The sequence below is a fragment of the Lissotriton helveticus genome, chromosome 2_1, assembly GCF_964261635.1.
Source record: "Lissotriton helveticus chromosome 2_1, aLisHel1.1, whole genome shotgun sequence".
In the NCBI taxonomy this organism is placed as follows: Eukaryota; Metazoa; Chordata; class Amphibia; order Caudata; family Salamandridae; genus Lissotriton; species Lissotriton helveticus.
Genome location: NC_136059.1, coordinates 2,002,261,972 through 2,002,334,060, shown reverse-complemented (window position 1 = coordinate 2,002,334,060; position 72,089 = coordinate 2,002,261,972).

Genomic DNA, 72,089 nt, shown 5'->3' with positions numbered 1-72,089 from the left:
TGCTTGCAAGTTGCTAGTGTTGCTGTGAGACAACTTTCTGTTGAATTATTTTGTGTTATTGTTAAAGAGTATTGGTTACAGTATTTTTCTTTCTTTCTTCATATAGATGCCCCAGAAAAGCTCACCAGAAAGGAGATGGCTGTCCGAATCTGGAGGCCATGTGTAGAATATCGCCGGCTGTGGGCTCGGTAACAGGAGGAGGAGGCGGCAACAGCTGCATCCTCCTCCAGTGCCCCCGGGTTCACCAGCCAGCAGCCTCCAGTATGGCGCCGTGGTCCGACAGCCTCCCACCACCGCCGCTCAGCTGCAACAAAACCAGCAGCTGCCCCCCCAGAGCCTGGATGGCACGCCTGCGCCGGCTACGCCGCCGAGTGGACTACCTGGAGCGCACGGTGGAGAAGCAGAAGCACCAGCTCCAGGACCTCCGCAGAGAGCTGCAGGACCACCTGTCCACAAGACACCGCCAAAGTGACTGTGTCCCTTGCCCCTTTTTTAAAGACTGTTGGGGGGTGGGAATTGGGAGTTGGGGCTTCTGAGGGACTTTTGTGGGACATTGAAATGGACATTTTTTGGGGTTAGGGAGGGGGATGGTTTGGGTCTCTGGACTAGTTTATTTTTGTTAGGGTAAATATATAATTATTTATTTTACATACTTCAACATAGTGTACATGTTCATATTACTTTGTGGGGTGGTGGGCGGGGGTTACTGCACGTTTGGTTTCTTCAAACTTACCAGCATGAATTATCTAAAATGTTCAAAAATGTACAAAAGTGCCACTAACAGAGTTAGTGAATTCAATTGGCCTACTAGTACTTTACTAGTACTACTGTCGGTCTCTCCACTCCTCTGAATCCTATCCCATTATACTACCTCCCCAAAATGCTTATCTTACCTGTGATTCGTGTTTGAGAATAGAGCTAGTCACAGCGCTGGCTGCATGGCAAATGGCGATTACGGTTGCCCATGAAATCCATCCAGGACAGAAATTCCATTGTTGTGGTGGTAGTAAGAGTGGTACCACACTAGCAGTAGGCGCATATGAAAAACAAAGGAAAAAAAGAGACATTGAGTGGCCTGAGAGGAGTATTAGAAGGAACAGTATATTTGTAGCCTAAGCAATGCTGTAGATAAGTATGGGAAAACAAATTTGCATGGATGACTATGGCTACAACAAGAACAGTGACACAGCAGCGTAACAAGTCTTGACATGTAGGAGGATGATGTTGACGATGGATCCAATCGATGGTGGGCATGAAATTCAGAATTTATTTTAAAATACTCATTGGTGTTTTTTTAAGCAGAATTACAATATCCTAGGATTAATCTAGCTGCCTTAAAATTGATTTGAGGAGGTTGCTTGCACCTTATCCTCCCCAGCAAGTGTGTGGAAATATTGCTGTCATTTAGTCACACCTCAATGAAAACCACACAGCCCAGGTGAAGAGGGTTAGGGTTTGAAAATTGGATGGGAATGGAGTTTTTGGGGATATTTTTGTTGAGAGAGGAACAAAAAAACACAGCATGGACAAACAACAAAGGAAGAAAACCAAATCTTTGGATAGGAAGATATCCATAAATCTTTTAAGGGACATAAAGGAAGTGCATGCATGAAGTTGTTTGCTAAATGGATGGTTTGGTTACTGAAAAGTAGCACTAACTACAACTTACTAAGTAGTACTAAACTATTAGACAGTACAGGGCTGCTGTAATTACGCAATTTCACTCAGAGAGAGAATGCCTAAGTAGTACATTACATTAGTTTTAAATAGAGCAAAGAAATTTATGAATTAGCTGTAGGGATGAATTTGAAGCAGAGAGTCGCACTCATAGAAGTTCACAACAATAAGTTATTTAAAAGATAAGGAGAAGTGAAGAGGATACTGTCACTGTATATTGTTGTTGTCCTGTTCAATTTGGAAAGTTGCATGCATCCAGCCATTCCTCTTATTCGCGGTACTCCTCCATTCCATCTGACGCTCCGTCGATCAATCTTGGTGACCAGACACACTGTCCACTGCCTGCCTGGCGGATGCGGAATTGCGGATTGATGTTGTTCCCATGGCACAAGGTAAAAGCCGGCCTGCAATTGTTGATGGAAAAACAGGAAGTGATATTAAAACAGCACTGAGAAAAAATATAAGGTACGGTGTGTAGTGCAAAAATAACACTTTCAGAGGCGACAGTATTACATACAGGCATTATTTCTAAAGTGCGTACTCTGAGTCTCCTTTTCAAGGATAGTAATTGCACACAGCAGGCCAGGGCCATGCAGACGGTTAAGGCAGGCACCACTGAGTGAACCACCCTGATGATGTAGCATACCACTTTGACACTGAAAAAGCATATCTAATTTTATGCAGCAAGCCACATAGCCACAATTTTACATGAACTGCTGTCTGGGCTCTGGCATACACTTCACTGGCTCGACCACTCCCATACCACGACTAGACAGACATGTAGGTCTGCTGTGGTTGTTGTTGACTGGTTTACCTGTTGTTTGCCACTCACGAAACGGCCATATTTCTTCCGTAAACCGACAATGATGATGATCTATCCATCCCAGTGAGTGACTGTGTAAAGAATACAGATAATATGTAACTTTAATCATCAAGACTCATCATCCTCATTGACTCACACACACTGTCCAAGGACATTTTCCATATTGAAAAATACAACGTAGTGGCTGGCCCCTGCAGTAGAAGTACAATTTGTAATAAACAAGGTAACAGAGTACACTTGAGTTACATTTAGTGTGTAAAAGATTAAATAATAATAACAGAACACATAGATAGGATTCACTTCATGCACAACAAACAAACAATTGCTTTCATCAGAGCCAGACAGCCAGTGTTGTCCACCACTGCATGCCATCTCATAATTCATTACCTGTTCCACTTGTCATCATCTTATTCTTAAGTGAAGGGCCACAGGGCAGCCTCTCGTGTCAATTTCAGAAGGTGCAGTCAGCATAGTGAGTCATTCCAGTCCCACTTCTTTTGAGGGAACTCGTGTACGGACTGAAGTGACAGTTTCTAGATTCTGCGTAATCCGGCCATCTGCCTTGAGGGAAATGGATAGGGGGAGTCTGGAGGAGGAGGATAGAAGAGCATGACTGAGTTGTGAACTTCAGGAATGCAGACAGCGGCACCTTCAATATGGAAAATAAGACGAAGACAGTGCTGCTGATGGATTTGTTGTGATTAAAGTTTTGTTGTGCTAAAAGTTGCAAATCAAAGAAAGACACACAGAAATAAAAGTCAAAAAGGACGGAAGAAAACAAAAAGTACGTTTCTCAAGCCTAGTTGTCAGGAAAGTAGAGCTCGTCCTCAAACTCTGTGAATTGAACATGGAGTAGGTCAGCTAACAGAGAAGAGCTTCCGTCACCTAAGTCGGTGTCCTCTTCTTCCTGCGTGGATTCACGTATTTTGTAATCTGGTGGTATGAAGTGCTGCTTCATCTTGATCATTGTTAACCTCTCAACATTTTTGGGTGAGAGGCGGGACCTTTTTGAAGTGACAATGGCACCAGCAGCACTGAAAACTTGGTCCGAAGACACGCTTGCGAGTGGGCAAGACAAATAATTTATAGCCAGCCTGCTGAGCAGTGGCTAGTGAGGCCTTTTCCCATACCAATACACCAATGGGTCACGATCAATGTAGACCTCTGTTGGATCATCCGATCATCCAGATAGGCCTGCACCATTCACTCAAGGGCCTCCCTGGGTGGTGCTCCACTTTGCGTACCATGTGTTTCCTTTGCATCAACACTGGAGCGAGCAAACCCTTGGCGAGTTATCCAATCCGCTTCCGACAATATTATGGCTGGGTCTGGTGCAGGTGATGATGACGAGGATACTGTTGCTGCTGTCGGTAACGGCTGTGAGGGAAAGTGACTGCTTTCGGCCACAGAAGTGCACCTTGACGCCGGATGGCCTGCTGCTTCAGTATTACTTGTGGTGTTTCCTTCAATTTCCAGCCGCTCTTTTTCGAACAGAGTGGCTGACACAGCTAGCCAATGTTTGTACTTTGAAACATCTGCTTCATCAAAAGGAATGAATACTTTGCTGGTCAGTGCCTTTTTGTACCGTGGATCCAGAATAGTGGCACAAATGTAATGTTGTTCTGAATGTATTTTTTTAAGCCTTTCATTGACAAGTAGGCGGCTTAATAAGCTCTCCGCCAACAGATATGCGTCTTGTTTGTGAACATCAGCTCGGAACGTTGAAGACACTGCCTTCAGTTGTTGCTCTAGCATGATCAACAATGGGATAGCTTTGTCCAAACTACAGTCCTCCCTGCTGACTTCACAGGTGAAGACCTCAAAAGGACGAAGCATGTCTGTCAGGCTTTTAACTAGGTCCCATTCCTCCGGCTCTAGCCTCATGTCTTTCATAGCATCAGACTGTATGGTAATGCTAGTGACATACTCATTGATTACCAAGTACTGCTGAAATAGACGTTCAAGTATGTAGAAGGTTGAGTTCCAATGTGTTGCCACCTCCTGGATGAGTCCTTTGACTGGCACTCCACTGCTACGTTGAATGATCCTCATCTCCTTCCGGGCCTTAAAAGAATGGCTGAAATGTGTGCAGATTCTTCGGCAGGTGGTCAGTAACTTGCTGACTGTGTTTTCTCTTTTCAAGAAATCTTGAACAATAATGGTAATGCAGTGCGCCAAACACAGCACTCTGAAGTAGCCACCATCATGCATGGCCTTAACTATATTACTGCCATTAGCCGTAAAAACATAACCAATCATGCAACTTCTTGGCACCAGCCATTTAGAGACCTTACTCTTAAACTCATCCAAAATGTTTAATGCAGTATGAGATTTCTCCATGGCAAACATGGCTACTGTTGCATGTATCTGACTCGTTTGAAAAATTGTGACATGGTCAACACCTGTAGACATCTTTTCTCTAACCCCTGCAAAAGAGACCCAGTGTGCAGTGATGCACATGTAATCCACGGCTTGGCAACTGGTCCACATGTCTGTTGTCAGGTGGATAATGTGAACAGCACTCTTCTGCAAAGCTGACCCAATCACTTCCAGCACATCTTCATGTAGTGCTGGAACTGCAACTCTGGCAAAATAGGACCAGCTAGGACCTTCCATTTAGGGCAGACTGCTGCCACAATTTCTAGAAAACCCACACCTTCCACGAAAGAAAAAGGGAGAAGGTCCAGCGCTAGCATTTTAGCCAGCTTTGCGTTATACAGACGTGCCGTTGGGTGGTTGCGTTCAAATGGCGCCTCCGACGAAAACATGCGTTTAATGGTGGTCTGGACCGTTTTCATATGTGATGATGATGATCCAGACTTCTTCAACCCAGTTAGGCTCATTGATGTACTTTTTCGCATTGGTGTCTCTCCCAGGCTCTTAGTGTGCCTCATACATGTTACTGGGGTAGAGAGTGGGGCGCTACCACTGCAGTGCTGCTGCCAGGGGTACTGGGTGTACCAGAAAAAAATTCTGTCGCTTCTTCACTTTTCCCCTGCACGATCAGCCCCTCGTCATCATCAGATGCAATATGAATGGATACATTTGGATTTTTTGTACTTTTGGCTTCCCGGATCTTCCTTATGTGCGCCTCCCAAATGATAGTGTGGTGTTTTTGGAAATGACCTCTCTGGCCTCCGGTACTATAGTTAGTACCAAGCTTACCCCGACTAACTACAGATTTACAAATCAAACAAACAACCATGTTTTCCGCCTTTTTGCTAACACTAAAGAAGTCCCAAACTGGGGACTGGAGATGTCTGCTGGTGGTGGAGGTGCTACTTTCAATGCCAGATGAAGTGGAGGATGGGCGTGGCTGAATTAGACTCTGTTGTGCACTTACAGCACCACTACTTGAGGTAATGGAGGTCGAGCTGGATGGAGGGCCCTGCCGGCCCTTCTGACGAGAAAATATGGAAGCTGTAGGCCGTGCTGGTGTAGTAGTCAACTGCATTGGTGGTGGTACCATTGCCACGCCGCCCACATCATGCTCAGCAGCAATTCGGGATAGCGTCCAAATATCTGTCTGCTGCATGCCCGCTGGGCCTGGAGTGACGACTGTGATGACTGGGTCGTCGTCAGACTGTTCATCTGCAGCAGAATACACCACTTCTTGTTCGTCGTCATCACCCATAAGTGGAAGCCTTGCGGGAACCTTCCTTTTAGGCTTAGCTACCTTTGTCGGCTCATGGCGTGCCTCACTCTCAGACTGCATTGGTGGGTTCCAATCAACATCAAGATCATCAGAAGGAAGGGGGCTTAAAGAAGAACTTGTAGTAGCCCTCCTTGACCTTTTCTTGCAGGGGATCTGGAAGACAATGGATCATCATCAGGAGGAGTGGCTTCCTCGGATGATACCTCCGCTTGAATCTCGATTTCCTGATGTGCCCCTACTTCTGGAGGAACAAGCATTGTGGGCAGTTGTGCCGCTCCATGCGCCTCTAGTTGCGCCTCTCCATGCGCCTCTCCATGCGCCTCTCCACACGCCTCTCCCTGCGCCTCTCCATGCGCCTCTCCACGCGCCTCTCCTTGTGCCTCTAGTTGCGCCTCTCCTTGCGCCTCTTCTTGCGCCTCTCCTTGCGCCTCTCCTTGCGCCTCTCCTTGCGCATGTACTTGCGGTTGTACTAGTTGTACTGGTGGTTGTCGTTGCAGCTGTGGTTGTTGAACACTCGTCAGATGAGTTACACCCTGCATTGATTGGATGCTACTTTCTTGCGATGAGCCAACATCAATGGTCGATGGTGATTGAACAATTAAAGTGGCTGCCTCTGCAGCACTCATGGTCTTGGACCTAACTTGGCGTGGTGGCACTGAGCCCAATGAAGCGGAGGTGCTGCTCCCAGCGTGGTCCCCGGCGGACCCCGCTGCTGCAGGTGTCGTTTTTTTTTTCCCAAAAAAGTGTCTGTAGGCACACCAGTCTCCTTGGTAAGTAGCGCCACTTGCTTCTTCTGCTCCTTCTTACTGGCAGTGGCACTGGCAACTTTCTTGGTGGAGGAGCTACGGCCACCTTTCTTTGGGCCCATCTTCTTCAGATGTCAGAACAGCAGGCCGCAGTTGCACGAGTTGCAGAGTTGTCTGTGGGCACATGTGACGTCACGTGACGTTGTGTTGCACACCCCCCAGCAGGACTTCTTCCTGGTACTGATGATGAACGATGACTGATTTGTGGTTCTCTTGTGCACCTAAAAGCAAAGGAAGCCAGAGGAACATCAGTTAAATAAATGTTGCACATGTCGTGCTTCAATTAATATTTGCAACTAGGCATTTATCTTTACAACACACCCAAAAACGGAAAGACCCAAAATAAAAATTGCAATTCTAAACATTAATAGAAGAGACACCCCATAGAAAGACTTGGCCCATGCTCCACTGAGTACCCCTGGGCATAATGGATGAAAGCAAGGCAAACTGGGTGCAGGCCTGAGCACACTGCCTGGCTTCAAAATGGCCCATTGAACCTTGACCCCCACCACATGGCCAGGCCCCAACACCACCCTAAAAAGTCGAAAAACACACAATAATCACCCCAATCCAATGCCATCCATGCCCTCAATGATGTTTAAATTAAAGACACCCCACATAAAGACTTGATCCATGCACCACTGAGTACCCCTGGGCATAATGGATGAAAGCAAGGCAAACTGGGTGCAGGCCTGGGCACACTGCCTGGCTTCAAAATGGCCCCTTGAGCCTTGACCCCCACCACATGGCCAGGCCCTGCCTGGACCAGGCCTCAAAATGGCCCCCACCCACATGGCCAGGCCCCAGCACCACCCCAAAAAGTAAAAAAACACACAATAATCACCCCAATCCAATGCCATCCATGCCCTCAATGATGTTTAAATTCAAAAGACCCCACAGAAAGACTTGGTCCATGCACCACTGAGTACCCCTGGGCATAATGGATGAAAGCAAGGCCAACTGGGTGCAGGCCTGAGCACACTGCCTGGCTTCAAAATGGCCCCTTGAGCCTTGACCCCAACCACATGACCAGGCCCTGCCTGTACCAGGCCTCAAAATGCCCCCCACCCACATGGCCAGGCCCCAACAACCCACCAAAAAGTCGAAAAACACACAAAAATCACCACAATCCAATACCATCCATGCCCTCAATGATGTTTAAATTCAAGACACCCCACAGAAAGACTTGGTCTATGCACCACTCAGTACCCCTTGGCCTACTGGCTGGTGTGGCTTTACAGGCACCCCAACATTTTAAAAAAATTCCACATATAACAGTGAGCTTAAATTCCATGACATAAATGAGATTTAAGTTCAACCAAACTCACAGAAACATATGTATCATACACCCATGACTAACCCTGGGCCTACTGGATACTGTGGCTACCCACAATATATTTTTTTTAAAGTTGTGAAAAAAGTTTTTAAATTGTAGTTGCAGCAACTGCAATGCCCCAAACAAACAACACCAACTTACTTGTAAAATCTCAAATCCAAAAGTGATCCAAAGTCCAAAAAGTCCTCAAATACAAATATCCAGCAGCAGCCACAAAAAGTAATCCTTCCAGCTCCAGATCCAAATGAAAAGTGACCAGGACATGGACAAAGCACTAGGAGGAGCCTGCTGGACAGGAACAGGAAGTTGGAGACTCTGGGGCACTTCCTTCTTCCCACCCCCCAAAAAAATGGACTCTTTGCACAAGAAAGTGCAGCCAAATGTCAATCTGAGGAGTTATTCTGATCAAAATCATCATTTTCAGAAGGTTTATGCTGCCTGCGGTGGATTTCATGTGCAGAATTGCAATTTTTGCAAGTTCGGGAAAGCAAGCTGCTCAAATCTCCCACCGGAAGTCAGGTGCGCGCCGCATCTACATGTTCGCAATTGTTTACTCCCGCAATGCGTGATCGCGGGCCCTTATGACGTACTCGCATTGTCAAACTCTCGCTGTGCAAGATGGCGGGCCGCGATGACGTACTTGCGGTCAAAAAACTGTTGCGCGATCACGCTGCAAGATCCAAAATGGCGCAGCACACGTACACCGGGAGAAAAACAACTCAGCGAACTCAGAATCACGGTAAGTCAACGCCGCGCACGCGATATTGTATTTTTCAAGCGCGACCAAGCAAAAAAATCAGCCAGCTTGCGAATTGCGGATTTTTGGGCAAATTCGCGCGATTCGTAGAACGCAAATTTGCCAAAAATCCACAAATTCCGCAAACAGAACAGATTTTTAGCCCATACTTATGGGTAGGGCAGTGGACTAGGGGGACAGATTCAAAATGTCAAGAGATTCCTGCAGCCTAGTGGGTTCTAGTTTGGCTGATTTGTCCATATGAATATTGAACTCTCCTAGTACCAGGCAATGTTTGTATTTAGTGGCAATAGGAGAGATAGCATGACCAATAGATTCAAGAAAAACTCTGGCAGGGCCAGGAGACTGATAGATTAAGACGCCAGCCACCAATTGCTGTGCTGATACAGTAAAAAGGAAGCCCTGGGCTTCAGCACCGTCTAGCTCCTGAGTGGGTTGGCTGGAGCAAGAGAAAATATTTTTTAAAATTATGGCAACACCACCATTATGGCTACCCACTGGTTGATCTTTCCTTAAGATTAGGTAGCCTTGGGTTATGGCGCTCATAATGGTGGGGTTGGAGCCTTCATTAAACCACGTTTCTGTTAAAAACATGACGTCAGGTTTCATATCAAGCACCCAATCATACAGCAATAACTCATGTTTTTGTTACACAGAGAATATTCAGTAGCAGGGCTCTTAACTGATCATCTGCCTGATGGGGTGGATCTAAAAGGGTGCCCAGGCAGAGCTTCGCCTCGAGTCCCACGATACTAAGGGGCACTCGCATACAGGCAAGGATATTGGCATCGGGGTTAAGGGCAGAGTGGGAGCGGCAGCTCACACACTTACCGATATCTAGAAGACTTGCTCTGCTGTAGCACCGTACATTTCCATAAGTGTCAGGCCCACTGGCAGCCTGCCCTGCGCCGGCCGCCTCTGGGATGCTGACAGGCGCAGACCGACTTGCCTTAGGACGCCTTCGGGGCACCAGCGGCGCGTCCATGTAGCGACCCTCTTTATGGTGCCAAGGGTAATGACTAGACCGCTAACTAAACAAGATGGCGGTTCTTGTCTTCGCAACAGTGGCAGCCTAGTCAGGGTTCGATTCCCGCCCTCCCACCTCACATCATATTCAACAGTACAATGCGTGCAAAACGAGAATGAATTAAAAACTGCATCTTCATAGCTGTCTTCTATAGTTGTAGCTTAAAAGAAAAGAAAAGAGGAGGACGTGCACCAATTAAACTGCCAGGTGGTCATGGAAACCCAAACATTTCCTCGTGTCCATGTCATAGTGACCACACTGGGCAATGTGAAGATTTTTTTAGGACTTGATTTCACCACAGCATACCACCAAGGCGTACTACAAAAGGGAGCATGTGATATCACAACATTTATTGCACTGCATGGAACATTCTAATTTTGCTGCATGCCCTCCAGACCTCATTTTGCTTCTGCTGTATTTCAGAAGATAATAAGCAAACTATTTGAGGGAACTGAATTTGTCCCTGCCTATCAAGGTGATGTGCATAATATATTACATCATCCAGGAGGACCACCTCAAAACTTTACAGAAAAACCTAAAAACCATACAAAAATATAGTTTAAACCTCAACAAAGACAAATCTAAATTCTGGCAACCTAATGTGGATAGTTAGAAATGTATATCAGTAGTGCAGAAAGGGTTGTCTGCAAGCCAAGTTTGGTTTCAGCCAAAACAAAGCCACCTCAACCCAACAACAAAGAAGAACTTACATAGATTGTTGTGTATTTTATTCAAGATTCATTTCATACGACACAGAGAAAGTAGAACGAATGTCACAACTGATCAAGAAGGATGCTAAGTTTGTATGGGACGAGTATTGCAACAAGAACATGTAGGGAATTAAAAAATAATTACTGACTTCTCCCTCTTTAACGCAACTTAATGAGTCAGTGGATTCTGTTGGGGCAGTAAACACCAGGCAAGGAGGACTTGGTGCTGTCCTAAGCCAAATTTAACTGCATGGTGACTGATTTATAGCCTTTGCTTAGTACAAGTTAAGAGATTATTAAAGCAAATACACAGTAAAAGAGGGAGAACTGTTAACATGTGTTAGGGCTTTATCTAAATTTGAGAGTTTCTTGTGGGGCAGGCCAGTTTTTTATCAGAACTGAGCATAAAACCTCTGGTAGGCATTTTGCATAAGGGTGGTGCTGAGAGAAAGCATCTCCATGTTTTGCTAGGTCTACCTGTAAGTTGCATGAATATGTGTTACCATGCCATTGAGGAAGAGGTGTGGCGCCGCGGCTAGGGCGACTGACTCCGGAATCTGGGGATTACGGTTCAATCCCTTGCACCGGCTGCAGATTAGCCCAGCACCATGTGACTCTGGGAGATAGCTTGCTTAATCTGCCTAGAGACCCTTACGGGTGATTGTCCGCTTTACAAATGTGGATTATTATTATTATTATTATTATTATACCTTTCTGGTAGAACTAATATCACAGTTAAATTATTGTCATGACTGCCCTACAAACCAGATATTTGTGATGGTGAATGGTCTGATGAAGATGATTATGTGGCAAGTGCATGCTTATCTGATGAATCCAGGAAATCGAAAGTGATAAATTAAAGTGAATGGATAAGTGCCAAGATGATCCTGACTATGGCATGGTCATTACGTTTATCATTGAAGGTTGGTGAAATAAGAAAAACGTAGTACTTGGCCTCAAACTATACTGGAAATTTAGGGAGGAATTAACCATTGATGACAATGTCATCATCAGAAATTAAACTTTGGTTGTACCCACTTTATTGAGACAGTGTCTCATTGCTCTTGTGCATGAAGGGAGTGTGGGAATGACAAGTACCAAAAAATTCAAAGAATGAATTACTGGGGCCCTGCATGGACTGGGATGTTGATGTATATGTCCAGGTATGCCAGCTATGTAAGGAGCCTGACATTGCCTAAAAGGTGCATGCAAACCCCCTTACACTTGGGCATTTGCCTTAAGGCTCATGGCAGATATTTGGTGTGGATTTGAGAGGACCCATGAATACATTGTCACCTATCATGCTCTGTACCATTGACATAATAGTTCATTTTCAGCAAGCTAATAGATTCTGATTTTTTGGAATATGAAATATCCTACCTCTAACCTTGAATTAGTATAAGAAGTATTTTCAAGGGAGGGATTCCCTGATCAAGTTGTTAATCATAATGGTAGTCAGTCATTGCTGCCAAAATGACAGAATTTTCCTAAACTTGCAGCATCAGTAATTACAGAGCATTGCTTTACCACCCCAGGAGTAATGGGCCAGTGGAGCGTGTTAACCCTCTGATCAAAGAAGCCATACAGTTAGCCTTGCAAGAGAATTTACCTGTGAACAATGCCTTGAGAACCCGCCTATGGACACACTTGCAACCCAAAGTGTGTTGGAAAAAACCTCATCCTAGTTATTGAGAGGTAGGTTATCCTTTATAAAATGATGCCCCTATTGGTTTTAGGTGAGCACAATTATTACACCCTAAACCAACAAGGCTTTACTCAAGAAAGCAGAAGCGAAGGGTTGAACCTGTCCCTCTCTGCAGAGTCACCCTAGATTTTTGCCTTCCCTTGTCTTCCTTTGCTGAATCAGTTTTTGTTGGCTTTTGGGACATTGTGAAGTTTTCCCCGCTTAATCAATACTGAAGTGCTTGTTCTTTCCCTTCTAAACATCATAAAAGAGGCCTATACCTGATTGGTACATTTTATTTACTTTTAAGCCCCTAGTAAATGGTAGGACATGCACCCAGGCCCTGTAAGTTGAATGGTACTAGAGGGTTGCAGTACTCATTGTGCCACCTACCCAATTAGACCTGTAAAACATGTCTCCGGCCAATAACTGCAGCCAGTCATGCAGTTCTAAATTATTTGGACCTAGTAAAATAAACATTTTGCCATACCTAAACCTCTCTTTTTAATACTTATAAATCTCCCTGAAGGTAGGCCATAAAGGCTCATAGGGTATAGTGCATCTTATTTAAAAGGGAGGATATGAGTGTTCAGGTTATACATGTCCTGGCAGTGAAAAAGCTGTTTTTCACTGCTGTAAGGCGATGTCTCCCATACACCAATGCTGGGTAACAATACTACACTTAGTAAGTGATAACTTCAGTTTGGGACTATATAGAGAAATGCTATTTTCTACACAAATGAATTGCAATTTAAAATCCTCTTTTATGGCAAAGTTAGATTTTAGGTTACTATGCTAAAAATGCTACTTTTTGAAAATTTAAATTTTACTGGCCTAGAGCAAATGTGCCTTTTTGCCTGTGACCAGGGTCTAATGACTGAATGTCTATACTATGGTGTTTTGTGTATAACATCTTGACATATGGACAAAGGAGGCCTAGGAATGAGAGGAGGGGGACCTCCTGATAGGATGCATGGGGAGGAAGTGTGCCCTGCCCTGATTACACTTCAAAGGACCCTTCTTGTAACACACACAAATGAGCTTGCCCTTGTCTTTGTCACCCTAGACAGTTTAGAACCAAACCCAGGGTAAGGAGAAGAACTTACCAGAACACTTTTTGGGGGTAGGCCAGGAAATTCCCCCACACAAAAATGGCGTCCGATTTAAATGTGGCTCCTTCAGAACCTCTCATCAGAACACTCTTGGACCTGTGGAAGATTCAGAGTAAAGTACTGTCCTGATGTCTAAAGAAAGAAAATTGAACCTGCTTGCCTTGAACCCAGGCTCCCTTAAGTGACTCAAGGCTCAGTTGGCTGACAAAGTGTTTGAGCTCTAGGGATATAACAAGCTTCCAGAGGCCACCACGCAACTTCCCAGCTAACCAGCACCAACTGGACCTGCCTGAGCCCTGTTGCTATACCAAAGGGGATGTTGGACGGAGTGCTTGAGCAAATCAAACACTCACCCCCAGTCAACTGATCTGGGTTTAATCCATCATCATTCTTTAGCTCACTCCACCACCCCAGTTCAGACATGGCCATATGCAAATCAGTCTGACCCTGTGCCTCATGGGAACAGTCCAGCCCGAACTGCCAAGACATGTCTTCCCTGGACCAGAAACAAGCCTCCTGGGACCGGTTTCGGATTCATAATCCTCATCAGCCAGGCTATCTTGAATCCAGTGGTAGAGTGAGCAAGGGACCCACGTCTGGGCATACCCTGCCACCTCAGGGCGAACAAAGCGATACCAAAGGGGATGATGGACCCTGCTGGAGTGAGCCCTGATCTCCAAGGGGTGCGATCCAGGTCCTGGACCCATAACTGGCATCAGGGTGTACTCCTCCTGAAAAAAGGGGAAGATACAGAGGTTTGGGGCTCATTGTGACCACAAAGGTCACCTTTTCATGCCGTGAATCCACCACCTGTGATGACCACCAATATGAAGCTCCAGATGGACCTGCTCTTCACAAGAGAATGACTGTTCATGATGACCACCAAGACAAAGCTCCAGTGAGACCTACTCTTCATGCCGACAGCTACAGCCAACGTTGACCGCCTCCACAAACAACTAGAGACGACTGGCGCATCACACTACAGTAGCGACCACCGTCCAAACATTGGCCTGCTCCTAACGCCGGCGATCTTCATGAACACCACTCTTCGCACAGACTTGAGGAGGTAACTCTTCAGTAGGCAAACCTGGTCCCTGTAATCAAACGATGCTCCATTGTGATCCACCTGAACTTGTGATTTTCCACCAGTCCAGTGCGACCAGATAACTGTGAGTGGTGCTTTGTGCTTTTTAGTGCTATTATCAATAGAAAACTCAAAATCTCATATCTCCAGTGGGATTTTTCTTGCATTGTATTTTCACTTTATTAGTGTTTGAGTGCTGCATAAATACTTTGCACATTGATTCTAAGTTAAACCTGATTGCTTTGTGCCAAGCCACCGGAGAGTTAAGCACAGGTTTATTTAGTGACATTTGTTGTTACCCCAACAAAGATTGAGTTTTTTATTTGAGTGGGGCTTCCACCCCTTCCAACTAATAACCCAATGTCCTACAAGAAGCAAAATAAAATAAAACAACTTTATGATCAAAGGAGGGCAGTGGTCCATAGTAAGGTACTTATTTCTGACATCGTCAGAATCAGACAGCAACCCGCTAAGCACGGTGATAAGTGGTGGAATGTCTTACGTGCATTTCAAGTATCTTTTCTTTCAAGACTGTTCCTTGGCTTTAGTACCCAATTTTACTGTTTGGAAATGTGATCTTTGAAAGACCAACACAAAGACCAAGGAGCTGCAGTATTCTACTTTCAACAGGTTCGCTTTTGCAAAGGAATAATTGTCAGTTTTCAGCCCACTTTGGGAGCTATGTAGCAGGTCTTCTAAAGCCCTTAGAAGTGCCAGGCAGAGTTATGGGGATTTGGCATAGGGCAGTGGAGCAAGTCACCGTGCTGCACTGCTCTACATCAAAGCAAAGGGGCAGGAATGCATGGCATGTGGCTACTGCAGTGCTTTTCTGACTTTCGCCCTGTGCTGATGCCGTTTTGGCAGCCTAGCACCAACGCAGGCACACTTGAGCCATTTTACAAGGGTGCCTGTGTTGCCAGCAGAATTACTTTTGTGCAGGAAGGGGTACCTTCCTGCACAAAAACAATCCTGTCAGGGTTTTCCTCTTTCAATGTGTGTTGCATTCTTTAGCACACATAGAAAGAGGAAAAACCGAGGAGAAATAGAGTTATTTCTACGTGTTGCACCTCCCCTGGAAAAGCATATGGTTTGTGCACATGCAAAGGTTTACATGGTCTTGTAAATCTGGGAAAACATCCAATTCCATGGGTGTTGCATAGGAACACCCAGCCCAACACCCATTGAACGCCTTCCTAACGCAGATAAAGGCAACACAGCAATTTGCTCTGCCTTGCCATACTCCACATATATGAGCCCATTCAAGGCCACGCAAAGTGGCTTTGCTTGGCCTCTAAAATTAAATATGATGTTGTGGCTTACCCGGCCAGAGCATCACAAAAAGTGATGCCACAGCGGCGCAAGGGGCTCACAAATATGTCTGTTGTGTTTTACAAATGGATTGTGGATATTAACACTGGTTAACCCTTTCCAAATCAGAAAATAGATTTGCTGTTCAAATTGTGGGATGAAAAAAAGTAAAAATTGAATATATTAAACAGCTAATAGTATCACTGCTTTCCTATTGAAATGTTTAACCCAGGCTCCGGCAGTTTCTAAAGGGGGGCTGAAAAGCATGTGTAAACCAGAGAAAAGGTCTAACTCACCAATCAGAATGGATCAAGATCTATAATATTTGCCAACTGGTTACCGTCAGCTCCAAGTGATGTTAATTTGCTCATTCTGCTTCACTTCTATTGCACACATTCGCAGATTGTGAATGTTTTGTATATACAAATAACATTTTGCATACTGTGAAGGGAATTTAAGAAATCTTAAAAAGTGGTCTTTATTTTATGATTTCTTAAATATTTGGTTTCATGTGCAAAATAAAAAAAATACTACGTTTTAGTGTTTTGCACATACGGAAACAGTATTAGGCGTTTGCAAACCTGAATGTGATTTATTTGTGACCTGCTGGAGCTTTGTACATGATGCCCTAAGTGCAATGTTTTTGAATAGTAGGGTTGAATTGCGGACATTCATCAGCTTACAAAAAACAATCTGCAAACATTTGGTAAAACCCTGCCCCATCTATATCTAGTAGGATTTCCTATGTCAATCATTTTGACTAGATGCAAATACATAAATGGTGCCTTCAAGGGAGAGCAGACATTTACCTCTGTGTCTAACATCACAAAAAACAGTAATTGGAGCCCTTGTTAGAGCCACATTACAAAGGAAACATTGGGAGATTATATAGTTTTGCAAAAGACACTGTCTGCATCTCCTGTATAAAAGACCCTAGGGGATATTCTTAAGGACCGACAATACCTACCTCAAACGCCAGTAAGCTGCAGTATTTTATCACTGGCTAACCCTGAAAACAATTGCCATATTAGCGATGTATTACCAAACCGTCGCTACATGGCGATAGGACCGGGGAATGGCGGTAAAAACTGCTGCTAACATCAGCGTGATGGCGATAGGAAATCCGGTGTTAGGGGGCAACAACTATCGATAGGCCCATTAGGAGCAAAACAACTCACGTTAGTCAGCCCAATGTGAGTTTTTTTTGTCTCTAATGCAAAGAATATCCTATCAGTCAACCTCCATTATAAAATAGGCATAAAAACCAATAAAATGTTGAATGGAGCAGCCAGGTCCAAGTGCAGCACACTTCGACAACCCTTGCAAGCCGGCCAACATCCAGGATGACCAGGATGAGAGCCTGGATGCCTCGCTGGACCTGCGCCTGGATGCCTCGCTGGACCTGCACCTAAAGCCTTGATGCCTCACAGGACCTGCATCTGGAGCCTGGATGCCTTGCTGGACCTGCGTCTGGAGCCTGGATGCCTCACCTTATCTGTGCCTAGGGCCTGGATGCCTCGCTGGACCTGCGCCTAGAGCCTGGATGCCTCACTGGACCTGCATCTGGAGCCTGGATGCCTTGGTGGACCTGCGCTTGGAGCCTGGATGCCTCTCTGGACCTGCATCTGGAGCCTGGATGCATCGCTGAACCTACGTCTGGAGCCTGGATGCCTCGCTGGACTTGTGTCTGGAGCCTGGATGCCTCGCTGGACTTTCCTCTGGAGCCTGGATGCCTTGCTGGACCTGCACCTGGAGCCTGGATGCCTCGCTGGATCTGCGTTTGGAACCTGGATGCCTCGCTGGACCTGCGTTTGGAGCCTGGATGATTCTCTTGACCTGGTCTGGAGCCTGGAGTGGGATGCGGAGGAGCTGTGGAGTTGATGAGCCATGGTGGTAGACATTGAGTCATGACAATCGCCCGTACCTGGTGGTGAAGTCTGGCTGGTAGCATGGAGACACGTTGCTGACCTGTGTAAGAAGACTGCCTTGCGCACTTCGCAGCTGTTTATAGTAGAGGTGCTTCTGCGCCCCAACATAGGGAGGTCTGCATTGCATACTACGATCCACGACTACACGGCGAGGATTATCAATGGTGGGTGCCGCCTCTCTGCATCATAGGCTGGATGATGTTGAGGTGGCTGGACGCTGTGGAGGCTGAGGCCCCTGAGCTGCGCCGAACTTGTGTGGCTGGAGTGCTGCAACTTCACGCCTAAGGGGGCCCTGCTGCATCAACTGCATCAGGAGGTTCACCAGCGGGCATGGCGACTGCTGTACCCAGGCTTGTGAAATCCCTTCTGGCTGAGGCTCCTGCTGGCTGAGTCACAGATTTGGAGAGAGTGCAGCGGGTTGCGCCACATTGTCAATGTCCAGGTAAGGAGAAGGTGGGACTCATAGCGCAGGACGCCTGGGGGTCGAGTCCCCCAGGCCTAGCACACGTAGATGATGCACCCCCAGTGGCAGCTCATCCACTAGGGTGGTAGAGCGTCGCCCCACTGCTTTCAATCAGTGCAGTGTAGGAACAATCATCACATGATGATAACTTACTGATGTAACCGTGCTATGTTTCCCTTGTGGGTGGGAGGGTGGGTAGGACTGCTCCAAGCAAGGGGCAAGGCATGGGAGAATTGGCATGCCCACTCAAGTGCACAATGACTGTTTGGTCGGCCCAGCAGTTAGAGCCAGTTTTTTGGTTCTTAACCCCTTCAGCGCTGCGCGAATTCCGCTGCAGTGCTGAAGGTTCTAAAGAACCTATGGGCTCATGACGGAACGGTTCCGTCATGAGCACAGGACAACCGACGCTCATGATGGAACCGTTCCGTCATGAGCATGGAAGGGGTTAAGAAGTCCAACGATCACCTTGTGAATATGGAGTAGTGGTGTTTGCGGCCGTTTTTTCACTGGCACGCCTCTCCTGCATATAATTATCACTAACAGAAGTGGCGATCATTTAAACTGACGGTCGCGCTGAAAACTGTTGCTAACGGCTGTTAGCGACAGCTTGAGAATACGGCGTTAACATTTTCACTGCTTTATAGGCCTTGAGAATATGCCCCCCTATGTTTTGCATATAATTTTTCTACTCAGACTGTAACTCTAAACCGATTATCCTGCCACTTTATGAAACCCATTAATTTTATCTGCTTTTTTTATTCAAATCTGTTTTTATTGATTTTAGTTTCCCCATAGTCATGACGGGCAACTTATATGTAAACCTACAGGTATGCATGAGGCTGATCGTCAACATCTGGATTCACAGCACCATTAGATCCACATACAAACTAATTGTACCTTAATTAATAAGAGGAGCGCTCGCGCAGGAGTGAGGTTAACTTGGCTCTAAAAGTTGTGTTCCAAACACTGAAGTTACAGATCGGTAGCAGTGCGCTAACATCATGACAGTGGGTGGGGTCAGTCCCAGACATTCACCTTGGACATTTGAACAAATGGTCTACATAAGAACAATGGAACTGTAACAGTAGCAGCATAAATTGCTATATATACATTTAACTCGCACACCCCCTCCCCACATCCCGCCCCCGGTGTCCTTTATGTGTTTCGTGGTTGTGACTGTGCATTAGCGGTGACTATACGTGTGCAGGAATTCGACCAAGGGTAAAGCTTTACTGGAATATTACGTTGGTGCACTGGTGGAAGGCGTGTCTCCACTTGTGTGATCATTATCCGTTCTCTCTGGGTGACTCTCTGTCCCTCCCTCCATCTGCTGAAGCGCGCAAAGCATCCTCTCCCAGTGAGCTGCTATAGGTTCTTTCCTCAGCCCCAGTGTCTCCTCCCTTCGAATGGCAATTCCCTCTGCCTTAGCCCATGCCTGAAGTGAATAGCTCCACACCTGTGTGTGTGGCGGGTCCAGCGTCTTCCACCTCTTTGTTAGGAGGCGTTTCACAACCACTAGTCCCAGATCTAAGAACCGGAACGTCACCTTTTCCGTAGGGGCCCTCCTGAAGTGGTGCAACAGGTGCTTGGGCCACTCAAAGGGTATGGTGCGGCCTGCGCAGCCCTGCAACAGCCTGCTGATTGTGCGCTAGTATGTACGTAGCCTAGGGCAACTCCATAACATATGTAGCAATCCTGCACCGTGTTCACTACACCTGGGGCACATCACATCATTGAGGTGAAAGTACCTATTAATCAGCTCTGGCGTAAGATATGCCCTATGGACAATGAATACCTGGGTTTGGTGGAATCGAAAGTTTCTGGGTATACGCATGGGACTTTTTAGTATCCTTTCCCATTCCTTATCCATCAGCTGTTGCCCCAGATCCAATTCCAATTTGCAGCGGAGTGGGTCTAGCTTGAAGGCTGTGTGTGTCTGTAACGATGCCGCAAACCAGCTAACAAGGTGTCTACCACTCCCCATGACGTGCAAAATACTGTATGGTTAGGTGTTGGCTGAGCTCCATCTTCATATCCTCCCATTTGGCTATTAGGGAGCAATGTGCTAAAAATCACCCAGGTGGGAGCTCCTCCTCCTCCACCAGGGACTCGTATGGTATGAGCGCGCCATCCCGGTATAGAGCCCTGAGAGTGTGGCTATCAGCCTCCTACCATTCTGCAAGTGTATGAGCTGTAAGCACCCCTTTTCAGCTGGGAGATCTTTCCAATGGTATTGCAGGCGCGTAAGGGACGACAGCTTTGGTGAGATATAGTGCACTACGGTAACATTTGTATGCCACTGCTAGGAGGAGCGGCATCGGTGGAATGACCGTACCAGCAGGGTGGAAGAGTCCAGTTATTTGCTCCAGCGAGTGTGGCGGCAGTAGTGTGGCCGTGTCCTCGCTAGCCAGCGAGCAACCCATTGCAGCTGGGCGGTGAGTAATAATGTTTAAAACAGGGTGCGGCCATGCCTCCCCGATCTGTCGGCAGGTATAACTTCGCTAGTGCCAGCCTATGCCGAGATGTGCCCCAGATAAAGTCCCTTAACAGTTTAGTGAGTGTGGTAAAGAAGGCCGTCGAAATAAACAGGGGTAGATTGACGAAGTGATATAGAAAATCAGGGAGCATGCCCATTTTGGTGAGCGCTACCCTGCCTGTGGTTGTCAGCGGGAGTGTGTTCCAGAAGCGCACCTGCGATCGAATTGCCGTTACTGCCCTCCCCAGGTTCCCGTCAAACAAGCCCACTGGTTGGTAGTAAATCTGTATCCTCAAGTAGCGGAAGGTACCCTCCCTCCACTGTACTCGTGTACCCTGGGTCAAGTTTTCCCATACCAAGTGCGTAAAGGCAGGATTTACCCGCATTCACTCGGAGCTCCAAAATGGTGGCGAAGGTCTGCAGCAGTTGGGCTAACTGTTCAGGTATATTTTCTATATCTTTCACATACACCGATAGGTCGTCTGCGTAGACCGACACTTTGTAAACCACTTTCCCCAGCGGTATGCCTTCCCCCAGTGTCGCACGCATAGCCACGGCCAGGGGCTCAATCACCAGCGAAAACAAAAGCAGGGACAATGGGCACCCCTGCCTGGTGCCTCGACCCACCGGTATGGCATTGGAGACATATGGACCCAACTGTACTCGAACTGTGGGGCTTTTGTACAGTAAATCGACCATTTGGAGGAACCCCAAGTCCAACCCGTATCTCAGCAGCACTGCCGACAGGTAGCCCCATTCTAAGCAGTCAAATGCTTTCTCCAGGTCAAGGATGAGACATCCCGCCCTGGGCTATTCCCGTGCAGCTTCGGTCGCCACCCTGAAATATCTCCACAGGTTCAGAGACGTGCACCTTGCAGGGACAAACCCATTTTGGTCAGCGTGAACGAAGTGTGGGAGCACCAGCGCCAACCTTTCTGCCAGTACTTTGGCGAGGATCTTGTAGTCTACATTGAGTATCGCCAAGGGTCTGTGGGCCAGATATAGGTAGGAAATATTTACCGATTCTTATTTACCGAATTTTACCGATTCGGTAAATAAGAACCGGTAAATAAGAAGGGGGGAGATGTAGGAACGTCCAGATGTTCCTTTTACCGAATCGGTAAATATCTGTATTTACCGATTCGGTAAATACCGACCGGTAATGCCCCATTCATTCCTATGGGCTTTGAAGCCCATAGGAATGAATGGGGCATTACCGGTCGGTATTTACCGATTCGGTAAATACCGATTTTGACAAGGGTGCAGGGGGTGTCACTTTGACACCCTCTAGCACCCCCAAAAAAGGTTCGGGGGCCATGTGGCAGGCATACCTGCCCTAAGGGCAGGTCTGCCTGTCATATGGCACAGGTGTGCATGCACACATGTGCATGCACACCTGAATCGGTATTTTACAATCAAATTGAATTTGATGGTAAAATACCGAAGTTGTAGGGCTTGTGGGACTCTGAAGAGTGCCACCTACATCTCAATTTTACAGATTCTGTAAAAATACCGGTCGGTATATTTACCGACCGGTATATTTACCGAATCGGTAAAATTACCGAAATGGCCTGTTTTCTGCTACCTACATGTCAAAAGCCAAATACCGGTCGGTAACGGCCGAAATCGGCCGTTTCCGACCGGTATTTGGCTACCTACATCTGGCCCTATATGATCCTAGGGCTGTGGAGTCTCTATAAGGCTTTAGCAGGGAGACCAGATACGCCCCTTGCATCAAAGGGGGTAGTGTGCCCTCCTCTAGTGCCGTGCTGTATAGCGTGAGGAGGAATAGCGTCAAGGACTCGCGGTACGCTTTGTAATATTCAGTAGACAGACCATCTGACCCTGCCGTTTTCCCAGATGCCATGGATTTGATCGCCTCCCCAATCTCTTCTAAGGAGAGGGGCTCGTTAAGTGCCTCCTAGTGTTCCTCTGTAGCTGTGGGCAGTTGGATAAAGCCCAGGAATCTCTCCAGGACATGCCTGGGGCCGTTTCCTCTAGCTCTGTAGAGTTGTGCGTAGTGGTCAGTTAGAACTTGGTGGATCTCACGTTGCGTGTACACCAGAGTCTCCTCCGCCGTGCCGATTGCTCCTATTGGGGCGCTACTGCCCTCCTGTCATTACAGCCAGGCTAGTAAGCAGCCTGCTCTATCGTGTGTTCGAGCTGTGTGGCGTATAGTTGTGGCATCTCAGACGCTCCAGAAGTTCCACATGCTGGGCGCGTAGTTCCTCCTGTCGACACGAATGTCTGCCTTCCTTCTCCTTTATGTTCAAACTGTAACAGCTCAGCTTCTAAGCATGCAATGGAGGTTCATAGCGTCATAGGTATGTTCCACATGGCTCCCAGACAGTGTCCCCTGACTGCCACTTTGTGGGCATCCCATTCTACTAGCGCGTTGCTTGCTGTCCCTTTGTTAATATCAAAGTATGTTAGAATAGCCATCCCTAGGGTTGAGCGGAACTCCATGCCTTCCAGCGCACTCGGTCGGAGTAGCCATGTGGACACAGGAGGGTTATCTGCTTCCCAACTGATCTAGAACCATAGTGGGTTATGATCGGAGTGCGTCCGCCCTAGATATTCCGATTTCGCAACGAGCGGCAGCAAAGACTGGGATCCCACCAACCTGTCCAGCCGGACATGCAGATCATGGACTGCTGAGTAATAGGAGTAGATTTGTTCTGTCGGATGGAGGATGCGCCACAGGTCTTGTAGTGCCCAGTTCGAGAGCCAGTCCCCGAGCGCCTGGGCGTTGGACACCACTGTTGTTGTGCGGAGAGAGGGAAATTATCTGTCCAAATGAACATCTAGCACAATATTAAAGTCCCCACCCAGCAGCCAAGGGAGCCCCGTATAGGGGATCAAGACCTGTGACAGTTGTGTTAGGAATGACGGCTGGTCTATATTAGGGCCATATATCGACCCCAGCAGTATTGTTTGACCGTGCACGAAGGTGCACCTGCCCTCTCTATCTGTTACCACCTCTTCACAGATAAATGGAGTGCCCACCCGCACCCAGATCAGTGTACCTCTTGCATGCGCTGAAAAGGTATTGCCGTATATTTGCCCTCTCCAGCGTCTGTGAAGCCTGTCAAGCTCCGCCTGTGTCATGTGTGTCTCCTGTAAAAGGGCGATACCCACTGTGTGCCGCTGGAGGTAGGAAAAGACAGAATAGCGCCTCGTGGGTTTGTGCATACTGCATATATTCCATGCAGTGTTGTTAGTACATGTCATCTCTAAGCTGGTTAGTTAATCGCAGTGTTGAGTGCTGGGTCGCACTGGTGAGCAGGCACCCTGGTCAGGGTATTGCCCCTGTGGGCAGGTGTCAAGGTTGGGCGGGGATTAAGTTGCTTTGCTGAAGTAGGAACAACATAACTGCAAACAACATAAATATCAGGGCGTACCCCACGGGGGGTGTCCGTCCAAACTTCTGTAACATATGTGAATTATAAACTAGTCCAGTATGGTGCCTGGTGGGTGCACGCACTAGAGGTGTCTGGGGCCTTATTTATGAAAAGTGACGCACCGCTGCGTGAAAACAGCGATGCGTCACTTTTCACTGCGCCCTCCTTGCAACACAAATGATGCGTCATATTTACAGTATGACGCATCATTGCTCAAGGAGTTACAGACAGTATTTCTGACGTATCTGTATGGCGCAAAAGTGACGCATTGCTGGAGTGTGTCACAAAAGTGACGCAACTCCACCAATTTATCCTTTCACATGGGGCAAGCCCCATGTGAAAGGGCCTGCGTCAGTCTTACGCCTGCTGTGAGGCAGGCGTAAGAAATTGACACATTTGTGTCCTAGAAGTGGCGCAGATCATTCACATAGATTTCACTGCGTCACTTCTACGACCCTTTCTTGCGTCAATATGCCCCCCCTTGCATACATTATACTTGGCGCAGGTATAATGTGGCGCTGGGGTTTACAAAGTGACGCATCTACCTAGATGCGTCACTTTGTAAATATGGCGCAACAAGACGCATTTTTTACGCCACTGGCGCATCACAAAAAGTGACGCACCAGCGGCGTAAAAGTGACGCATAGCCTCATAAATGAGGCCCTAGGTATTTACTGTCTCCCCTATTGTTCCCAGTGTGTTTAGGAGATGCATCAATGTGTCGAACGCCAAGGGCAGAGCGAAGGTCTAGTGTGCGGCGCAGCTAGGTGTCACTATCTTCCTGTTATCCCAACGTGGCACCTTATGTAGTCGGGTCTCGCAGAGCACTCCACAACCGCTCCGCGGGGCAGCGTGCGCCCCCCCTCGCATCCCAGTGGCACCCTTGCAGAGTGCCGCGCATCAATAACAAGTGCAAAGGAACAAGTGAACAAAGTATTACTTGCGTAGTTGACTATGATTGAGTCCAGTGTAGCTTTATGGGATCATTTGATGCCATCTGCAGTCTGTGGGGTAACCCTCGGCAGGTTCATGTCTTCGGATGGTGCAGTAGATGGGGTTGATGGGCCACTAGTTCCTGATGTGTCGTGCATGAAGACGTCTCCACGGTCACTACTGTGTGCAGTTCCGAGAGTTTGCCACCACCTCCAAGACATCTCATCGCTCCATCCTAATTTTTTCCGGACTTGGCGATGCTTGACTTCACCGTACTGCCTGGGCTGCCGCACGTCGCCTCTGCCGCCGAGTTCTCCGTGCTGTCAAGCCGCCGTCCGCTGGGCCCGGAGGGCTCGCTCCAGTTCACCTTCCCGACTCCTCCCGGCAATCCAGGCAATCCCACGCTTCTGCGGCAAAGTCAAGGAAGCGGGTCCCCTCTTTTGTCACCACTCGCAGCCTGGCGGGGAACAGCAATGAGTAGGGCAGCGCCAGTTCCCGGAGTTTATGCTTTACTGCCGTGGAATTACTTCTGCGCCGCTGCACAAGTGCGGTGTAGTCTGGAAATAACATGACTTGACCACCACCAACTTTGAGGTCCCCCAACTACAGGGTTTCATGTGGCACCACTTCTCTGTCTCAGTAGTTAAGGAGTTTAAATAGAAACGGGTGAGGACTGGCCCCCGGTCGGGGCTTCTGCTCCGGGACCCGGTGCGCCCTCTCCACTACGAATTGTGGTGACAGTGTCCCCTGAGGCAACAGGTCTCGAAGCCAGTGCTCAACGTATTGTTCCAGATTTCTGCCCTCTTCCCCTTCTGGATGGCCCACCATGCGCACATTGTTGCACCGGGAGCGACCTTCTGCATCTTCTGCCCTGTCTTTGAGTGAAGGCACGCTGTCCATTACAACCTGTAGCGCAGCCACGATGTTCCGGGCGAAAGGTTGAAGTTCCTGGATGGTTTGGTCGTAGACTGCAACTTTCTCAGCCAGTTTGCGGTGATCTGCATGGAGGAGCGTGAAGTCAGAGGTGACTTTGTCGATCCTTGATTCCAGGGACGTCTTGGTCTGTTCCAGGGTATCACCAATCTTTTCCACTGCAGCTAGCACAGAATCCGTTTTAGCCGCTAAAGCCACAGCTTGCGATTCCATCTCTGCTCCTTGCCTCTCATGTGGAGTCTCCAGGCTGCCCGTGCGCGGCAGTCCCTGTTGCGCCTTGTCTCGGAGCCGGCCCATTACAAGCTGCTGCACTGTTGGCATCCGTAAGCAGCCCTACCCGTGGATGGGCTTTGCTGTCAGCTGGTCACTGGTCTTGGTCTGTGGGTCTTCGGGTTCACCCCTGATCATGTACTATTCGTGCTACCTGGCGAGGTTTGTATTCTATGGTTGTTTTTTAGCCTATGGGCGTCATCTGAGTTCAGGAGCAGGTCTCACAGCAGGTAAGCTTTGTGTTCCTGAGTGCACGACAAAGGGGAGTGCCTGCGCACCATGTGCGGCGGCCGGTGAGGGTATCCCCAGCGGGATTCTGTGGTATGTCCGTTCCCTCACTACAGCGTAGTTCGCCGCTTCCTACCCAGCTCTACCCCAGAAGGCATCTCAGAGGGCACCGAAGATTCCGCCTTGTGTTCCAGGCACTTCTCACACGACAGTCTGCAAGATGGCGCTCGCCTGACCCATCCGCTGCCGCCTTTTAGCCACTCAGTGTCGCTATTGGAGGGGTCCTCGATGATCTGGGTTACTGCTCCATAGTGGGCATCCGGACAGTGGTTGTGTGTCTCTCCTGGGATTGTATGTCTGGGCCAGTGGCTTATGTCCCCAATCTTCCAGACTGGGCGGGCGACCCTCACCACCCCAGTGGGTCTCAAACGGCTCCTGTCTAGGGCTGGGGCTTCCTTCAGTTACGCCTCAGGTCTTTTGAGGTGCTCTGCGGTCACCCACCTCTCCACGTGGCTGCTGATCCTCACTCCCTCACGGACTCCCAGGGTGCTGTGTCTCCCCTGTGAACTCCACCACGGCTGGTGACTGTCAGCTCTTGTCCCTACAATGTAGATCTGCCGCACCACGCACAGAGTCAATCACAGCAGTAGGCTCCGCATTTGACTCGCCACCCCCTCCCTGCAGCAGGGCGCCATGCTTGCACCGAGTTGTACCCGCTACTACTGCTTGGAGGCCGCTGTCAACCCGCTTCCTCCCCAGTGTGCCTTTCAGATGTCCCAGATGGTCTGTCCTGTGCTGCAACACGACACCGTTTAGTGTCCACAGTATCAGCAGCAGCGGTTGCGATTTATAAAATGGCGCCCGTCTGGCCTGGTCGCTGCCATTTTTACTGTCCCAGGGCTCGTGTGTCTATTCAAAGCCCCTGCTGCAGGGCCTTTCGGGGGTCTGGTCCGCAGCTGCAGGGTGATCCTCCACCTCTTGATTCCTCGCCTCTCTCTTAGGGTTACAGCACCCAGCATCTCCCACCATGGGTGGTGATTGCTCTGGGCTGACTCCTAGCGCGGTTCTCTTCGCGCCTTGCCCAGATTCGTGACCAGGAGTAGGATCCCTGCCAGAATTCGCCACTCTCCTCTGGCGGCAGAGCACCCCGTCCGATATTGACTGTCTCTCCAGCCCAGGCCGTAGTCACTCGTCCCCCGCTGCTGCTCTCCTCACTTTGCCCTCACTCCTCACCTCGGTAGCGCGGGTTGATGCGCGCCAGGACTGGTCAGTGCTCCTGCACAATTCGGTGCTGCCGCTTCCCACAGGCACTGCGGATAACGTTTAACTGCCCCCAGAGGGTCCTCGCCTTCTCGCAGCTGGCATCGGGAATCTGCTGTGCGTCTGCAGGTCACTGGGGTCTCCTTCCTGCCGGAGCTATCACTTTCGCGTTCAGCGGCTATTGGCAAGAGTGCAGCTGGGAGCACCAGCCGCAGCACCCGTCCGCCATCCTCTACATTCGTTCTAGGCCCCTCGACTTCCGTGGGCTGCGGCTGTGATCACGTCCGTGGGACGTTCACTCCGCCGGGTCGGCCAGGCACCTCTCCTCAGTATCTCGCCAGTTCCAGACATTTTCAGCACGAAGGCACCTCTTCAGCATCTTTTGCTTCAGCACACAACTATTTGTGGGGCACCACTTCAGGATCTTTTGCTTCAGTACACAACTATTTCGATTTAATTCTGATCAAATAATCAAACAGCTAATGACTGTATGTACTGTACTTTGCATTGCTACATGTCCTAAACCGCAGTAAATCCACCTCTGATATTAGAAAAAACTGTGATATTTTGTCAAAAAGTCTGAATTGGTGATGTTAATACTTGATACGAAAACATTAAAAAGTGTAAATGTATGTGTGCCCCGGTTTTATGTCTACTTGATCTGAAAAACTGGTAGGAGGGGCTCAGATTGTTACTCAGTGGGGGAGACAGTGGCAGGAGTTGGGGGTCCAGACACTTCTCACATGACCTGTCACAACAGCACCAGGGTGAGTACCGAACAGGGACTGGGGGTACAGGGGGAATGGCACACATGCACAATTAAGTAGAGCACACTGCACACCCACAATGACTCTGGATCCTTTCCCTGATCCCCTTGGCACACTGCAGCACACATACAAACTGCAAGTAGGCCCCTGTCCACTATGGGCACAAAGGGGTCCCTCCCCACACAGCACCAATCTCACAACCATCCCATGCACACATGTTAAAACCAGCAAAGCTGCGTGTCTGTGAGACACACTGACAATAAAAGTGACACTGCATGACGAATAGCATGGCTGCAGTCCAATTATCATGACATGGTGCACGCCACGACACTGAGGTGGCTGAGTGTGGGTACATCCGAAAAGGACCAGGTCACAACCTGACACAGTCTGACACATGCACATGCACAAACAATTCCTGACGTCAAGAGCACATCTGCGGATAAACCATGCCCAAGAGTCCAAAATCCAAACAAGAGCCAAAATTAGCCAAGTGTGCAACATCTCAGCTGTGAAGAAGCACAGAAGTCAAAGGCACACCTCAAAGGGATAAGGGGCAGCAAAATCACATATGCAGGGGCGACTCTCCCACAAAGCAGCACCCACACATAGCAATAACAGCACACCAACATTGATGACAATTTTATTTTTATTTACAATGTGGTACAAAGTGCAACACTTTCAATACAGAACAGAGTACACAACTGGTTCCGCTTATGTGTAGAAACTGGCATAGCAGGAAACTGTGAGATGAGAATGTTCGTGTACAACCTCACATCCGTGATATAGTTCAAATGTCCCCTGTCTCGCATCAAATAGTCAGCTCCTCCCAGATTATGCTGAGCATTACTCAGTGTGTGTTATGAAATCAAAGTCCAGTCCGTCTTCTTTCAACTCTGTTGTTTTAGTCATGAAATACAATTGATCAATTTGGGAGAGGAGCCTGTCCAGGCTCCTCTCCCAAATTGGATACATTTTTTGAGTTCCTCAACAACAATGACCACAATATGAAGTTCACTATGACTAAAAGCAAAACAGAACTAGTGTTTTTGGATGTGGAGCTCTACATCTCACGAGATCAAATCCATAGTTGCATGCATCCTAAGCCTACCTCATGCAACTCTGTGCTAAATGCTGATAGTGCTCATCCAAAGAGTCAATTCAATTCCATTCCTTATGGCGAACCTCTTGGCTTGTAGAAACTGTAGCCAGGAACATGCATTTGGCTTGACTTTGAAAGACATCAGGGAGCGTTTACTCAAACGAGGTTATTGAAAAGATGTGGTGAGTCAGGCGAGACCAGGGCATGGAATCTGAAACGTACAGATACTTTGAAAGATATAGTGGACATGAGTGGGGGAAATAAGGGCGATACTGTTAGATTGATTACCAATTATCATCCCCACTCTCACAAGTTGTATAACATATTAAAGAAACACTGGCCCCTGCTGAGAATGGACAGGGACCTGCAGAGCTATGTGAAAGATTATCCCAGCATCACATATAAAAAAAGCAACTCAATACGAGGGATTATCAGTCCAAGTTACCCACCTACATTGAGACCAGAGACCTGGTTGCACACAATGACTATTGTCTCATATAAATGCAGCCATTGCAGTTTGTGCAAGTTAGCTGTTGATGGTATTAAGGATTTTAGCTTCAATGACTCCTGTATGTTGAAAATTAAGATCCACATCGATTGTATGATGAAGTATGTAGTATACATACTAATCTGTAATTGTGAGATGATTTATATTGGGAGCATATCTGACCTATGAGAGAGAGAATCATGGAACACTTTAGAGCAGTAACACAACGAGATATGAGATACCCGTTAGCACAGCATATGTGCGACTGTACTGCTCAGGGCAAACACCTGCAATTTAGATTCCATGGTCTACAGATGACTCCCAGTAACCCCAGAGGTTGTAACAGGGAGTTTAGACTGAGGCAAAATGAGGCACGCTGGATAATGACATTGAAATCTGTAGAGCGTGGGCTCAACATAGATCATGAAATGCAATATTTCCTGGGTACTTGATATGGATGTTAGTAGGCTAAATATTACACATTCATTATGATGCTGATCTTTGAAACATGTAAATCTGGAATGTGCATATGATGCATTTGAACAATAGTGACATGTGGTGTATCTTTTGTGTAATATGCGTTTAATGCACATACCTGTATGGTTTTCAGTTTGACTTTAGGCTATTTAATTGTTGCTTTTTTGAGGATGTCTTACTTCTAGATATTGCAATTGGTCTTAGATTAGCTATTTGACTGTTCTGTGAAAATGAGCTCACCTCCAACGATGTATTCAGACCTAGTGGCCACTGCAACTGCATAGGGGTTTTAGAGGTCATCAGTTTCAAGACGGAAAATGATGGTAGGATGTGGTTACATTATACCTATAGAGTCCCAAATGATTTCCAGAAATAGATTAGTGTTATGTCCCTTGGGATTTTTGGAGCTCACATGTTGTTGATGCTAATTCCACAAAAATTTCTGTCCTAAATTAAAATATACTTAATACAAACAGGCCATTTCACTATTTCTAAATTTTTTAATTTTTATAAAGCGAGTCAAATAAGGGAATTTGATTCATTCTGGATAGCGTGAGATATAATGATAAGTAATATCATGTATATTTCAAATTTCCAGATTTAGTCCTGTGTAAAGTTAGTAAACTAATGATACAAGGTAGTGTGCATGACATTGTCAGTAATAAAGTTTTTCTTGGGAGACACAAACTCTGTGTATGGTTTCGAGTGACATATCTACTATTTGCATTGAACTCTGCTTTGTTTATGAAGATTTTGGCGGCCATCTTGTGTAAGGATTGTATTGTGGCTGTCAGCTTTGCATGTCTTGATATCGGAGAATTATGTACAGGATATTAGTGTGACTCAGACATATGTTGTCAATTTGTTTATAGCCCTGATGAAGTCAGAGATGCGGACGCATCAGATCTGACGAAACTTGTGTTGGCTATTTTGCTATCTGGAGAAGATTGTAAGGTATCTCAGGAATAAAACAACGGAGTTGAAAGAAGACGGACTGGACTTTGATTTCACAACACACACTGAGTAGTGCTCAGGATAATCTGTTTGTTGTTATAGGACTGTTTTTTCTGGTCCATGTTTTGGGGGTATGAGTGGCTGCCCCCTCCCTTGGAGCACACAATTTGATGAGTTTGCATCTGACTGTGGGGATTACTAGAAAAATGTCGGCGCATAAGAGCCTTGCCACATTTTGCTTTGGTTATCCTGTACATTGTCATGCAGTCTGTATGTAAACCGGAACAATGCGTTAACATACATGTCAACACAATGTTAAAATGCATTTCCCCTTCACATTGCAGATGGACAATCAACACCTCCTGCAGAGCTGACCAGACAATTTATCAGTGATGATGAAGAGGACCACCACACCGACACCCTACAACAGCTCATGGACAGCTACGGCAACCCACCTCCAGGAGCAGGGCAGCCCAGCTGCATCGAGGAGATCCCACCTCCTGTACAGTCCACACAGCAAGAAGCACCCACCACCACGGCTGGCTCCCAGCACCTCACCGAAGAACACATCGCATTCCATGGCCAGGTGTTAGACTGCCAGAAGGAGGTGGCTGAACAGGTGCTGGTGGGGTTCAACCACATGGAAGCCAAACTAGATAACATACTTGGGTGTCTAAGCCACATCAGGGACCACTTTCACGCCCTACCGGACACCCACAGTTCACTGCATGATGTCCAACAATCCATGCCCGACATCGCTGGAGTCATGTCACTGAGAGGAGAACAACTGTCTAGTCAGAGTGGCCTCAGCCATGTCAGCCAAGAGTTGGCACATATGCTGAGGATAATGGAAAACATGGAGCATGCAAGACCAAGGTCGGAGGTGCAGATGTCCTTCCTCCTTATGTATTGGGACAAAGGAGCTTGCATCCCTAATGTTAGTCTGACTACTGCTTGCATTCTGGAAATGTGATGTGACTTTCGCGCTGCAATTGAGGCTAGGCCTTAGGCTTATGGTGTGACTGTGCTCCCATTTCTGGTGCAGGTTATCGTCCGACTTAATACCAGGAATGAGCAGGTGTTAATTCCCTGCTGCTAATGCGCCTTATTGCATGTTTTGTGATCTTATTGCTGATCTGGCTGGTCATTGAGAATGTTGCGAGGTGGTGTTTTTGCAGCTTTTTGCACAGGAACGCCTAGTCTGCATCTCATTAGTGTTAGTTGCCGGTGTCATCCGTGGCAATGTTTTTGCAGCTGCTATCGCAGGAAAACTGGCGATGTCAGCTGTTAGCACCAGCTTGTGAATAGGGCGATAAATCTATCACCACTTTGGCTGCGATAAAGTGCCGCTAACTCGGCAATGAGTCCTTGAGAATATACCCCTTAGTGTCCCTTCAATTGATGTATGTGACTTATCTGAGCTGCGTAAAGTGCTTCATCCTGTTTCCAGAATGTTTACTTTTACTTAGCACTGAGCCACTTTAATTCTTTAACTGATTATATTTGTGTACACAAGGCTCTCTAGGAAAATTTTACAGCAATGGACATGATCGACTTTGACCTTTAGGTCAGAAATTACATTCTAGGAAGTGGAGATTAAATAACTCTTTATTGCAGGCTAGACCATTGTTTCATCAGTTTTTTATTGCGTTTCATTAAATTATATTTCCATAATGAAATATAAGCACGTGACTCTTTCTAATAACTGGAAAATGTTAAGGTTGTTATGGATAGTAAAAGCCTTCATTTGAAAGACTATAACAGCAGTTGATTAATTAGGCTTAAAATAAAGGACCATATTTGAACCTTAATATTATTTTATTTCATAAGATTCCTTAAATATGTGTCTGTTAAAAGATAAATAAACCAGGGCTAAGCTTTTGATGTGATAAAGTACATCCAATACAGTAGGGTAAATGCATTTGAGGTAAAAATGGTGTAAATCCTTTTGCCACTTATTACAATTCCTGCGAGGTATTTGCATATTTTATTCTGGTTCGGATACTAACATGAGTATTATTCAGGTGAGTCACCCTGAGTCTGATTCATTAGGAAATGCTTAATTATTGAAAGAATATTGTTTGTCTCAGACCGACTAACAGGGCCCCAGTCGTACTCCAGACAAAGATGCTATATTCCAAACTTCCCTGATTTACAGATTATCCTTATTGTACAGAACCGCAATTCGTGGAATATCACAAATATTTATTTGTAAATCTTTTCCTCCGCATAGAAAACATATTTCGAAGTGAAGGCTTATGTTCTGACACTGCCCCATTAAATATGTTTGTTGTGCACATTCCTACTTTTTCCTGACTTTTTCAACAGTTTTCCTAGATGACCTTAAATAACCACTGTTAGAAATTGCACCCCAAATCTCCATTTTCAGAGGGGCTGCAGGGCAATGAAAAACAGTTAATGGAAAATCATTTTCCGTTGAAAGGAATGGGAGAGGGGTTGGCCTAACGGCTAAGGCGCTCGACCTCGGACCTGGGGAACTCGGTCCGAGTCTCGGTAACGACGCCAAAAAAAACCCTGTGATTCTGGGCAAATCACTTAGGGCCAGATGTAGGTGAAATAGATTTACCGATTTTAAATTACCGAATTTTACCGATTCGGTAATTAAAAATCGGTAAATCTATGGGGTCGACATGTAGGTATTCCAGATGTGCTGGAATACCGAATCGGATGATTTCGGTATTTACCGAATCGGTAATGCCCATTCATTCCTATGGGCTATGAAGCCCATAGGAATGAATGGGCATTACCGATTCGGTATTTACCGAATCGGTAAATACCGATTTCCACAAGGGTGCAGGGGGTGTCACTTTGACACCCTCTGGCACCCCCAAAACAGGCTCGGGTGTCATGTGGCAGGCATACATGCCCTAAGGGCAGGTCTGCCTGTCACATGGCATAGGTGTGCATGCACACATGTGCATGCACACCGGAATCGGTATATTACCATCAAATTTATTTGATGGTAAAATACCGATTTGGTAAGGCTCCTGGGACTCTGAAGAGTCCCACCTACATATGGGTGGCTCAGATTCGGTAAATTTACCGATTTTTTATTTTACAGAATCGGTAAAATTACCGAATCGGTAATTTTACTGATTGGGTAAAATAAAGCCCCCTACATGCCAATCACCTATTTACCGATCGGTAACGGCCGAAAATACCGATTTTCGGCCGTTACCGACCGACCTACATCGGGCCCTTAATCTCCCCGTGCCTAAAAAAAAAAAATGAAAGTAACTGGTGCTATGTAAAGCGCTCTGATAACTTATTCGGTTCGGTTCAAGTTGGCGCTATATAAAACTCAAAAAAAAAAAAAAAGTGGAAGCATTATGGTTAATTTGTTTTGGTATTTAAAAGCAGCATAAATGGCTATTTGTGTGGCTTTTTAAAAAAAATGTAACACAACGTGACAGGCTGCCTTGTGTTATTTTGCACCAGGGAGACGTTCCATGGGTGGTGCATGGTCACTCCTGTGCATTCACCCATTGATTTTGATGCAAACTCACATCTCCAAAGATTTGTAGAAAGGGTATTGCACTGAAATGGTATGCCTGCCTGAGCCGGGCGAAATGAGGAGAAATATCTTTCTTTAAGATATATGATGCAATTCTGCTCACTCCGGTTTATGAAGTTCCGCAGCTTCACTTGCTGTGATGCGCTGCATGAACACTTTGAAAATATGACCCACAATCTCTGCTCAGAAGATTCATATTTTCTGGTTTAGGGTCTGATTACGATCTTGGTGGATGGGATACTCTGTCACAATTGTGAGGGATATCCCGTTTGCCAAATTACAATTCTATTCTATCCTATGGAACTTGTAATTTGGTGGACGGGATATCCGTCACATTTGTGACTCAGTATCCTACCGCCAAGATCGTAATCAGTCTCTTAGTATCTGGCATTATTAGACACCAGTGCTAATTTATTCCTTCACAAATTATACTCAACTGGGGAAGAAAGTGTGCAGGAGGCCCATTAGATCTGTTACTGCTGAGCTAGAATATTCAAGTGGAACATAACAGCAAGTTTATTTATCTTTTTGTAAACTGTGTTCATGAATGCAATCAAAAATACAGGCCCCTCAGCTGAATTGCTGTAACACAAATATTAATATAATATATTATTAAATCCTGTTAGTTTTTTTCACCCTACTGGTGCTTGCACATGTGCATACACATTTAGCCAGTGACAAAGGCATGTACACATATTGTTGGATAATACTATTTTACGCAACAATATATCATTAAAAACTAATAGCAGTAACAATGGCAACCCACATGATGATCCATCTTGCATGTATCTCTTGCCCCATGGAGAAGGCACCTACTACTATCACAAAATCACTGGAGAATAAGGAGGATATTCACAAAGAAGTGGCGGTGAGAGGCATTAGCCTGATTGGCTTAAAGCCTCTCACCACCATTTGAGAAACGCCAGGCTGCGCCATATTCTCAAGAATGTGGTGCTGCCTGGCGTTTTCCCCATCGACGGCGCTAAATCTCACGACTTAACGCCAGCACAGACACCCTTGCACCAGAGCGCAAGGTTGTCTGCGAGCAGGGAGGTTTATTAATGCACAGGAAGGTGTCCCTTCCTGTACATTAACAAACCGAAAATGCCAGTTTGTTTTTCCATGTGTGCTGCTACAAGCAGCACACATGGACAAAGGAAATGAGGAGAAATAAAGGTGTTCTCCTTGTTTACCCACATTAAGACCTGATTTTTCTAGGTCCTAAGTTTCACCCTGTCACATATTATCGCCGCACTTGATAATAGGCGGTAGTGTCAAACTCAATGGGTGTTGCGGTGGTACCCCCACTGCAACACCCACTGCACGCCCTCTTTCACGCTAAAGTTTAGCGTTAAAGGAGCCCTAGTCTCAAGGCAGCGTTAAGACACTTAACGTGGCTTTAAGCCATGTTAAGTGCGTTAACGCTGCCTTGAGAATAGGGCTCTGGCCCTATTGCCACGGGAACATAAAAAAAAGTGACAATAGGGGCTTGAGAATATGCCCCTAAGTCATTTAATCCACTGTTATAATCCTTCGTTAGGTACGCCTCAAGCCACATCAAAGTATGTTTTTCTAATTCTGCGAAGAGGGCCAATTGAAATCAAAGTACCGACGTTTCCACACTTATTTCACATGCATTACACTAAGCCAACGATGGATAACAACATTAACGCACCTCCTTCATTATCAATCCAAGCGTTGGAATGCGTACTGCTTACTAGCTACATCAATCAGAAGAATATGAAAAAATGTCTGGTGCATCAGATCTATCACTCCTTTTGCAATACAGAGACTCAGGCGTATATTCACAAGAACGTGTGATAACTACTGCAAGAGTAGCGTAACGCAACTTTCAATATCGCAGCCTATCACGGGTAAATAACCCCTTGTCAACATGGAATTCACAACTTGGCGGTAGCATGCGATAGACACTAGATAATGCATCAAATATCCACCTAAAAATCAACGCCACGCCACAAAAATGTGATACGCAATTGCTAAAAAACATGGGATGAGGCCAATTGCGGTACAAAAAGTAGCAAAATCCAGCCACAGGCCTGCAAATCCCACGCGTCTGGCGGGACAATGGACCATAAAATGCCACAGAAACAACAAAACAGAAACAAGCCAAAGCACGTAGCAACATTGATGCACCGTGACCCAGCGCAGAGGACAACTCGAACCCTACAACCACCAGCAAGAAACAATGAGGTCGAGGAAGGCCAAGGAGAAGAGGGAGAGGAAGACGGGGTGCTGACCACAGGAAAACATGACCAGCGTCACAGAAGTGACAGAACACTACCAGCAACTGACCCACAAGCAGACCACCTGGAATGCAGTGGGAGTGCCGAGGAGGCCAACCGAGGAGGCCAATAGGTGCCGGCATGACGTGACAACCTAAACCAGGCACAAACCCACTGCCAACAGGAAGGCAGCAACGGCGACAGGAGGTGGCAGTCCAGCACCACAGGAGGAGCTGGCGGAAACCCAGGCCACAGTCATCAATGTGGAGACAGTGCAAGGAGTAGGGAGTATGAACACAGCTTGCGAGGTTCTGACACAACATCAAGAGGGAGTGTAACAACAGGGACTGGGAGAACAGGGGGAGATGGGTACAATGGCACACATGCACAATGGGGGGTAGCCCACTGCACACCCACAATTACCCAGGATCATGTCCCAGATCCCCTTGGCACACTGCAGCACACACATAGCAAGAACAGCATACCCACATTGACGACAACTTGGTACAATGCGCATAGCCGACACTGCAGAACGGAGGACACAACCTTTTCCGCACATGCACAGAAACATGCCTACTACATCTGACAGATCCGGAAACTACGAAATGGAAATGTACGCGTACGACATCACATCTGTCATGTAGTTGAAATGTACACTGTCCTGCAGAAGAACCCAGCACCTCCCAAACAGTCATGATATACATTGCCATACAGTCTTCATGCAAACCAGCACAATGCACCAACATACCTGTCAAACCAATGTCAACAAAGCGATACAAAAGGGGATGATGGACGGAGCGTTTGAGCAAATCAAACACTCACCCCCAGTCAACTGATCTGGGTTTAATCCATCACCATTCTTTAGCCCACTCAGCCACCCTGTTTCAGACATGGCCATATGCAAATCAGTCTGACCCTGTGCCTCATGTGAACAGTCCAGCCCGAACTGCCAAGCCATGTCTTCCATGGACCGGAAACAAGCATCCTGGGACCGGTTTCAGATTCATAATCCTCATCAGCCAGGCTATCTTGAATCCAGTGGCCAAGTGAGCAAGGGACTCACGTCTGAGCATACCCTGCCACACTTAGGGCAAACAAAGCGATACAAAAGGGGATGATGGACGGAGCGTTTGAGCAAATCAAACACTCACCCCCAGTCAACTGATCTGGGTTTAATCCATCACCATTCTTTAGCCCACTCGGCCACCCCATTTCAGACATGGCCATATGCAAATCAGTCTGACCCTGTGCCTCATGGGAACAGTCCAGCCCAAACTGCCAAGCCATGTCTTCCATGGACCGGAAACAAGCATGCTGGGACCGGTTTCGGATTCATAATCCTCATCAGCCAGGCTATCTTGAATCCAGTGGCCTAGTGAGCAAGGGACTCACGTCTGAGCATACCCTGCCACACTTAGGGTGAACAAAGCGATACAAAAGGGGATGATGGACGGAGCGTTTGAGCAAATCAAACACTCACCCCCAGTCAACTGATCTGGGTTTAATCCATCACCATTCTTTAGCCCACTCAGCCAACCCGTTTCAGACATGGCCATATGCAAATCAGTCTGACCCTGTGCCTCATGGGAACAGTCCAGCCCGAACTGCCAAGCCATGTCTTCCATGGACCGGAAACAAGCATCCTGGGACCGGTTTCGGATTCATAATCCTCATCAGCCAGGCTATCTTGAATCCAGTGGCCAAGTGAGCAAGGGACTCACGTCTGAGCATACCCTGCCACACTTAGGGCGAACAAAGCGATACAAAAGGGGCTGATGGACGGAGCGTTTGAGCAAATCAAACACACACCCCCAGTCAACTGATCTGGGTTTAATCCATCACCATTCTTTAGCCCACTCAGCCACCCCGTTTCAGACATGGCCATATGCAAATCAGTCTGACCCTGTGCCTCATGGGAACAGTCCAGCCCGAACTGCCATGCCATGTCTTCCATGGACCGGAAACAAGCATCCTGGGACCGGTTTCGGATTCATAATCCTCATCAGCCAGGCTATCTTGAATCCAGTGGCCAAGTAAGCAAGGGACTCACGTCTGAGCATACCCTGCCACACTTAGGGCAAACAAAGCGATACAAAAGGGGATGATGGACGGAGCGTTTGAGCAAATCAAACACTCACCCCCAGTCAACTGATCTGGGTTTAATCCATCACCATTCTTTAGCCCACTCAGCCACCCCGTTTCAGACATGACCATATGCAAATCAGTCTGACCCTGTGCCTCATGGGAACAGTCCAGCCCGAACTGCCAAGCCATGTCTTCCATGGACCGGAAAGAAGCATCCTGGGACCGGTTTCGGGTTCATAATCCTCATCAGCCAGGCTATCTTGAACCCAGTGGCCAAGTGAGCAAGGGACTCACGTCTGAGCATACCCTGCCACACTTAGGGCGAACAAAGCGATACAAAAGGGGCTGATGGACGGAGCGTTTGAGCAAATCAAACACTCACCCCCAGTCAACTGATCTGGGTTTAATCCATCACCATTCTTTAGCCCACTCAGCCACCCCGTTTCAGACATGGCCATATGCAAATCATTCGGACCCTGTGCCTCATGGGAACAGTCCAGCCCAAACTGCCAAGCCATGTCTTCAATGGTCTGGAAACAAGCATCCTGGGACCGGTTTCGGATTCATAATCCTCATCAGCCAGGCTATCTTGAATCCAGTGGCCAAGTGAGCAAGGGACTCACGTCTGAGCATACCCTGCCACACTTAGGGCGAACAAAGCGATACAAAAGGCGATGATGGACGGAGCGTTTGAGCAAATCAAACACTCACCCCCAGTCAACTGATCTGGGTTTAATCCATTACCATTCTTTAGCCCACTCAGCCACCCCGTTTCAGACATGGCCATATGCAAATCAGTCCGACCCTGTGCCTCATGGGAACAGTCTAACCCGAACTGCCAAGCCATGTCTTCCATGGACCGGAAATAAGCATCCTGGGACCGGTTTGGGATTCATAATCCTCATCAGCCAGGCTATCTTGAATCCAGTGGCCAAGTGAGCAAGGGACTCACGTCTGAGCATACCCTGCCACACTTAGGGCGAACAAAGCGATACAAAAGGGGCTGATGGACGGAGCGTTTGAGAAAATCAAACACTCACCCCCAGTCAACTGATCTGGGTTTAAACCATCACCATTCTTTAGCCCACTCAGCCACCCCGTTTCAGACATGGTCATATGCAAATCAGTCTGACCCTGTGCCTCATGGGAACAGTCCAGCCCAAACTGCCAAGCCATGTCTTCCATGGACCGGAAACAAGCATCCTGGGACCGGTTTCGGATTCATAATCCTCATCAGCCAGGCTATCTTGAATCCAGTGGCCAAGTGAGCAAGGGACTCACGTCTGAGCATACCCTGCCACACTTACGGCGAACAAAGCGATACAAAAGGGGATGATGGATGGAGAGTTTGAGCAAATGAAACACTCACCCCCAGTCAACTGATCTGGGTTTAATCCATCACCATTCTTTAGCCCATTCAGCCACCCCGTTTCAGACATGGCCATATGCAAATCAGTCTGACCCTGTGCCTCATTGGAACAGTCCGGCCCGAACTGCCAAGCCATGTCTTCCATGGACCACAAACAAGCATCCTGGGACCGGTTTCGGATTCATAATCCTCATCAGCCAGGCTATCTTGAATCCAGTGGCCAAGTGAGCAAGGGACTCACGTCTGAGCATACCCTGCCACACTTAGGGCGAACAAAGCGATACAAAAGGGGATGATGGAAGGAGCATTTGAGCAAATCAAACACTCACCCCCAGTCAACTGACCTGGGTTTAATCCATCACCATTCTTTAGCCCACCCAGCCACCTGTTTCAGACATGGCCATATGCAAATCAGTCTGACCCTGTGCCTCATGAGAACAGTCCAGCCCGAACTGCCAAGCCATGTCTTCCATGGACCGGAAACAAGCATCCTGGGACCGGTTTCGGATTCATAATCCTCATCAGCCAGGCTATCTTGAATCCAGGGGCCAAGTGAGCAAGGGACTCACGTCTGAGCATACCCTGCCACACTTAGGGCGAACAAAGCGATACAAAAGGGGATGATGGACGGAGCGTTTGAGCAAATCAAACACTCACCCCCAGTCAACTGATATGGGTTTAATCCATCACCATTCTTTAGCCCACTCAGCCACCCCATTTCAGACATGGCCATATGCAAATCAGTCTGACCCTGTGCCTCATGGGAACAGTCCAGCCCGAACTGCCAAGCCATGTCTTCCATGGACCGGAAACAAGCATCCTGGGACCGGTTTCAGATTCATAATCCTCATCAGCCAGGCTATCTTGAATCCAGTGGCCAAGTGAGCAAGGGACTCACGTCTGAGCATACCCTGCCACACTTACGGCGAACAAAGCGATACAAAAGGGGATGATGGACGGAGCGTTTGACCAAATCAAACACTCACCCCCAGTCAACTGATCTGGGTTTAATCCATCACCATTCTTTAGCCCACTCAGGCACCCCGTTTCAGACATGGCCATATGCAAATCAGTCTGACCCTGTGCCTCATGGGAACAGTCCAGCCCGAACTGCCAAGCCATGTCTTCCATGGACCGGAAACAAGCATCCTGGGACCGGTTTCAGATTCATAATCCTCATCAGCCAGGCTATCTTGAATCCAGTGGCCAAGTGAGCAAGGGACTCATGTCTGAGCATACCCTGCCACACTTACGGCGAACAAAGCGATACAAAAGGGGAGGATGGACGGAGTGTTTGACCAAATCAAACACTCACCCACAGTCAACTGATCTGGGTTTAATCCATCACCATTCTTTAGCCCACTCAGGCACCCCGTTTCAGACATGGCCATATGCAAATCAGTCTGACCCTGTGCCTCATGGGAACAGTCCAGCCCGAACTGCCAAGCCATGTCTTCCATGGACCGGAAACAAGCATCCTGGGACCGGTTTCAGATTCATAATCCTCATCAGCCAGGCTATCTTGAATCCAGTGGCCAAGTGAGCAAGGGACTCAAGTCTGAGCATACCCTGCCACACTTAGGGCAAACAAAGTGATACAAAAGGGGATGATGGACGGAGCGTTTGAGCAAATCAAACACTCACCCCCAGTCAACTGATCTGGGTTTAATCCATCACCATTCTTTAGCCCACTCAGCCACCCGTTTCAGACATGGCCATATGCAAATCAGTCTGACCCTGTGCCTCATGGGAACAGTCCAGCCCGAACTGCCAAGCCATGTCTTCCATGGACCGGAAACAAGCATCCTGGGACCGGTTTCGGATTCATAACCCTCATCAGCCAGGCTATCTTGAATCCAGTGGCCAAGTGAGCAAGGGACTCACGTCTGAGCATACCCTGCCACACTTAGGGCGAACAAAGCGATACAAAAGGGGATGATGGATGGAGCGTTTGAGCAAATGAAACACTCACCCCCAGTCAACTGATCTGGGTTTAATCCATCACCATTCTTTAGCCCATTCAGCCACCCTGTTTCAGACATGGCCATATGCAAATCAGTCTGACCCTGTGCCTCATTGGAACAGTCCGGCCCGAACTGCCAAGCCATGTCTTCCATGGACCGGAAACAAGCATCCTGGGACCGGTTTCGGATTCATAATCCTCATCAGCCAAGCTATCTTGAATCCAGTGGCCAAGTGAGCAAGGGACTCACGTCTGAGCATACCCTGCCACACTTAGGGCGAACAAAGCGATACAAAATGGGATGATGGACGGAGCGTTTGAGCAAATCAAACACTCACCCCCAGTCAACTGATATGGGTTTAATCCATCACCATTCTTTAGCCCACTCAGCCACCCCGTTTCAGACATGGCCATATGCAAATCAGTCTGACCCTGTGCCTCATGGGAACAGTCCAGCCCGAACTGCCAAGCCATGTCTTCCATGGACCGGAAACAAGCATCCTGGGACCGGTTTCAGATTCATAATCCTCATCAGCCAGGCTATCTTGAATCCAGTGGCCAAGTGAGCAAGGGACTCACGTCTGAGCATACCCTGCCACACTTACGGCGAACAAAGCGATACAAAAGGGGAGGATGGACGGAGCGTTTGACCAAATCAAACACTCACCCACAGTCAACTGATCTGGGTTTAATCCATCACCATTCTTTAGCCCACTCAGGCACCCCGTTTCAGACATGGCCATATGCAAATCAGTCTGACCCTGTGCCTCATGGGAACAGTCCAGCCCGAACTGCCAAGCCATGTCTTCCATGGACCGGAAACAAGCATCCTGGGACCGGTTTCAGATTCATAATCCTCATCAGCCAGGCTATCTTGAATCCAGTGGCCAAGTGAGCAAGGGACTCAAGTCTGAGCATACCCTGCCACACTTAGGGCAAACAAAGTGATACAAAAGGGGATGATGGACGGAGGGTTTGAGCAAATCAAACACTCACCCCCAGTCAACTGATCTGGGTTTAATCCATCCCCATTCTTTAGCCCACTCGGCCACCCCGTTTCAGACATGGCCATATGCAAATCAGTCTGACCCTGTGCCTCATGGGAAAAGTCCAGCCCGAACTGCCAAGCCATGTCTTCCATGGACCGGAAACAAGCATCCTGGGACCGGTTTCGGATTCATAATCCTCATCAGCCAGGCTATCTTGAATACAGTGGCCAAGTGAGCAAGGGACTCACGTCTGAGCATACCCTGCCACACTTAGAGCGAACAAAGGGATACAAAAGGGGATGATGGACGGAGCGTTTGAGCAAATCAAACACTCACCCCCAGTCAACTGATATGGGTTTAATCCATCCCCATTCTTTAGCCCACTCAGCCACCCCGTTTCAGACATGGCCATATGCAAATCAGTCCGACCCTGTGCCTCATGGGAACAGTCCAGCCCGAACTGCCAAGCCATGTCTTCCATGGACCGGAAACAAGCATCCTGGGACCGGTTTCGGATTCATAATCCTCATCAGCCAGGCTATCTTGAATCCAGTGGCCAAGTGAGCAAGGGACTCACGTCTGAGCATTCTCTGCCACACTTAGGGCAAACAAAGCGATACAAAAGGGGCTGATGGACGGAGCGTTTGAGCAAATCAAACACTCACCCCCAGTCAACTGATCTGGGTTTAATCCATCACCATTCTTTAGCCCACTCAGCCACCCCGTTTCAGACATGGCCATATGCAAATCAGTCCGACCCTGTGCCTCATGGGAACAGTCCAGCCCGAACTGCCAAGCCATGTCTTCCATGGACCGGAAACAAGCATCCTGGGACCGGTTTCGGATTCATAATCCTCATCAGCCAGGCTATCTTGAATCCAGTGGCCAAGTGAGCAAGGGACTCACGTCTGAGCATACCCTGCCACACTTAGGGCGAACAAAGCGATACAAAAGGGGATGATGGATGGAGCATTTGAGCAAATGAAACACTCACCCCCAGTCAACTGATCTGGGTTTAATCCATCACCATTCTTTAGCCCATTCAGCCACCCCGTTTCAGACATGGCCATATGCAAATCAGTCTGACCCTGTGCCTCATTGGAACAGTCCGGCCCGAACTGCCAAGCCATGTCTTCCATGGACCGGAAACAAGCATCCTGGGACCGGTTTCGGATTCATAATCCTCATCAGCCAGGCTATCTTGAATCCAGTGGCCAAGTGAGCAAGGGACTCACGTCTGAGCATACCCTGCCACACTTAGGGCGAACAAAGCGATACAAAAGGGGATGATGGACGGAGCGTTTGAGCAAATCAAACACTCACCCCCAGTCAACTGATATGGGTTTAATCCATCACCATTCTTTAGCCCACTCATCCACCCCGTTTCAGACATGGCCATATGCAAATCAGTCCGACCCTGTGCCTCATGGGAACAGTCCAGCCCGAACTGCCAAGCCATGTCTTCCATGGACCGGAAACAAGCATCCTGGGACCGGTTTCGGATTCATAATCCTCATCAGCCAGGCTATCTTGAATCCAGTGGCCAAGTGAGCAAGGGACTCACGTCTGAGCATACCCTGCCACACTTAGGGCGAACAAAGCGATACAAAAGGGGCTGATGGACGGAGCGTTTGAGCAAATCAAACACTCACCCCCAGTCAACTGATCTGGGTTTAATCCATCACCATTCTTTAGCCCACTCAGCCACCCCGTTTCAGACATGGCCATATGCAAATCAGTCTGACCCTGTGCCTCATGGGAACAGTCCAGCCCGAACTGCCAAGCCATGTCTTCCATGGACCGGAAACAAGCATCCTGGGACCGGTTTCGGATTCATAATCCTCATCAGCCAGGCTATCTTGAATCCAGTGGCCAAGTGAGCAAGGGACTCACGTCTGAGCATACCCTGCCACACTTAGGGCGAACAAAGCGATACAAAAGGGGATGATGGACGGAGCGTTTGAGCAAATCAAACACTCACCCCCAGTCAACTGATATGGGTTTAATCCATCACCATTCTTTAGCCCACTCAGCCACCCCGTTTCAGACATGGCCATATGCAAATCAGTCTGACCCTGTGCCTCATGGGAACAGTCCAGCCCGAACTGCCAAGCCATGTCTTCCATGGACCGGAAACAAGCATCCTGGGACCGGTTTCAGATTCATAATCCTCATCAGCCAGGCTATCTTGAATCCAGTGGCCAAGTGAGCAAGGGACTCACGTCTGAGCATACCCTGCCACACTTACGGCGAACAAAGCGATACAAAAGGGAATGATGGACGGAGCGTTTGACCAAATCAAACACTCACCCCCAGTCAACTGATCTGGGTTTAATCCATCACCATTCTTTAGCCCACTCAGGCACCCCGTTTCAGACATGGCCATATGCAAATCAGTCTGACCCTGTGCCTCATGGGAACAGTCCAGCCCGAACTGCCAAGCCATGTCTTCCATGGACCGGAAACAAGCATCCTGGGACTGGTTTCAGATTCATAATCCTCATCAGCCAGGCTATCTTGAATCCAGTGGCCAAGTGAGCAAGGGACTCAAGTCTGAGCATACCCTGCCACACTTAGGGCAAACAAAGTGATACAAAAGGGGATGATGGACGGAGGGTTTGAGCAAATCAAACACTCACCCCCAGTCAACTGATCTGGGTTTAATCCATCACCATTCTTTAGCCCACTCAGCCACCCCGTTTCAGACATGGCCATATGCAAATCAGTCTGACCCTGTGCCTCATGGGAACAGTCCAGCCCGAACTGCCAAGCCATGTCTTCAATGGACCGGAAACAAGCATCCTGGGAACGGTTTCGGATTCATAATCCTCATCAGCCAGGCTATCTTTAATCCAGTGGCCAAGTGAGCAAGGGACTCACGTCTGAGCATACCCTGCCACACTTAGGGCGAACAAAGCGATACAAAAGGGGATTATGGACGGAGCGTTTGAGCAAATCAAACACTCACCCCCAGTCAACTGATCTGGGTTTAATCCATCACCATTCTTTAGCCCACTCAGCCACCCCGTTTCAGACATGGCCATATGCAAATCAGTCTGACCCTGTGCCTCATGGGAACAGTCCAGCCCGAACTGCCAAGCCATGTCTTCCATGGACCAGAAACAAGCATCCTGGGACCGGTTTCGGATTCATAATCCTCATCAGCCAGGCTATCTTGAATACAGTGGCCAAGTGAGCAAGGGACTCACGTCTGAGCATACCCTGCCACACTTAGGGCGAACAAAGCGATACAAAAGGGGATGATGGAAGGAGCGTTTGAGCAAATCAAACACTCACCCCCAGTCAACTGATATGGGTTTAATCCATCACCATTCTTTAGCCCACTCAGCCACCCGTTTCAGACATGGCCATATGCTAATCAGTCTGACCCTGTGCCTCATGGGAACAGTCCAGCCCAAACTGCCAAGCCATGTCTTCCATGGACCGGAAACAAGCATCCTGGGACCGGTTTCGGATTCATAATCCTCATCAGCCAGGCTATCTTGAATCCAGTGGCCAAGTGAGCAAGGGACTCACGTCTGAGCATACCCTGCCACACTTAGGGCGAACAAAGCGATACAAAAGGGGCTGATGGACGGAGCGTTTGAGCAAATCAAACAGTCACCCCCAGTCAACTGATCTGGGTTTAATCCATCACCATTCTTTAGCCCACTCAGCCACCCGTTTCAGACATGGCCATATGCAAATCAGTCTGACCCTGTGCCTCATGGGAACAGTCCAGCCCGAACTGCCAAGCCATGTCTTCCATGGACCGGAAACAAGCATCCTGGGACCGGTTTCGGATTCATAACCCTCATCAGCCAGGCTATCTTGAATCCAGTGGCCAAGTGAGCAAGGGACTCACGTCTGAGCATACCCTGCCACACTTAGGGCGAACAAAGCGATACAAAAGGGGATGATGGATGGAGCGTTTGAGCAAATGAAACACTCACCCCCAGTCAACTGATCTGGGTTTAATCCATCACCATTCTTTAGCCCATTCAGCCACCCTGTTTCAGACATGGCCATATGCAAATCAGTCTGACCCTGTGCCTCATTGGAACAGTCCGGCCCGAACTGCCAAGCCATGTCTTCCATGGACCGGAAACAAGCATCCTGGGACCGGTTTCGGATTCATAATCCTCATCAGCCAGGCTATCTTGAATCCAGTGGCCAAGTGAGCAAGGGACTCACGTCTGAGCATACCCTGCCACACTTAGGGCGAACAAAGCGATACAAAAGGGGATGATGGACGGAGCGTTTGAGCAAATCAAACACTCACCCCCAGTCAACTGATATGGGTTTAATCCATCACCATTCTTTAGCCCACTCAGCCACCCCGTTTCAGACATGGCCATATGCAAATCAGTCTGACCCTGTGCCTCATGGGAACAGTCCAGCCCGAACTGCCAAGCCATGTCTTCCATGGACCGGAAACAAGCATCCTGGGACCGGTTTCAGATTCATAATCCTCATCAGCCAGGCTATCTTGAATCCAGTGGCCAAGTGAGCAAGGGACTCACGTCTGAGCATGCCCTGCCACACTTACGGCGAACAAAGCGATACAAAAGGGGAGGATGGACGGAGCGTTTGACCAAATCAAACACTCACCCACAGTCAACTGATCTGGGTTTAATCCATCACCATTCTTTAGCCCACTCAGGCACCCCATTTCAGACATGGCCATATGCAAATCAGTCTGACCCTGTGCCTCATGGGAACAGTCCAGCCCGAACTGCCAAGCCATGTCTTCCATGGACCGGAAACAAGCATCCTGGGACCGGTTTCAGATTCATAATCCTCATCAGCCAGGCTATCTTGAATCCAGTGGCCAAGTGAGCAAGGGACTCAAGTCTGAGCATACCCTGCCACACTTAGGGCAAACAAAGTGATACAAAAGGGGATGATGGACGGAGGGTTTGAGCAAATCAAACACTCACCCCCAGTCAACTGATCTGGGTTTAATCCATCACCATTCTTTAGCCCACTCAGCCACCCCGTTTCAGACATGGCCATATGCAAATCAGTCTGACCCTGTGCCTCATGGGAACAGTCCAGCCCGAACTGCCAAGCCATGTCTTCAATGGACCGGAAACAAGCATCCTGGGACCGGTTTCGGATTCATAATCCTCATCAGCCAGGCTATCTTGAATCCAGTGGCCAAGTGAGCAAGGGACTCACGTCTGAGCATACCGTGCCACACTTAGGGCGAACAAAGCGATACAAAAGGGGATTATGGACGGAGCGTTTGAGCAAATCAAACACTCACCCCCAGTCAACTGATCTGGGTTTAATCCATCACCATTCTTTAGCCCACTCAGCCACCCCGTTTCAGACATGGCCATATGCAAATCAGTCTGACCCTGTGCCTCATGGGAACAGTCCAGCCCGAACTGCCAAGCCATGTCTTCCATGGACCGGAAACAAGCATCCTGGGACCGGTTTTGGATTCATAATCCTCATCAGCCAGGCTATCTTGAATACAGTGGCCAAGTGAGCAAGGGACTCACGTCTGAGCATACCCTGCCACACTTAGAGCGAACAAAGCGATACAAAAGGGGATGATGGACGGAGCGTTTGAGCAAATCAAACACTCTCCCCCAGTCAACTGATATGGGTTTAATCCATCCCCATTCTTTAGCCCACTCAGCCACCCCGTTTCAGACATGGCCATATGCAAATCAGTCCGACCCTGTGCCTCATGGGAACAGTCCAGCCCGAACTGCCAAGCCATGTCTTCCATGGACCGGAAACAAGCATCCTGGGACCGGTTTCGGATTCATAATCCTCATCAGCCAGGCTATCTTGAATCCAGTGACCAAGTGAGCAAGGGACTCACGTCTGAGCATACCCTGCCACACTTAGGGCGAACAAAGCGATACAAAAGGGGCTGATGGACGGAGCGTTTGAGCAAATCAAACACTCACCCCCAGTCAACTGATCTGGGTTTAATCCATCACCATTCTTTAGCCCACTCAGCCACCCCGTTTCAGACATGGCCATATGCAAATCAGTCCGACCCTGTGCCTCATAGGAACAGTCCAGCCCGAACTGCCAAGCCATGTCTTCCATGGACCGGAAACAAGCATCCTGGGACCGGTTTCGGATTCATAATCCTCATCAGCCAGGCTATCTTGAATCCAGTGGCCAAGTGAGCAAGGGACTCACGTCTGAGCATACCCTGCCACACTTAGGGCGAACAAAGCGATACAAAAGGGGATGATGGATGGAGCGTTTGAGCAAATGAAACACTCACCCCCAGTCAACTGATCTGGGTTTAATCCATCACCATTCTTTAGCCCATTCAGCCACCCCGTTTCAGACATGGCCATATGCAAATCAGTCTGACCCTGTGCCTCATTGGAACAGTCCGGCCCGAACTGCCAAGCCATGTCTTCCATGGACCGGAAACAAGCATCCTGGGACCGGTTTCGGATTCATAATCCTCATCAGCCAGGCTATCTTGAATCCAGTGGCCAAGTGAGCAAGGGACTCACGTCTGAGCATACCCTGCCACACTTAGGGCGAACAAAGCGATACAAAAGGGGATGATGGACAGAGCGTTTGAGCAAATCAAACACTCACCCCCAGTCAACTGATATGGGTTTAATCCATCACCATTCTTTAGCCCACTCAGCCACCCCGTTTCAGACATGGCCATATGCAAATCAGTCTGACCCTGTGCCTCATTGGAACAGTCCGGCCCGAACTGCCAAGCCATGTCTTCCATGGACCGGAAACAAGCATCCTGGGACCGGTTTCGGATTCATAATCCTCATCAGCCAGGCTATCTTGAATCCAGTGGCCAAGTGAGCAAGGGACTCACGTCTGAGCATACCCTGCCACACTTAGGGCGAACAAAGCGATACAAAAGGGGATGATGGACGGAGCGTTTGAGCAAATCAAACACTCACCCCCAGTCAACTGATATGGGTTTAATCCATCACCATTCTTTAGCCCACTCAGCCACCCCGTTTCAGACATGGCCATATGCAAATCAGTCTGACCCTGTGCCTCATGGGAACAGTCCAGCCCGAACTGCCAAGCCATGTCTTCCATGGACCGGAAACAAGCATCCTGGGACCGGTTTCAGATTCATAATCCTCATCAGCCAGGCTATCTTGAATCCAGTGGCCAAGTGAGCAAGGGACTCACGTCTGAGCATACCCTGCCACACTTACGGCGAACAAAGCGATACAAAAGGGGATGATGGACGGAGCGTTTGACCAAATCAAACACTCACCCCCAGTCAACTGATCTGGGTTTAATCCATCACCATTCTTTAGCCCACTCAGGCACCCCGTTTCAGACATGGCCATATGCAAATCAGTCTGACCCTGTGCCTCATGGGAACAGTCCAGCCCGAACTGCCAAGCCATGTCTTCCATGGACCGGAAACAAGCATCCTGGGACCGGTTTCAGATTCATAATCCTCATCAGCCAGGCTATCTTGAATCCAGTGGCCAAGTGAGCAAGGGACTCAAGTCTGAGCATACCCTGCCACACTTAGGGCAAACAAAGTGATACAAAAGGGGATGATGGACGGAGGGTTTGAGCAAATCAAACACTCACCCCCAGTCAACTGATCTGGGTTTAATCCATCACCATTCTTTAGCCCACTCAGCCACCCCGTTTCAGACATGGCCATATGCAAATCAGTCTGACCCTGTGCCTCATGGGAACAGTCCAGCCCGAACTGCCAAGCCATGTCTTCAATGGACCGGAAACAAGCATCCTGGGACCGGTTTCGGATTCATAATCCTCATCAGCCAGGCTATCTTGAATCCAGTGGCCAAGTGAGCAAGGGACTCACGTCTGAGCATACCCTGCCACACTTAGGGCGAACAAAGCGATACAAAAGGGGCTGATGGACGGAGCGTTTGAGCAAATCAAACACTCACCCCCAGTCAACTGATCTGGGTTTAATCCATCACCATTCTTTAGCCCACTCAGCCACCCCGTTTCAGACATGGCCATATGCAAATCAGTCTGACCCTGTGCCTCATGGGAACAGTCCAGCCCGAACTGCCAAGCCATGTCTTCCATGGACCGGAAACAAGCATCCTGGGACCGGTTTCGGATTCATAATCCTCATCAGCCAGGCTATCTTGAATCCAGTGGCCAAGTGAGCAAGGGACTCACGTCTGAGCATACCCTGCCACACTTAGGGCGAACAAAGCGATACAAAAGGGGATGATGGATGGAGCGTTTGAGCAAATGAAACACTCACCCCCAGTCAACTGATCTGGGTTTAATCCATCACCATTCTTTAGCCCATTCAGCCACCCCGTTTCAGACATGGCCATATGCAAATCAGTCTGACCCTGTGCCTCATTGGAACAGTCCGGCCCGAACTGCCAAGCCATGTCTTCCATGGACCGGAAACAAGCATCCTGGGACCGGTTTCGGATTCATAATCCTCATCAGCCAGGCTATCTTGAATCCAGTGGCCAAGTGAGCAAGGGACTCACGTCTGAGCATACCCTGCCACACTTAGGGCGAACAAAGCGATACAAAAGGGGATGATGGACGGAGCGTTTGAGCAAATCAAACACTCACCCCCAGTCAACTGATATGGGTTTAATCCATCACCATTCTTTAGCCCACTCAGCCACCCCGTTTCAGACATGGCCATATGCAAATCAGTCTGACCCTGTGCCTCATGGGAACAGTCCAGCCCGAACTGCCAAGCCATGTCTTCCATGGACCGGAAACAAGCATCCTGGGACCGGTTTCAGATTCATAATCCTCATCAGCCAGGCTATCTTGAATCCAGTGGCCAAGTGAGCAAGGGACTCACGTCTGAGCATACCCTGCCACACTTACGGCGAACAAAGCGATACAAAAGGGGATGATCGACGGAGCGCTTGACCAAATCAAACACTCACCCCCAGTCAACTGATCTGGGTTTAATCCATCACCATTCTTTAGCCCACTCAGGCACCCCGTTTCAGACATGGCCATATGCAAATCAGTCTGACCCTGTGCCTCATGGGAACAGTCCAGCCCGAACTGCCAAGCCAGGTCTTCCATGGACCGGAAACAAGCATCCTGGGACCGGTTTCAGATTCATAATCCTCATCAGCCAGGCTATCTTGAATCCAGTGGCCAAGTGAGCAAGGGACTCAAGTCTGAGCATACCCTGCCACACTTAGGGCAAACAAAGTGATACAAAAGGGGATGATGGACGGAGGGTTTGAGCAAATCAAACACTCACCCCCAGTCAACTGATCTGGGTTTAATCCATCCTCATTCTTTAGCCCACTCAGCCACCCCGTTTCAGACATGGCCATATGCAAATCAGTCTGACCCTGTGCCTCATGGGAACAGTCCAGCCCAAACTGCCAAGCCATGTCTTCAATGGACCGGAAACAAGCATCCTGGGACCGGTTTCGGATTCATAATCCTCATCAGCCAGGCTATCTTGAATCCAGTGGCCAAGTGAGCAAGGGACTCACGTCTGAGCATACCCTGCCACACTTAGGGCGAACAAAGCGATACAAAAGGGGATGATGGACGGAGCGTTTGAGCAAATCAAACACTCACCCCAGTCAACTGATCTGGGTTTAATCCATCCCCATTCTTTAGCCCACTCAGCCACCCCGTTTCAGACATGGCCATATGCAAATCAGTCTGACCCTGTGCCTCATGGGAACAGTCCAGCCCGAACTGCCAAGCCATGTCTTCCATGGACCGGAAACAAGCATCCTGGGACCGGTTTCGGATTCATAATCCTCATCAGCCAGGCTATCTTGAATCCAGTGGCCAAGTGAGCAAGGGACTCACGTCTGAGCAAACCCTGCCACACTTAGGGCGAACAAAGCGATACAAAAGGGGATGATGGATGGAGCGTTTGAGCAAATGAAACACTCACCCCCAGTCAACTGATCTGGGTTTAATCCATCACCATTCTTTAGCCCATTCAGCCACCCCGTTTCAGACATGGCCATATGCAAATCAGTCTGACCCTGTGCCTCATTGGAACAGTCCGGCCCGAACTGCCAAGTCATGTCTTCCATGGACCGGAAACAAGCATCCTGGGACCGGTTTCGGATTCATAATCCTCATCAGCCAGGCTATCTTGAATCCAGTGGCCAAGTGAGCAAGGGACTCACGTCTGAGCATACCCTGCCACACTTAGGGCGAACAAAGCGATACAAAAGGGGATGATGGACGGAGCGTTTGAGCAAATCAAACACTCACCCCCAGTCAACTGATATGGGTTTAATCCATCACCATTCTTTAGCCCACTCAGCCACCCCGTTTCAGACATGGCCATATGCAAATCAGTCTGACCCTGTGCCTCATGGGAACAGTCCAGCCCGAACTGCCAGGCCATGTCTTCCATGGACCGGAAACAAGCATCCTGGGACCGGTTTCAGATTCATAATCCTCATCAGCCAGGCTATCTTGAATCCAGTGGCCAAGTGAGCAAGGGACTTACGTCTGAGCATACCCTGCCACACTTACGGCGAACAAAGCGATACAAAAGGGGATGATGGACGGAGCGTTTGACCAAATCAAACACTCACCCCCAGTCAACTGATCTGGGTTTAATCCATCACCATTCTTTAGCCCACTCAGGCACCCCGTTTCAGACATGGCCATATGCAAATCAGTCTGACCCTGTGCCTCATGGGAACAGTCCAGCCCGAACTGCCAAGCCATGTCTTCCATGGACCGGAAACAAGCATCCTGGGACCGGTTTCAGATTCATAATCCTCATCAGCCAGGCTATCTTGAATCCAGTGGCCAAGTGAGCAAGGGACTCAAGTCTGAGCATACCCTGCCACACTTAGGGCAAACAAAGTGATACAAAAGGGGATGATGGACGGAGGGTTTGAGCAAATCAAACACTCACCCCCAGTCAACTGATCTGGGTTTAATCCATCACCATTCTTTAGCCCACTCAGCCACCCCGTTTCAGACATGGCCATATGCAAATCAGTCTGACCCTGTGCCTCATGGGAACAGTCCAGCCCGAACTGCCAAGCCATGTCTTCAATGGACCGGAAACAAGCATCCTGGGACCGGTTTCGGATTCATAATCCTCATCAGCCAGGCTATCTTGAATCCAGTGGCCAAGTGAGCAAGGGAATCACTTCTGAGCATACCCTGCCACACTTAGGGCGAACAAAGCGATACAAAAGGGGATTATGGACGGAGCGTTTGAGCAAATCAAACACTCACCCCCAGTCAACTGATCTGGGTTTAATCCATCACCATTCTTTAGCCCACTCAGCCACCCCGTTTCAGACATGGCCATATGCAAATCAGTCTGACCCTGTGCCTCATGGGAACAGTCCAGCCCGAACTGCCAAGCCATGTCTTCCATGGACCGGAAACAAGCATCCTGGGACCGGTTTCGGATTCATAATCCTCATCAGCCAGGCCATCTTGAATACAGTGGCCAAGTGAGCAAGGGACTCACGTCTGAGCATACCCTGCCACACTTAGGGCGAACAAAGCGATACAAAAGGGGATGATGGACGGAGCATTTGAGCAAATCAAACACTCACCCCCAGTCAACTGATCTGGGTTTAATCCATCACCATTCTTTAGCCCACTCAGCCACCCGTTTCAGACATGGCCATATGCAAATCAGTCTGACCCTGTGCCTCATGGGAACAGTCCAGCCCAAACTGCCAAGCCATGTCTTCCATGGACCGGAAACAAGCATCCTGGGACCGGTTTCGGATTCATAATCCTCATCAGCCAGGCTATCTTGAATCCAGTGGCCAAGTGAGCAAGGGACTCACGTCTGAGCATACCCTGCCACACTTGGGGCGAACAAAGCGATACAAAAGGGGATGATGGACGGAGCGTTTGAGCAAATCATACACTCACCCCCAGTCAACTGATCTGGGTTTAATCCATCACCATTCTTTAGCCCACTCAGCCACCCCGTTTCAGACATGGCCATATGCAAATCAGTCTGACCCTGTGCCTCATGGGAACAGTCCAGCCCAAACTGCCAAGCCATGTCTTCAATGGACCGGAAACAAGCAATCTGGGACCGGTTTCGGATTCATAATCCTCATCAGCCAGGCTATCTTGAATCCAGTGGCCAAGTGAGCAAGGGACTCACGTCTGAGCATACCCTGCCACACTTAGGGCGAACAAAGCGATACAAAAGGGGATGATGGACGGAGCGTTTGAGCAAATCAAACACTCACCCCCAGTCAACTGATCTGGGTTTAATCCATCCCCATTCTTTAGCCCACTCAGCCACCCCGTTTCAGACATGGCCATATGCAAATCAGTCCGACCCTGTGCCTCATGGGAACAGTCCAGCCCGAACTGCCAAGCCATGTCTTCCATGGACCGGAAACAAGCATCCTGGGACCGGTTTCGGATTCATAATCCTCATCAGCCAGACTATCTTGAATCCAGTGGCCAAGTGAGCAAGGGACTCACGTCTGAGCATACCCTGCCACACTTAGGGCGAACAAAGCGATACAAAAGGGGCTGATGGACGGAGCGTTTGAGCAAATCAAACACTCACCCCCAGTCAACTGATCTGGGTTTAATCCATCACCATTCTTTAGCCCACTCAGCCAGCCCGTTTCAGACATGGCCATATGCAAATCAGTCTGACCCTGTGCCTCATGGGAACAGTCCAGCCCGAACTGCCAAGCCATGTCTTCCATGGACCGGAAACAAGCATCCTGGGACCGGTTTCGGATTCATAATCCTCATCAGCCAGGCTATCTTGAATCCAGTGGCCAAGTGAGCAAGGGACTCACGTCTGAGCATACCCTGCCACACTTAGGGCGAACAAAGCGATACAAAAGGGGATGATGGATGGAGCGTTTGAGCAAATGAAACACTCACCCCCAGTCAACTGATCTGGGTTTAATCCATCACCATTCTTTAGTCCATTCAGCCACCCCGTTTCAGACATGGCCATATGCAAATCAGTCTGACCCTGTGCCTCATTGGAACAGTCCGGCCCGAACTGCCAAGCCATGTCTTCCATGGACCAGAAACAAGCATCCTGGGACCGGTTTCGGATTCATAATCCTCATCAGCCAGGCTATCTTGAATCCAGTGGCCAAGTGAGCAAGGGACTCACGTCTGAGCATACCCTGCCACACTTAGGGCGAACAAAGCGATACAAAAGGGGATGATGGACGGAGCGTTTGAGCAAATCAAACACTCACCCCCAGTCAACTGATATGGGTTTAATCCATCACCATTCTTTAGCCCACTCAGCCACCCCGTTTCAGACATGGCCATATGCAAATCAGTCTGACCCTGTGCCTCATGGGAACAGTCCAGCCCGAACTGCCAAGCCATGTCTTCCATGGACCGGAAACAAGCATCCTGGGACCGGTTTCAGATTCATAATCCTCATCAGCCAGGCTACCTTGAATCCAGTGGCCAAGTGAGCAAGGGACTCACGTCTGAGCATACCCTGCCACACTTACGGCGAACAAAGCGATACAAAAGGGGATGATGGACGGAGCGTTTGACCAAATCAAACACTCACCCCCAGTCAACTGATCTGGGTTTAATCCATCACCATTCTTTAGCCCACTCAGGCACCCCGTTTCAGACATGGCCATATGCAAATCAGTCTGACCCTGTGCCTCATGGGAACAGTCCAGCCCGAACTGCCAAGCCATGTCTTCCATGGACCGGAAACAAGCATCCTGGGACCGGTTTCAGATTCATAATCCTCATCAGCCCGGCTATCTTGAATCCAGTGGCCAAGTGAGCAAGGGACTCAAGTCTGAGCATACCCTGCCACACTTAGGGCAAACAAAGTGATACAAAAGGGGATGATGGACGGAGGGTTTGAGCAAATCAAACACTCACCCCCAGTCAACTGATCTGGGTTTAATCCATCACCATTCTTTAGCCCACTCAGCCACCCCGTTTCAGACATGGCCATATGCAAATCAGTCTGACCCTGTGCCTCATGGGAACAGTCCAGCCCGAACTGCCAAGCCATCTCTTCAATGGACCGGAAACAAGCATCCTGGGACCGGTTTCGGATTCATAATCCTCATCAGCCAGGCTATCTTGAATCCAGTGGCCAAGTGAGCAAGGGACTCACGTCTGAGCATACCCTGCCACACTTAGGGCGAACAAAGCGATACAAAGGGGATTATGGACGGAGCGTTTGAGCAAATCAAACACTCACCCCCAGTCAACTGATCTGGGTTTAATCCATCACCATTCTTTAGCCCACTCAGCCACCCCGTTTCAGACATGGCCATATGCAAATCAGTCTGACCCTGTGCCTCATGGGAACAGTCCAGCCCGAACTGCCAAGCCATGTCTTCCATGGACCGGAAACAAGCATCCTGGGACCGGTTTCGGATTCATAATCCTCATCAGCCAGGCTATCTTGAATACAGTGGCCAAGTGAGCAAGGGACTCACGTCTGAGCATACCCTGCCACACTTAGGGCGAACAAAGCGATACAAAAGGGGATGATGGACGGAGCGTTTGAGCAAATCAAACACTCACCCCCAGTCAACTGATCTGGGTTTAATCCATCATCATTCTTTAGCCCACTCAGCCACCCGTTTCAGACTTGGCCATATGCAAATCAGTCTGACCCTGTGCCTCATGGGAACAGTCCAGCCCGAACTGCCAAGCCATGTCTTCCATGGACCGGAAACAAGCATCCTGGGACCGGTTTCGGATTCATAATCCTCATCAGCCAGGCTATCTTGAATCCAGTGGCCAAGTGAGCAAGGGACTCACGTCTGAGCATACCCTGCCACACTTAGGGCGAACAAAGCGATACAAAAGGGGATGATGGATGGAGCGTTTGAGCAAATGAAACACTCACCCCCAGTCAACTGATCTGGGTTTAATCCATCACCATTCTTTAGTCCATTCAGCCACCCCGTTTCAGACATGGCCATATGCAAATCAGTCTGACCCTGTGCCTCATTGGAACAGTCCGGCCCGAACTGCCAAGCCATGTCTTCCATGGACCGGAAACAAGCATCCTGGGACAGGTTTCGGATTCATAATCCTCATCAGCCAGGCTATCTTGAATCCAGTGGCCAAGTGACCAAGGGACTCACGTCTGAGCATACCCTGCCACACTTAGGGCGAACAAAGCGATACAAAAGGGGATGATGGACGGAGCGTTTGAGCAAATCAAACACTCACCCCCAGTCAACTGATATGGGTTTAATCCATCACCATTCTTTAGCCCACTCAGCCACCCCGTTTCAGACATGGCCATATGCAAATCAGTCTGACCCTGTGCCTCATGGGAACAGTCCAGCCCGAACTGCCAAGCCATGTCTTCCATGGACCGGAAACAAGCATCCTGGGACCGGTTTCAGATTCATAATCCTCATCAGCCAGGCTACCTTGAATCCAGTGGCCAAGTGAGCAAGGGACTCACGTCTGAGCATACCCTGCCACACTTACGGCGAACAAAGCGATACAAAAGGGGATGATGGACGGAGCGTTTGACCAAATCAAACACTCACCCCCAGTCAACTGATCTGGGTTTAATCCATCACCATTCTTTAGCCCACTCAGGCACCCCGTTTCAGACATGGCCATATGCAAATCAGTCTGACCCTGTGCCTCATGGGAACAGTCCAGCCCGAACTGCCAAGCCATGTCTTCCATGGACCGGAAACAAGCATCCTGGGACCGGTTTCAGATTCATAATCCTCATCAGCCAGGCTATCTTGAATCCAGTGGCCAAGTGAGCAAGGGACTCAAGTCTGAGCATACCCTGCCACACTTAGGGCAAACAAAGTGATACAAAAGGGGATGATGGACGGAGGGTTTGAGCAAATCAAACACTCACCCCCAGTCAACTGATCTGGGTTTAATCCATCACCATTCTTTAGCCCACTCAGCCACCCCGTTTCAGACATGGCCATATGCAAATCAGTCTGACCCTGTGCCTCATGGGAACAGTCCAGCCCGAACTGCCAAGCCATGTCTTCAATGGACCGGAAACAAGCATCCTGGGACCGGTTTCAGATTCATAATCCTCATCAGCCAGGCTATCTTGAATCCAGTGGCCAAGTGAGCAAGGGACTCACGTCTGAGCATACCCTGCCACACTTAGGGCGAACAAAGCGATACAAAAGGGGATTATGGACGGAGCGTTTGAGCAAATCAAACACTCACCCCCAGTCAACTGATCTGGGTTTAATCCATCACCATTCTTTAGCCCACTCAGCCACCCCGTTTCAGACATGGTCATATGCAAATCAGTCTGACCCTGTGCCTCATGGGAACAGTCCAGCCCGAACTGCCAAGCCATGTCTTCCATGGACCGGAAACAAGCATCCTGGGACCGGTTTCGGATTCATAATCCTCATCAGCCAGGCTATCTTGAATACAGTGGCCAAGTGAGCAAGGGACTCACGTCTGAGCATACCCTGCCACACTTAGGGCGAACAAAGCGATACAAAAGGGGATGATGGACGGAGCGTTTGAGCAAATCAAACACTCACCCCCAGTCAACTGATCTGGGTTTAATCCATCATCATTCTTTAGCCCACTCAGCCACCCGTTTCAGACATGGCCATATGCAAATCAGTCTGACCCTGTGCCTCATGGGAACAGTCCAGCCCAAACTGCCAAGCCATGTCTTCCATGGACCGGAAACAAGCATCCTGGGACCGGTTTCGGATTCATAATCCTCATCAGCCAGGCTATCTTGAATCCAGTGGCCAAGTGAGCAAGGGACTCACGTCTGAGCATACCCTGCCACACTTGGGGCGAACAAAGCGATACAAAAGGGGATGATGGACGGAGCGTTTGAGCAAATCATACACTCACCCCCAGTCAACTGATCTGGGTTTAATCCATCACCATTCTTTAGCCCACTCAGCCACCCCGTTTCAGACATGGCCATATGCAAATCAGTCTGACCCTGTGCCTCATGGGTACAGTCCAGCCCGAACTGCCAAGCCATGTCTTCCATGGACCGGAAACAAGCAATCTGGGACCGGTTTCGGATTCATAATCCTCATCAGCCAGGCTATCTTGAATCCAGTGGCCAAGTGAGCAAGGGACTCACGTCTGAGCATACCCTGCCACACTTAGGGCGAACAAAGCGATACAAAAGGTGATGATGGACGGAGCGTTTGAGCAAATCAAACACTCACCCCCAGTCAACTGACCTTGGTTTAATCCATCACCATTCTTTAGCCCACCCAGCCACCCGTTTCAGACATGGCCATATGCAAATCAGTCTGACCCTGTGCCTCATTGGAACAATCCGGCCCGAACTGCCAAGCCATGTCTTCCATGGACCGGAAACAAGCATCCTGGGACCGGTTTTGGATTCATAATCCTCATCAGCCAGGCTATCTTGAATCCAGTGGCCAAGTGAGCAAGGGACTCACGTCTGAGCATACCCTGCCACACTTAGGGCGAACAAAGCGATACAAAAGGGGATGATGGACGGAGCGTTTGAGCAAATCAAACACTCACCCCCAGTCAACTGATATGGGTTTAATCCATCACCATTCTTTAGCCCACTCAGCCACCCCGTTTCAGACATGGCTATATGCAAATCAGTCTGACCCTGTGCCTCATGGGAACAGTCCAGCCCGAACTGCCAAGCCATGTCTTCCATGGACCGGAAACAAGCATCCTGGGACCGGTTTCAGATTCATAATCCTCATCAGCCAGGCTACCTTGAATCCAGTGGCCAAGTGAGCAAGGGACTCACGTCTGAGCATACCCTGCCACACTTACGGCGAACAAAGCGATACAAAAGGGGATGATGGACGGAGCGTTTGACCAAATCAAACACTCACCCCCAGTCAACTGATCTGGGTTTAATCCATCACCATTCTTTAGCCCACTCAGGCACCCCGTTTCAGACATGGCCATATGCAAATCAGTCTGACCCTGTGCCTCATGGGAACAGTCCAGCCCGAACTGCCAAGCCATGTCTTCCATGGACCGGAAACAAGCATCCTGGGACCGGTTTCAGATTCATAATCCTCATCAGCCAGGCTATCTTGAATCCAGTGGCCAAGTGAGCAAGGGACTCAAGTCTGAGCATACCCTGCCACACTTAGGGCAAACAAAGTGATACAAAAGGGGATGATGGACGGAGGGTTTGAGCAAATCAAACACTCACCCCCAGTCAACTGATCTGGGTTTAATCCATCACCATTCTTTAGCCCACTCAGCCACCCCGTTTCAGACATGGCCATTTGCAAATCAGTCTGACCCTGTGCCTCATGGGAACAGTCCAGCCCGAACTGCCAAGCCATGTCTTCAATGGACCGGAAACAAGCATCCTGGGACCGGTTTCGGATTCATAATCCTCATCAGCCAGGCTATCTTGAATCCAGTGGCCAAGTGAGCAAGGGACTCACGTCTGAGCATACCCTGCCACACTTAGGGCGAACAAAGCGATACAAAAGGGGATTATGGACGGAGCGTTTGAGCAAATCAAACACTCACCCCCAGTCAACTGATCTGGGTTTAATCCATCACCATTCTTTAGCCCACTCAGCCACCCCGTTTCAGACATGGTCATATGCAAATCAGTCTGACCCTGTGCCTCATGGGAACAGTCCAGCCCGAACTGCCAAGCCATGTCTTCCATGGACCGGAAACAAGCATCCTGGGACCGGTTTCGGATTCATAATCCTCATCAGCCAGGCTATCTTGAATACAGTGGCCAAGTGAGCAAGGGACTCACGTCTGAGCATACCCTGCCACACTTAGGGCGAACAAAGCGATACAAAAGGGGATGATGGACGGAGCGTTTGAGCAAATCAAACACTCACCCCCAGTCAACTGATCTGGGTTTAATCCATCATCATTCTTTAGCCCACTCAGCCACCCGTTTCAGACATGGCCATATGCAAATCAGTCTGACCCTGTGCCTCATTGGAACAGTCCGGCCCGAACTGCCAAGCCATGTCTTCCATGGACCGGAAACAAGCATCCTGGGACCGGTTTCGGATTCATAATCCTCATCAGCCAGGCTATCTTGAATCCAGTGGCCAAGTGAGCAAGGGACTTACGTCTGAGCATACCCTGCCACACTTACGGCGAACAAAGCGATACAAAAGGGGATGATGGACGGAGCGTTTGACCAAATCAAACACTCACCCCCAGTCAACTGATCTGGGTTTAATCCATCACCATTCTTTAGCCCACTCAGGCACCCCGTTTCAGACATGGCCATATGCAAATCAGTCTGACCCTGTGCCTCATGGGAACAGTCCAGCCCGAACTGCCAAGCCATGTCTTCCATGGACCGGAAACAAGCATCCTGGGACCGGTTTCAGATTCATAATCCTCATCAGCCAGGCTATCTTGAATCCAGTGGCCAAGTGAGCAAGGGACTCAAGTCTGAGCATACCCTGCCACACTTAGGGCAAACAAAGTGATACAAAAGGGGATGATGGACGGAGGGTTTGAGCAAATCAAACACTCACCCCCAGTCAACTGATCTGGGTTTAATCCATCACCATTCTTTAGCCCACTCAGCCACCCCGTTTCAGACATGGCCATATGCAAATCAGTCTGACCCTGTGCCTCATGGGAACAGTCCAGCCCGAACTGCCAAGCCATGTCTTCAATGGACCGGAAACAAGCATCCTGGGACCGGTTTCGGATTCATAATCCTCATCAGCCAGGCTATCTTGAATCCAGTGGCCAAGTGAGCAAGGGACTCACTTCTGAGCATACCCTGCCACACTGAGGGCGAACAAAGCGATACAAAAGGGGATTATGGACGGAGCGTTTGAGCAAATCAAACACTCACCCCCAGTCAACTGATCTGGGTTTAATCCATCACCATTCTTTAGCCCACTCAGCCACCCCGTTTCAGACATGGCCATATGCAAATCAGTCTGACCCTGTGCCTCATGGGAACAGTCCAGCCCGAACTGCCAAGCCATGTCTTCCATGGACCGGAAACAAGCATCCTGGGACCGGTTTCGGATTCATAATCCTCATCAGCCAGGCCATCTTGAATACAGTGGCCAAGTGAGCAAGGGACTCACGTCTGAGCATACCCTGCCACACTTAGGGCGAACAAAGCGATACAAAAGGGGATGATGGACGGAGCGTTTGAGCAAATCAAACACTCACCCCCAGTCAACTGATCTGGGTTTAATCCATCACCATTCTTTAGCCCACTCAGCCACCCGTTTCAGACATGGCCATATGCAAATCAGTCTGACCCTGTGCCTCATGGGAACAGTCCAGCCCAAACTGCCAAGCCATGTCTTCCATGGACCGGAAACAAGCATCCTGGGACCGGTTTCGGATTCATAATCCTCATCAGCCAGGCTATCTTGAATCCAGTGGCCAAGTGAGCAAGGGACTCACGTCTGAGCATACCCTGCCACACTTGGGGCGAACAAAGCGATACAAAAGGGGATGATGGACGGAGCATTTGAGCAAATCATACACTCACCCCCAGTCAACTGATCTGGGTTTAATCCATCACCATTCTTTAGCCCACTCAGCCACCCCGTTTCAGACATGGCCATATGCAAATCAGTCTGACCCTGTGCCTCATGGGAACAGTCCAGCCCAAACTGCCAAGCCATGTCTTCAATGGACCGGAAACAAGCAATCTGGGACCGGTTTCGGATTCATAATCCTCATCAGCCAGGCTATCTTGAATCCAGTGGCCAAGTGAGCAAGGGACTCACGTCTGAGCATACCCTGCCACACTTAGGGCGAACAAAGCGATACAAAAGGGGATGATGGACGGAGCGTTTGAGCAAATCAAACACTCACCCCCAGTCAACTGATCTGGGTTTAATCCATCCCCATTCTTTAGCCCACTCAGCCACCCCGTTTCAGACATGGCCATATGCAAATCAGTCCGACCCTGTGCCTCATGGGAACAGTCCAGCCCGAACTGCCAAGCCATGTCTTCCATGGACCGGAAACAAGCATCCTGGGACCGGTTTCGGATTCATAATCCTCATCAGCCAGACTATCTTGAATCCAGTGGCCAAGTGAGCAAGGGACTCACGTCTGAGCATACCCTGCCACACTTAGGGCGAACAAAGCGATACAAAAGGGGCTGATGGACGGAGCGTTTGAGCAAATCAAACACTCACCCCCAGTCAACTGATCTGGGTTTAATCCATCACCATTCTTTAGCCCACTTAGCCACCCCGTTTCAGACATGGCCATATGCAAATCAGTCTGACCCTGTGCCTCATGGGAACAGTCCAGCCCGAACTGCCAAGCCATGTCTTCCATGGACCGGAAACAAGCATCCTGGGACCGGTTTCGGATTCATAATCCTCATCAGCCAGGCTATCTTGAATCCAGTGGCCAAGTGAGCAAGGGACTCACGTCTGAGCATACCCTGCCACACTTAGGGCGAACAAAGCGATACAAAAGGGGATGATGGATGGAGCGTTTGAGCAAATGAAACACTCACCCCCAGTCAACTGATCTGGGTTTAATCCATCACCATTCTTTAGTCCATTCAGCCACCCCGTTTCAGACATGGCCATATGCAAATCAGTCTGACCCTGTGCCTCATTGGAACAGTCCGGCCCGAACTGCCAAGCCATGTCTTCCATGGACCAGAAACAAGCATCCTGGGACCGGTTTCGGATTCATAATCCTCATCAGCCAGGCTATCTTGAATCCAGTGGCCAAGTGAGCAAGGGACTCACGTCTGAGCATACCCTGCCACACTTAGGGCGAACAAAGCGATACAAAAGGGGATGATGGACGGAGCGTTTGAGCAAATCAAACACTCACCCCCAGTCAACTGATCTGGGTTTAATCCATCATCATTCTTTAGCCCACTCAGCCACCCGTTTCAGACATGGCCATATGCAAATCAGTCTGACCCTGTGCCTCATTGGAACAGTCCGGCCCGAACTGCCAAGCCATGTCTTCCATGGACCGGAAACAAGCATCCTGGGACCGGTTTCGGATTCATAATCCTCATCAGCCAGGCTATCTTGAATCCAGTGGCCAAGTGAGCAAGGGACTTACGTCTGAGCATACCCTGCCACACTTACGGCGAACAAAGCGATACAAAAGGGGATGATGGACGGAGCGTTTGACCAAATCAAACACTCACCCCCAGTCAACTGATCTGGGTTTAATCCATCACCATTCTTTAGCCCACTCAGGCACCCCGTTTCAGACATGGCCATATGCAAATCAGTCTGACCCTGTGCCTCATGGGAACAGTCCAGCCCGAACTGCCAAGCCATGTCTTCCATGGACCGGAAACAAGCATCCTGGGACCGGTTTCAGATTCATAATCCTCATCAGCCAGGCTATCTTGAATCCAGTGGCCAAGTGAGCAAGGGACTCAAGTCTGAGCATACCCTGCCACACTTAGGGCAAACAAAGTGATACAAAAGGGGATGATGGACGGAGGGTTTGAGCAAATCAAACACTCACCCCCAGTCAACTGATCTGGGTTTAATCCATCACCATTCTTTAGCCCACTCAGCCACCCCGTTTCAGACATGGCCATATGCAAATCAGTCTGACCCTGTGCCTCATGGGAACAGTCCAGCCCGAACTGCCAAGCCATGTCTTCAATGGACCGGAAACAAGCATCCTGGGACCGGTTTCGGATTCATAATCCTCATCAGCCAGGCTATCTTGAATCCAGTGGCCAAGTGAGCAAGGGACTCACTTCTGAGCATACCCTGCCACACTGAGGGCGAACAAAGCGATACAAAAGGGGATTATGGACGGAGCGTTTGAGCAAATCAAACACTCACCCCCAGTCAACTGATCTGGGTTTAATCCATCACCATTCTTTAGCCCACTCAGCCACCCCGTTTCAGACATGGCCATATGCAAATCAGTCTGACCCTGTGCCTCATGGGAACAGTCCAGCCCGAACTGCCAAGCCATGTCTTCCATGGACCGGAAACAAGCATCCTGGGACCGGTTTCGGATTCATAATCCTCATCAGCCAGGCCATCTTGAATACAGTGGCCAAGTGAGCAAGGGACTCACGTCTGAGCATACCCTGCCACACTTAGGGCGAACAAAGCGATACAAAAGGGGATGATGGACGGAGCGTTTGAGCAAATCAAACACTCACCCCCAGTCAACTGATCTGGGTTTAATCCATCACCATTCTTTAGCCCACTCAGCCACCCGTTTCAGACATGGCCATATGCAAATCAGTCTGACCCTGTGCCTCATGGGAACAGTCCAGCCCAAACTGCCAAGCCATGTCTTCCATGGACCGGAAACAAGCATCCTGGGACCGGTTTCGGATTCATAATCCTCATCAGCCAGGCTATCTTGAATCCAGTGGCCAAGTGAGCAAGGGACTCACGTCTGAGCATACCCTGCCACACTTGGGGCGAACAAAGCGATACAAAAGGGGATGATGGACGGAGCATTTGAGCAAATCATACACTCACCCCCAGTCAACTGATCTGGGTTTAATCCATCACCATTCTTTAGCCCACTCAGCCACCCCGTTTCAGACATGGCCATATGCAAATCAGTCTGACCCTGTGCCTCATGGGAACAGTCCAGCCCAAACTGCCAAGCCATGTCTTCAATGGACCGGAAACAAGCAATCTGGGACCGGTTTCGGATTCATAATCCTCATCAGCCAGGCTATCTTGAATCCAGTGGCCAAGTGAGCAAGGGACTCACGTCTGAGCATACCCTGCCACACTTAGGGCGAACAAAGCGATACAAAAGGGGATGATGGACGGAGCGTTTGAGCAAATCAAACACTCACCCCCAGTCAACTGATCTGGGTTTAATCCATCCCCATTCTTTAGCCCACTCAGCCACCCCGTTTCAGACATGGCCATATGCAAATCAGTCCGACCCTGTGCCTCATGGGAACAGTCCAGCCCGAACTGCCAAGCCATGTCTTCCATGGACCGGAAACAAGCATCCTGGGACCGGTTTCGGATTCATAATCCTCATCAGCCAGACTATCTTGAATCCAGTGGCCAAGTGAGCAAGGGACTCACGTCTGAGCATACCCTGCCACACTTAGGGCGAACAAAGCGATACAAAAGGGGCTGATGGACGGAGCGTTTGAGCAAATCAAACACTCACCCCCAGTCAACTGATCTGGGTTTAATCCATCACCATTCTTTAGCCCACTTAGCCACCCCGTTTCAGACATGGCCATATGCAAATCAGTCTGACCCTGTGCCTCATGGGAACAGTCCAGCCCGAACTGCCAAGCCATGTCTTCCATGGACCGGAAACAAGCATCCTGGGACCGGTTTCGGATTCATAATCCTCATCAGCCAGGCTATCTTGAATCCAGTGGCCAAGTGAGCAAGGGACTCACGTCTGAGCATACCCTGCCACACTTAGGGCGAACAAAGCGATACAAAAGGGGATGATGGATGGAGCGTTTGAGCAAATGAAACACTCACCCCCAGTCAACTGATCTGGGTTTAATCCATCACCATTCTTTAGTCCATTCAGCCACCCCGTTTCAGACATGGCCATATGCAAATCAGTCTGACCCTGTGCCTCATTGGAACAGTCCGGCCCGAACTGCCAAGCCATGTCTTCCATGGACCAGAAACAAGCATCCTGGGACCGGTTTCGGATTCATAATCCTCATCAGCCAGGCTATCTTGAATCCAGTGGCCAAGTGAGCAAGGGACTCACGTCTGAGCATACCCTGCCACACTTAGGGCGAACAAAGCGATACAAAAGGGGATGATGGACGGAGCGTTTGAGCAAATCAAACACTCACCCCCAGTCAACTGATATGGGTTTAATCCATCACCATTCTTTAGCCAACTCAGCCACCCCGTTTCAGACATGGCCATATGCAAATCAGTCTGACCCTGTGCCTCATGGGAACAGTCCAGCCCGAACTGCCAAGCCTTGTCTTCCATGGACCGGAAACAAGCATCCTGGGACCGGTTTCAGATTCATAATCCTCATCAGCTAGGCTACCTTGAATCCAGTGGCCAAGTGAGCAAGGGACTCACGTCTGAGCATACCCTGCCACACTTACGGCGAACAAAGCGATACAAAAGGGGATGATGGACGGAGCGTTTGACCAAATCAAACACTCACCCCCAGTCAACTGATCTGGGTTTAATCCATCACCATTCTTTAGCCCACTCAGGCACCCCGTTTCAGACATGGCCATATGCAAATCAGTCTGACCCTGTGCCTCATGGGAACAGTCCAGCCCGAACTGCCAAGCCATGTCTTCCATGGACCGGAAACAAGCATCCTGGGACCGGTTTCAGATTCATAATCCTCATCAGCCCGGCTATCTTGAATCCAGTGGCCAAGTGAGCAAGGGACTCAAGTCTGAGCATACCCTGCCACACTTAGGGCAAACAAAGTGATACAAAAGGGGATGATGGACGGAGGGTTTGAGCAAATCAAACACTCACCCCCAGTCAACTGATCTGGGTTTAATCCATCACCATTCTTTAGCCCACTCAGCCACCCCGTTTCAGACATGGCCATATGCAAATCAGTCTGACCCTGTGCCTCATGGGAACAGTCCAGCCCGAACTGCCAAGCCATCTCTTCAATGGACCGGAAACAAGCATCCTGGGACCGGTTTCGGATTCATAATCCTCATCAGCCAGGCTATCTTGAATCCAGTGGCCAAGTGAGCAAGGGACTCACGTCTGAGCATACCCTGCCACACTTAGGGCGAACAAAGCGATACAAAAGGGGATTATGGACGGAGCGTTTGAGCAAATCAAACACTCACCCCCAGTCAACTGATCTGGGTTTAATCCATCACCATTCTTTAGCCCACTCAGCCACCCCGTTTCAGACATGGCCATATGCAAATCAGTCTGACCCTGTGCCTCATGGGAACAGTCCAGCCCGAACTGCCAAGCCATGTCTTCCATGGACCGGAAACAAGCATCCTGGGACCGGTTTCGGATTCATAATCCTCATCAGCCAGGCTATCTTGAATACAGTGGCCAAGTGAGCAAGGGACTCACGTCTGAGCATACCCTGCCACACTTAGGGCGAACAAAGCGATACAAAAGGGGATGATGGACGGAGCGTTTGAGCAAATCAAACACTCACCCCCAGTCAACTGATCTGGGTTTAATCCATCATCATTCTTTAGCCCACTCAGCCACCCGTTTCAGACATGGCCATATGCAAATCAGTCTGACCCTGTGCCTCATGGGAACAGTCCAGCCCGAACTGCCAAGCCATGTCTTCCATGGACCGGAAACAAGCATCCTGGGACCGGTTTCGGATTCATAATCCTCATCAGCCAGGCTATCTTGAATCCAGTGGCCAAGTGAGCAAGGGACTCACGTCTGAGCATACCCTGCCACACTTAGGGCGAACAAAGCGATACAAAAGGGGATGATGGACGGAGCGTTTGAGCAAATCAAACACTCACCCCCAGTCAACTGATATGGGTTTAATCCATCACCATTCTTTAGCCAACTCAGCCACCCCGTTTCAGACATGGCCATATGCAAATCAGTCTGACCCTGTGCCTCATGGGAACAGTCCAGCCCGAACTGCCAAGCCTTGTCTTCCATGGACCGGAAACAAGCATCCTGGGACCGGTTTCAGATTCATAATCCTCATCAGCTAGGCTACCTTGAATCCAGTGGCCAAGTGAGCAAGGGACTCACGTCTGAGCATACCCTGCCACACTTACGGCGAACAAAGCGATACAAAAGGGGATGATGGACGGAGCGTTTGACCAAATCAAACACTCACCCCCAGTCAACTGATCTGGGTTTAATCCATCACCATTCTTTAGCCCACTCAGGCACCCCGTTTCAGACATGGCCATATGCAAATCAGTCTGACCCTGTGCCTCATGGGAACAGTCCAGCCCGAACTGCCAAGCCATGTCTTCCATGGACCGGAAACAAGCATCCTGGGACCGGTTTCAGATTCATAATCCTCATCAGCCCGGCTATCTTGAATCCAGTGGCCAAGTGAGCAAGGGACTCAAGTCTGAGCATACCCTGCCACACTTAGGGCAAACAAAGTGATACAAAAGGGGATGATGGACGGAGGGTTTGAGCAAATCAAACACTCACCCCCAGTCAACTGATCTGGGTTTAATCCATCACCATTCTTTAGCCCACTCAGCCACCCCGTTTCAGACATGGCCATATGCAAATCAGTCTGACCCTGTGCCTCATGGGAACAGTCCAGCCCGAACTGCCAAGCCATCTCTTCAATGGACCGGAAACAAGCATCCTGGGACCGGTTTCGGATTCATAATCCTCATCAGCCAGGCTATCTTGAATCCAGTGGCCAAGTGAGCAAGGGACTCACGTCTGAGCATACCCTGCCACACTTAGGGCGAACAAAGCGATACAAAAGGGGATTATGGACGGAGCGTTTGAGCAAATCAAACACTCACCCCCAGTCAACTGATCTGGGTTTAATCCATCACCATTCTTTAGCCCACTCAGCCACCCCGTTTCAGACATGGCCATATGCAAATCAGTCTGACCCTGTGCCTCATGGGAACAGTCCAGCCCGAACTGCCAAGCCATGTCTTCCATGGACCGGAAACAAGCATCCTGGGACCGGTTTCGGATTCATAATCCTCATCAGCCAGGCTATCTTGAATACAGTGGCCAAGTGAGCAAGGGACTCACGTCTGAGCATACCCTGCCACACTTAGGGCGAACAAAGCGATACAAAAGGGGATGATGGACGGAGCGTTTGAGCAAATCAAACACTCACCCCCAGTCAACTGATCTGGGTTTAATCCATCATCATTCTTTAACCCACTCAGCCACCCGTTTCAGACATGGCCATATGCAAATCAGTCTGACCCTGTGCCTCATGGGAACAGTCCAGCCCGAACTGCCAAGCCATGTCTTCCATGGACCGGAAACAAGCATCCTGGGACCGGTTTCGGATTCATAATCCTCATCAGCCAGGCTATCTTGAATCCAGTGGCCAAGTGAGCAAGGGACTCACGTCTGAGCATACCCTGCCACACTTAGGGCGAACAAAGCGATACAAAAGGGGATGATGGATGGAGCGTTTGAGCAAATGAAACACTCACCCCCAGTCAACTGATCTGGGTTTAATCCATCACCATTCTTTAGTCCATTCAGCCACCCCGTTTCAGACATGGCCATATGCAAATCAGTCTGACCCTGTGCCTCATTGGAACAGTCCGGCCCGAACTGCCAAGCCATGTCTTCCATGGACCGGAAACAAGCATCCTGGGACAGGTTTCGGATTCATAATCCTCATCAGCCAGGCTATCTTGAATCCAGTGGCCAAGTGACCAAGGGACTCACGTCTGAGCATACCCTGCCACACTTAGGGCGAACAAAGCGATACAAAAGGGG